Source organism: Miscanthus floridulus, chromosome 1 (assembly GCF_019320115.1).
Source record: "Miscanthus floridulus cultivar M001 chromosome 1, ASM1932011v1, whole genome shotgun sequence".
In the NCBI taxonomy this organism is placed as follows: Eukaryota; Viridiplantae; Streptophyta; class Magnoliopsida; order Poales; family Poaceae; genus Miscanthus; species Miscanthus floridulus.
The window spans coordinates 84,344,236-84,416,324 of NC_089580.1; the positions used below are offsets into that span (position 1 = coordinate 84,344,236).

At 44.1% G+C, this 72,089-nt stretch overlaps 2 protein-coding genes across 3 annotated transcripts; both read right to left on the reverse strand.

The window, feature by feature from the left end:
- Positions 1 to 3,791: 3,791 nt before the first annotated feature.
- LOC136488772 (uncharacterized) lies at positions 3,792 to 6,310 on the reverse strand. Of its 2 annotated transcripts, none has more exons than XM_066485602.1 (6): positions 5,975 to 6,310; positions 5,678 to 5,851; positions 5,420 to 5,491; positions 4,577 to 4,702; positions 4,394 to 4,486; positions 3,792 to 4,130 (listed from the first exon to the last, which is right to left on the reverse strand). In XM_066485602.1, exons 1-6 carry the CDS (start codon positions 6,174 to 6,176, stop codon positions 4,057 to 4,059), a joined length of 741 nt encoding a protein of 246 aa, XP_066341699.1. In that variant the 5' UTR covers positions 6,177 to 6,310; the 3' UTR covers positions 3,792 to 4,056. The 2 variants fall into 2 exon arrangements, with proteins under 2 accessions (XP_066341699.1, XP_066341694.1); XM_066485597.1 differs by having other exon boundaries at positions 4,385 to 4,486.
- Positions 6,311 to 42,836: 36,526 nt separating this feature from the next.
- On the reverse strand, positions 42,837 to 43,492 carry LOC136459735 (NAC domain-containing protein 4-like). The gene is made up of 2 exons (XM_066459578.1): positions 43,074 to 43,492; positions 42,837 to 42,935 (listed from the first exon to the last, which is right to left on the reverse strand). Exons 1-2 carry the CDS (start codon positions 43,476 to 43,478, stop codon positions 42,837 to 42,839), a joined length of 504 nt encoding a protein of 167 aa, XP_066315675.1. The 5' UTR covers positions 43,479 to 43,492.
- Positions 43,493 to 72,089: the final 28,597 nt, after the last annotated feature.

Below are 72,089 nucleotides of genomic sequence, written 5' to 3' on the forward strand. Positions count from 1 at the left end.
GAAAGAGGATGGGCGGTGGTCAGGGCACTCGGGCAACTTCTCCTCGGCGGCTACTTCGTCAGTTGCCTGAACCTCGGGCTCCTCCTCCTGGCTCGCTCCCTCAAACTCCAGAAGCGTAATTCCCTCCGGCACACCTATTGCATATATGCGCAAGATAAATATCATAGATGCACATGAGCGAAGTTAGGGATGCTCGGGGAATGCACATGCTTATTGCAGTACACATATTCTAACTTAGGCTCTATTCAAATCACTTTAACTTACCAAGTTTAAACAACCTAATATACAATTGCTCATCTTTAGTTAAGGACCTAGCACCTGCACCTAACCATTTTCTCAAGTTAGCCTAGCACCTAAACAATCAACAAGAACAATGCTACAAAGCATTCACACCATCATTCATATTTCAGCAAAACTAGGAATATACAGCAGCATAGTAAATTGACCATAACTAGTGATTTACAAATCCAAATGACATGCACCAAGACAATTTGGAAATCTTATGAAATTGCCTAGAATTCATTTTCAGACCTCATGGCAAGATTACAAATTTTACCAGACTGAAATCACATAACAACAGAAATCTGTCCTCACAAGACAGAGAGCAGCCAAAACTGGACTCAAACTAAGAACATCCACATCTCCTAAACTACTTGGCCAAATGTCACCAAATTTTAACACAAGCTAGTTTAGTAAGTTAACTATAACTTTGGTATTCACATGATTCCCAGAAAACCAAATTATCGTAGTAAACTTTGCAAAGTCCTCAGAACTGTCCAGAAAGACATAATGCAAGAAAATAATTATTAACTTATGTTACAAACACATAAATGGATAAAACCAACTTTACTAACTCATCACACATATCAAAAGAACACCAGAAAGTAAGGTGTTTACCACCAATTCATTTCTTTTAATGCCTTTCTTAATTTATTTAATTATTTAAGAGGAATAATAAACATATATGAAAACTACACCATTTAATCTACAACAATTATAGTAGGTACTACATGCTCCAAGTAGGTTACTGTAAAAATTTACCCAAAGTTACTAATAGAAACATCCTACACAAACATAACAAGGCAGCAAGGCTGATTTTGGCCTAAATTAGAAACCCTATTGAAAAGTGTCAAACAATGGATTTAATATTTTTCTTAGCATCTTAAAGGAACCAGGACAACCTCCAATAAATTTCATGGGCATTGGATTCATAGATTAATTATTAAAATTCACACAAGGATCATCTAATGATAAAAGGGAAATTAATAACTCAAAAACTATTTATGCACTGACTCTGAAATTTTTACCAAAGCTTCAACTCGTCAAGAGGAGATCACCATCCAAATTTCATAATTTTTGGATCCAAGGAACTCTAGATATGAGTTAAGCAAGTTTGCATCCATTTAAAAACACATTTTAAGTTACAATTTAATTCTTCCAGAAACCTTACTACAAGTGCTCATGTTATATTTTTACGAAATACTACACTTCACCAAGATCCTAACAAAATTGGAACCACCCAATTTGGATCTACCAAACTCCAGTTATGAATTTTACAAAACAGCATCAAAATCTACATTTAAATCACCAAAAACCTAAATATGGTTCACTGACGCGCGCGGTCCCACCGTCCAGAGGGAGCAAAGCAGAGGAGCGGCAGTTGACCCGCGCTTGCTCGCCAGCAGTGAGGACTCTGACGAAGCCAAGGGCACCGGCGTGCTCGCCTCGACGAGATGCACCTAACTATGCCCCCCCCCCCCCTCAACCGCTACCGAGCTCTAGCTAGGACGGTAGAGGGAATCCGACGGTGCTCTGGCGAGGTCCGGCCATGTAGGGCGCGGCTAAGCTCGGTACAAGCTTCAGGGCTTGTGGGGAAACTGATGGAGGGTAGAAAAGGGAGTGAGAGGGCTCCGGTGGTGGTCGGCCACGGTGAGCTCCAACTCCGGCGAGGTCCGAACGGCGGCGGGAACGACAATGCGGCCACAATCGAGGTCGGGCGGCTGCGCGGAGATGAGGACGTGATAGAGGAGCTCAATGCAAGGCTATGGGCGATATGGAGCGAAGTGAGACGCAGCGGCGAGCGCGCGAGAGCTCAACGGAACTCTCAGCGGCCATGGCGCTCCACCGCAGGGAAGAAGAAATACGGCCTCTACCTTGACTCTCCGGCTCAACGGTGAGGTGGACGAGCTAACGGAGACTACTATGGAGTTGTGGGCTAGCTAGAGCGAGCAACGACACAACGCGTGAGGGTGCATGGCTCGGCGGAGCAATGGCGACGGTGGCGGCTCCGCTTTCTTGGTGCCTCAGACGCGCGTGAGAGGGAGAGAGTGAATGAGAGCGAGAGGGAGGGCAGACGGACGCGGCCTCTTGCCGTCGACAGCGGACAGCGGTGCTAGGCCGGCCACGGCGTGTGGCGGCCACGCGGCGGCAGTAGCCTGTGGCCGGTCGGCCACTGTGCCAGTCTGAATTTTTTTGATTCAGTGTTCATCGGTGCCGACTGACAAAGCAAGTTCCTTGCTCCATAACTCCTAAATCGTGATGATCTAGCTCATGACGTAGTTGACAAAGTTGGGGATCTAAGTGAGGACTACAACTTTGCCAATTAGAGCTAGAGTTGGTTCGGCCTGGTTAGGGAGATACAAGGCTCCAAATATCGATACATGAAACTGAAAATCAGCTCTTAGACTTGGAAAAATTTCTAAGTCTCTAAATAGCCCCCAAAACTGACTTGTGGGCCCTTTTTGAGCATGTTCAGCACATTTTCATGAGATCGTCATAAAATAACTTTTGTTCCTTATAAAATTTCCTACAACTTTGCTTAAGGGTGCATAGCCATGCAAACACTCTAAGTTGTACTTTTTAAACAGTCAAACAAAAGAGCTCTAGGGATCAACACAAGTCAAACTATTACTTGGAAGCATAATTAGGCAATATGGTCAACATGAACATTGTTCCTAATGACATTCTAAGTGTAGCTAAGTTGTTTAAGAGGACATTTGACATGCATTAGCATAGACCACACATGAGCACACACAAATGCTAGCATAAAATCATGCACTTCAAATACAAACACATATGAAATGATAACATTCATCATGGTATGATTCTTATGAATGAGATGATGATGCACATGCTCATGTGCATGCAAGTGTTTTAATGCAACCATAACACTAAGGTGTTACAAAACTAGCTCTTGGAGCCGTTGCAGCCATCCATTCGAGTTGGGAGGGGGGTTCTCCTCCTTTGTTTCTTTGCACCAACGACTAAAGATATGCTGCCAAATACTTGTCAAAGCCGTTAGTCCTTTAATTATGTGGTCAACATCACCAAAACTCACTTAGAGCTTGATTGCACTTACAGCGAGCCATCTTGGCTCCATCAGAGGATACGCGTGAGCATACCTAAGACTGCTCTGGAATCTGAGATGAACTGTGCTTCCACCACGATGCAGAAGAGTTGGACGCTTACGCTGGCCCTCCTCGTTTCCATGGCTTGTATTTGAATGAGTGGTGTCCTCATCACCCTGGGAATCAGGCCTAGGTCGGATGCTGCTGCCTCTCCTGGTCTACCTTTCTTCTCACCACCAAACAGCAACAGCAGCATCACTTTGTGAATGTGTACTTGGCTTCACCCCAACTCGTCAGTCGAGCAACAAAAAGCTAACTAGCTAGTTAATTATATGGTGTATATACCTGTTAATACAAATTAGGAATGACACGAATTAAACCACACGTTTTGCGTTGTGTAAGAAGGGACGACGATCCCATAATACCCGTTGTGTGTTCACAACTTCACATCCGAGATTTTTTTTTGTGAAGTCACCAAATAATTGGTCGTGGTCGTACAGAACAGGTGTTTATGTACACATAATAAGATCAATTGTACACGTACAAGTACAATTCTTACGAGACTCTCGTTGGATCCGTAATAAGGGGCGGCGCCGAAACTTGACAGCGCAGGAATCTTTTTCGTTCCGTTGTAAACAGTGCCACAGTACACTCCTGTATAGGAAGCTCGTCCCCGTGCGCTCGATCGGCCGGCCTCGTGTCGTCGTGGCTACACGACCTGAAGAAGAAGAAGGATGGCAAGCGAGAGCAGCTGCTGCAGTAGGCGCCACGACGAAGCAGAACCTGCACACATTTACACAGATGAGCGCGCGATCAGTAAATCCACAAGAAGCTTTGTCTCGATCGTGTTGGATCATGCACGTATATATATGTGATAAATGATCGATGAATATAATTAATGGCTCAATAAATCTGGCTCACGAATACGATGATCGATCGAATCGTGCATGTGATGTGATGCGCGGAATTATGTATGCATTGCCATTAGGATTATTACAGGAGGCGATGATGAAATTGCCTTTTGGGGGCGGACGAACCGTGATTACCGGGTGGTGGTGCTGTTGTTGATGTAGGCGTCGTTGGCGATGGCGCCCCCGTCGGAGTGATCCCCAGCTTCGAGCAGTCCGCGCCGAAGGAACCTACGTACAAGTATAGATATTAATATCTCATCTCAGATACTATATATTTATTATATATATATATATATATATAATATAATATACACATACAGTTCTTCATGCAGGGGAGCATGTTGAGGTTGAGCAAGTTGGTGCAGCCCTGCTGGCAGACGCAGGTGTAGCTCATGCCGTCGCCCTTCTTGCACTCTCCCGAGCCGCAGTTGACGAACACGCAGGCTGCACGGAGACGTACGTACGCACAGCAGAAAGAGGGAGTGAGAGTCAGAGAGCGAGAGAGTGATCGATCAGCATGCACGTTCCATCATATTGATCGGATAGTACTCCCTCCATTTCAAATTATAATTTATTTAACTTTTTTTACTTTAAATTTGTCAGCTCGTCTTATTTAAAAAATTTATGTAAACATAGTCCAATTTAAGTTATTTTTGAAAAACTTTTGTTAATAAAGCAAGCCACAACAAAAGAAATGATATTTAACAAATATTTGAATAAGACTAGTGGTCAAATTTAGTGTCAAAAAAGTCAAACGAGCTATAATTTAGAACAAATTTAGTATATATATATATATAGTATATTCAGTAGCCAGTTACAAAATAGGTTATTACGTAGCCACCTCCATTTACGATAATTTTATATAGTAATTTACGATAATGTCAATACATATTTACGATAGTTGGGTTACTATAACACATAGGGATATTTACTATAACGTTATAGTAAACCACTTAGTAAAGAGTTAATATAATCTCGTAAATTAACATAGTAATTATCGTAACTCAAAGTGGCTACAGAATAAGTTATTTTGTACCCAGCTAGAGAGTAGTATATATATATATATATATATATATATATATATATATATATATATATATATATATATATATATATATATATGTATGTATGTATGTATGTATGCGCGCGCTATATACTCACGGTCCGTGATGGGTATTCCCTTGGGCGGCGTCAATAGGAAGCTGAAGTTGTAGCACGACGCGTCGAAGGTGCCTGAAAATTAAGCAACAACGACATATGCACGATTATATATATAGTATTATTAACTGCTGGCAGCTGGCTAACTATGTATTTATTTAGGAGCAAGTCTCGTCTCCTGGATCGGATCGGAGGAGAGGTTCAATAGTTCAATCATGTAACGTACACCTAATTGTCGTTAGTAATGAGGATCGTACTTACAGTCGGGGATGATGCAGGGCGCGAAAGGGAGGACTGTGACGTTTAACAACTTTGGCTGCTCCCAGCCGGGGTCGCAGGTGCACTTGTAGCCGGCGGTAAGCAGGGGGATGATCCCCGGCACCTCGCTGCAGGTGCCCTTGCCGCACTCGGCCGTGTCGCAGATCGTGCTACTGTCTGTGGATGCATCATATCATACTTCATACCATGCGTTTGTAAGAACCACCGGCTGGCCGGCCGGCGTCGCGAACGCGAATGGATCGGATCGAATCGGACGCAGAATGAAGAGGAACGACTCACTGCCTGTTGCTGCTGCTACTCCAGTGGCGGTGCAGGCAAGCAGCAGCGCCGCCGCCAGGAGGAGGAGCACCACACCCGGGCTCCTGCTGGCCACCACCACCATCTCGGCGAGCTGCTCCGCGCTGCGATGCTTGTGCTGCGATCTGCAGGTCAGTAGCACTCTGCAGCAGGTAGGTGTGTGCGTGGCTCCGGACGGACGCATGCCAAGGAATGCCGGCGCGAGGGACGTACATATATATGTGCCCCAAGCTAGCTACGTAATAAATAGGTGCGCGCGCGGCCTTGGGCGTAACGACGACGATCCGCATCTCCGCCATACATATAATATAAGCGAGCGAGCGGCGCCGATCCATCGCAGCTGGCAAGGCAGCGCGACGGCGATCGATATATGCATGTTTATTTGCCCAACGACAACGGCGATACATCGCCTTCCATCGTCCTGGCCTCCTCCTAGGACTTGTCACCTGGACTCGTTCGTCGCACCCGTGAAACAGACAAGTGTTTGGACGCATCCATCTTTGCCTTTGCTTCGGAACCTTCTGTTTTGGACATCAACATGGCAACATGCACCAGACATCGATCAATATAATGCTACTATCCAAAGAAGAGGCGCGGCACCAACACTCACTTTGTTTATAAAATTTCTAGCTAGCCTAAGTAAGGACCCCATGAAATTAGCGCCAAATAAAGCCTTACATCGTCAGGCATGATTAGCATTTATCCGGCCCCATGCACAAAAACTTGGCCCAGAGGACAAAAACCTTTGGGCTCGTTAGGACCCATCCTGAATTTGGTCCGTCCAATAAAACCCATCATGGAGTCCCGTGGGCAGACTTCGGCAATAGTACACCATCAGCCCAAAACATTACACGCGCTTCGTTTCGCCTTGCATGACAGTATGACACTGTTTCAGGGGTGCTAGGCTGCTAGCGTACATCCGCCCATGCGACGGAAACATCCGTCCTGCAGGTTTCCTGCCCAGCGCGCCTAAAATCCAGAGGGTAGCGCGCGGGCTGATGCTGCCATGCTGACCAACGCCCACCTTCACCCACGTCAGCTCAGCTGTAAGGTTACGCATGCAAACGACTTTTAACAAACTAGAAAAAGTAAGAACCGCTAAACCAAAGATCCAAATTAAATTCTGATTATACCATCGGATTTCTTGCAATGAATTCTTCAAAATCAGATCTCCCATGGATATATTCAGATAAAATTTTATTAATGAATATTTATCTTACGAAGATAGAATATTTTGTTTTATTGAACATATATGATGTTTTAGGTTCACAGAACAATGTTCCGTCTTCGTAACAAAAATATTCTCATTTTAAAAGAACAATATTCTAGTTTTAAGCTCATGAAATTGGTATTATAATATAGATAAAAATAAATAAATAATAATAAAATCTAGAGCAAAGTCTAAGGGAAAAATGAAAACACGTAATAGAGAAAAAATTAAAAGAACATCATATTGGTATTTTTCAAACATCCGAAAATATACTATAGAATATCACATGTATACTAAATGAACATCACTAAATAGACCATAGAACATCACTAAATACATTATAAAACATTGCATCTATATTATGTGAACATCACTAAATACACCACAGAACATCGCTAAATACATTATAGAACATCGCATATATATTACGTGAACATCCCTAGATACATCATAGAACATCACATATATATTGTGTGAACATAAAGAAAAATATCATAGAACATCACATGTATACTATGAGAACATCACATGTATATTACATGAACATCGCAAAAACAGCATAGAACATTACATGCATACCATGTGAACATTAAAAAATATCACAGAACATTACATGTATAACACGTGAACATAAAAAACATAGCACATCACATGTATACACATGAACATAAAAAACAACATAGAACATCATAAAATTAATAAGAACAGAAAAGAAAAAGAAATAAAAGAAAGATAAAAAAAATAAACACATAAAACATAAAAATAAATTAAAATAATGAATGATTCATGAAAAGAAAAAAGGAAGGAAAGGAAAAAAGAAAAAGAAAAAAATAAAGAAAGATTAAAATATAAAAAACATGAATCAAAGAAAAAAATAATTATAAAAGAAAAAAATAAGAAAATAAGAAAAAGAAAAGATACAAATAGAACATCATATGTACGACACGCGAACATAAAAAATAATAAGAAAAGAAAAAAATAAAAAATAAAAAATAAAAGAAGCAAAAAATAAAAGAATAATAAAAAACATGTAAAACAAAAAAATAAAAATAGAAAATGAGGCACGAAAAGAAAAAAATAGGAAGAAGAAAGAAAAGAAATGAGAAAAAATAAAATAAAATAAAATAAAAGAATAAGAAAATAAAGAAAAAAGAAGAAGAGAAACTAACGTACACGTACCTAGACATGGGATCGGGCTGCTGCGTCGGGCTCGGATCTCCAGCGAGTCTTTCGACGGGAAACGCTCGGATCTCCAGGGAGCCTTTCGGTGGGAAACATGAGGCGGGAGCGTTGTTCGGTGCATTGATCCGGTGCGGCCATTAGGCCCAGAAGGTTTCCGCTGTTTCAGCCCTCACCCAGCAACAAGTTTGTGTGGGGTAGAGTGATTGTAATTGTGGAGGCAATTCGAAAAAATTCTCTCCATTTTCTCATTACCCCTTCATTTACTCCTCTCCTAATAAAGGTACATTTCAGATTTATAACAATCCTAAATCTTAGCTACACATCCTAAAATTGTATAGCAAGAGTAGTTGAGCCTGAGCCCACACAATTATCGCCCTAAAATTTGATGGATTGTCTCCCATTTTATCCAAATATATCCTAGTTTGCTTACCTATGAATCCAGCACACATAGCTCCATTACAAAATTGCGAGACATTTATAGGACAACCACTACCCCAAACAAATTATTTCATTCCCTACGGCATGTGGTACTCCCCTGGTCCCATACCTCGAGTCACGGGCGCTACCACTTCCCTAACGTATGTGGCAAAACTGAAGCAGAAAATATCTACATCGTCGGGGACACTCTACATGCCCATAAAAAACTAGACCCGCGCGCTCTGAGCCCTGGCATGGCTCATGTGTTAGAGAGAGGGGCTGCAAAAAAATGACACATATAGAGGTGCACCCTGCGCAAGTAAAATATTTACCCACCCCTTAGGCCTTCCACAGCGTGAGTGCTGTCTAATACTGTTCATTTCTACCAACTCATAGTGATGCTTTGTGGGGGTATGACCCCCGATACCCACAGGGCTTTACATGGGTTGAGTCACCAGGGGAGGCCCAGCCCACAATACTACACCGCGTGGAGCACGACATAGATCAGCATACTACGCAAGACTGCGTGAAGATTCTTGGTGATCAAGGATGATCTATTCAGATATGCTAGATCCTGTAATATTTGTAACTTTCTATCTTGTAAACCGACCAGGATAAAAAAAACTGATCTGTAATCCTACCCTCGGGCTATATAAGGCAGGTACGAAGCCCCTCATTTTCATCTGATCATACACAATACAACCCACTGAAAGACACAGGACGTAGGGTATTACGCGAACTCGGCAGCCTAAACTTGCCAAATCATTGTCTCTTTCATTCTATGTCACTATCCGGTTTCCTCATGCGCACCTCCACCGATTCATCTACTACCATGGGCATACCCCTCGGTAGACTGCCGACTAGATTTCATCGACAATGGCGCATCAGGTAGAGGTTGTGCGTGCTAAATTCATGGCGAACCAGATGGTCACCTTCCCGAGTTCCATGGCCCTTCCCGAGCCAGGCTAGATCTTCACGGACGGATCCATGACTTGGGTCATCGGCCCCGACGGCAATGGGGAGATCGTGGAGGCAGTGCAGGATCACCATGTGCCGATTGCGCCAACACCTACAATGACATCTCTGATCCTAACGCCCCGCCGCTGGGTTAGGAGATCCATCAGTAATGATGATCTGATCGCATACATCAATCGAGTCACAGACCGCCTAGCGGAATGTCAGCACCTCGTAGATTCGGTCTAAGATCAATCTACAGCGAGCGACAAATTTCCTGCTCGGCCACATCATTCAAGACGGCTAGATTCTGATCTGGTGGTCATGACTACTCCAGAAGGGTGCACGGCGTGGCGCCGACCACTTCCTACTACCGACCTATGACTGGTCGATTACGACGCTCTGATGGAGGACCTACCGAAGCCCTACCCCTTTGGGCTAGAGGGTGCGGGATCGGCGCACCAGAACATCATCCACCACCTCTTTGTCGACCACATCGAGCGCGACCACATCACCGACCTCTACATGATCGACGCAACTGACTCCGGTCAGCACGCGCCTGTGGTCAACATGGTGGCTATTCGCTAGCTCTTGGATGATTCCCCTCTTCTAACTGAATCTCTCCACAATGTTCTGAACGAGAGCCTCGACGACTATTCTGACGGCTCAACCAAGACCGTATCAAGCTGCCCTACTTTCACTCTGGGGTTTGGGGGTATGATTTTCCATGTCAGCCAAGACAGCGTCACCAAGGATGGCGAAACCATTGAAGAGCATGAAGCTTGTCTAGCAAAGAATGCCGATCGCCAACATCATCGAGATGTAGAAGCAGCCCAAGGTGCCAACGGGGATGGTCACGGCCCACCCCACCATTAATGTAATCTGGAAGAGGCGTTTGACATGGTGAGTGACCAGCCAGTGTACTAGACTCCAAGCGCTAATCTAGCATTCGCTTTCAATGAGCTCGACAAACTCCTTCACACTCTAGAGGTCAAGAAGGCTCGAGCACATATCATAGCCATGCAAGTACAAGTCAACGAGTTCTAGAACGATGCCACATCTTATTCCACTGCATTAGCTCATAGCCACCGCTCCCGCCATGATAGAGGAGGCCAGCATCATGATGCCAAGGGCCCCCGACCTTAGTCTATAGGTCCCTACCTCTATAGAGGATCCAGAGGCAACTATGAAGCTCATTCACGCCACGACAGCCAGCCTCCGTACACCAGGGAGGTTGGGGTGGCAACTGAAACCAGGAGATCAATCAATCCCTCTATCATGACCTTTGTGACCACATCAACATCGGCACAGATGTCCGTGGTCACATCAAAAACAGTAGGTCCACATGCTATGAAGCAGAGATAGAGCGCCACCGGCAATTCAACCAAGAACACCAGGGATTTGCTGCCCATCAAGCACCACTCCCTGCCAGTGCATCAAGACTTCGCCCCTTCACAGAAAGGCTTTGAGCCGTCCAATGGCCTGTGGGTTTCAAGGTTATTGGTGTTAACACCTATGATGGAAAGACCAACCCCGCTCTATGGTTAACTCTATATGAGATCACCATGAAAGCCATGGGCAAAGACAAAGACGTCATGACAAACTATCTTCCCATCATGCTTAACCAATCTGCAAACAACTAGCTCCTTAGCCTGTAGGAGAACTCCATTCGATCTTGGGATAACCTCAAAACAATTACATGGCTACGTGTAAGCAACCCAGCACCAAGTATGACCTGGAGAAGCTTCATCAATCCTTCGGGGACTCCCTGCGTGACTTCATCAGGCGCTTCTCGGAGAAGAAATTCTATTCCCAACATCATTGACGCCAAGGCCATCGCCGCTTTCACCAAAGGGCTCTGGCATGAGCAGCTCTGTGGCAAGCTATACTACAAGAGGCCCACAACCATCGGCAAATTGATACAAACAACAAATGGATATGCCAATGCCAAAGATGCCAAACGAGCTACCCACTCCGCTCACCACCAGCGCTGCGATGACGACCACATGGAGATAGGTGCTACGATGACCAAGACCGTCGTCGTGATGATCAAGACCACCATGATGACCACGGCCGCCGCTAAGATGACCATGAGCCCTGGCATGACGATTGCCCGGATAGCTTGAGAGGTAGATAAGGCCATCGTCGCCGACCTAATAACTCCATCAACACCGTTAACGCCTATGCCAAGCACACCTATGACACTGACTTTGGCAAGCTACTAGATGGCCTATGCCTATGCACAAGGATGCCAAGCACACCATGCGAGAGTGTGGAGGCCTGAAGACAGCACTTGGTGGCGAACCATCGAAGATGCCACCATGACGACGATGAGACCGAAGACGGTCAAGGCGGAGAACGAGACAAGAACAAGGGCCGCACATACCAAGACCGTCACCACCATCTTTGGTGGGAAAGCTATGTCCAAAGACAAGCGGGAGCAGAAGCTTGTAGCCCGACACATCATGTCGGTCGCTACATATGATGGCCCCGTCGCTGACCCCAAGTACCTCAACTGGTTGAAGCAAACTGATCACCTTCTCTAGGGCTGATCAATGGTTGGACATCCCATACCCAGGGCATTTCCCACTTGTCCTTGATCCCATAATCAAGGACGTGCGCTTCTAGAAGGTCCTCATCGACGGAGGGAGCGCCCTCAATGTCCTCTTCGTCGGATCTCTAGTGGAACTAGGGCACAAGAAAGAAGACCTCACCCCCATGGACTCTTCTTTATGGGGAATCATTCCTAAAAAGGCGTCCCTACCCTTTGGACAGATTACACTGTCGGTTTAGTTCAGCACCACCAAGCACTTTCGTGTCGATTACGTCAACTTCCTCATTGCTAATTTCAACACAGCATACCATGCCATCCTCGGCCGACCAGCTCTTGCCAAGTTTATGGCCATGCTGCACTATATGTACCTGGTGCTAAAGATGCCAATGGAGAAGGGGGTCCTCTCCCTGCGCACCAACCTCAATGTCGCCTACAACTATGAGAAGGAAAGCTTCGTGCTCGTCGAGGCAATTGACATCTCCATCTGCATGTAGGACTACATCATGACTTCATAGCAGATCTCTCTAGAGGACCTAGAGATCACAACCATGGAGGCAGCCCAAGTATCAACCAAATCCAAGGAGGTGAAGGAAGTGGCCCTCATCCCCAATGACCAGTCTAAGACTACTCAAATTGGGGCCGACATCGAGCCTAAATAGGAAGACGCGCTCGTCAGGTTCCTAAGGGAACATGTTGATGTGTTCACATGGAAACCTATGGACATGCTAGGCATACCTCAGGAGCTGATCGAGCACTCCTTAAACATCTTGGTGATGATTCGCGCAGGACAAAAATGAGGCCATTAGGGTACAAATAACCCGGCTCTTAGCTACCGGCTTTATTAAAAAGGTGTATCATCTAGAGTGGCTAGCCAACCTAGTTCTTGTAACAAAAAAGAATAAAGAATGGAGAATGTGCGTTGATTACACTGATCTCAACAAACACTATCCTAAAGACCCCTTTGATCTACCTCGCATTGATGAGGTCATAGATTCTATAGCCAGTTGTGAGCTCCTATGCTTTTTTAGATTGCTGCTCTGGTTATCGCTAGATCACGTTGAAGGAAGAAGACCAGATCAAGACATTGTTTATTATGCCCTATGGCGCCTACTGCTACATGATCGTATCTTTCTTGCTCAAGAATGCGGGTGTGACTTATCAAAGAGCCATCCAGCGCTGCCTCAAGGACTAGATCATGAAGAATGTCAAGGCTTACAGCGATGACATGGTAGTAAAGTCTAAGACTACCAACACCCTCATCACCGACCTCAACAAAGTTTTCAAAGCCTTGAAAGTATACTGTTGGAAGCTGAATACCACTAAGTGCATTTTTGACATTCCATCTGGTATCCTGCTAGGCAACATCGTTAGTCACCGTGGCATCAAAGCCAACCCAGAGAAGATAGCGGTGGTGACCAACATGAAGCCACTGACCTACGTCAAGGACGTCCATAAGCTAACAAGGTGCATGGTGGCTTTTAGTTATTTCATATCCTATCTGGATGAAAAGGGACTCCCCTTCTTCAAGCTACTCAGGGCTCAAGAGAAATTTGTCTAGTCAGAGGACGCTGATAAGGCATTCGCCAAGCTCAAGCGGTTCCTCACCACACCTTCGATCATTATCACCCATAAAAGGATGAAACCCTACTAATTTACATCGCAGCGAGCAACCGGGTAGTCAGCACCGCCATCATTGTTGAACGAGGAGAGGCCGGACAGGCATACAAAGTCTAGCGCCCAGTCTACTTCATCATTGAGGTCCTAAACGAGTCTAAGACTTGCTACCCCAAACTCCAGAAGCTATTGTATGCCATCCTCATCACATCCTAGAAGCTCCATCACTACTTTGACGTCTACCACATAGCGGTAGTCACTGAGTACCCACTCGGTGACATCCTCTACAACAAGGAAGCTAGCAGCCGCATCATTAATTGGGTGGTCGAGCTCGGCACATATACCATCGACTTCAGGCCTCGCCACACGATCAAGTCATAGGCGCTCGCCGACTTCATCACCGAGTGGACGGATATGCAGACTCCTATCCTGGTCGACCACCCCGAGCACTAGACCATGTAGCTTGATGGGTCTCTCAACCTTGACGGCACTGGGGCAGGCATATTTTTCATCTTGCCATCAGGGGATAAGTTTCGCTATGTCCTCCGCCTACACTTCTGAGCATCTAATAATACTGCTAAATACGAGGTGGCACTTCATGGTCTCTATATAGTTGTCGAGCTCGGTGTCAAACGCCTCCAGGTGTATGGCGACTCCACACTTGTCATCAATTAGCTCAGTAAGGATTGGAATTGCACCAATGAGAAGATGGACGCTTACTACGCCATGATAAGAAAGTTAGAAGACAAGTTCTACGTCATTGAGTACCACCATGTGGTCTAGGCTGACAATCAAGCAGCCAATGAGCTATCTAAGTTAGGGTTGACCCGGGCCAAAGTTCTAGCCGGAGTGTTCATCTAGGACCCGGTGACACCATCCATCAAGCAAGGGCAAGAAGGCATTGAAGAAAAGACACCTGCCGAGCCGTTAGTTGTAGCGGTCCCTAGCCCAAGTAGTGATTAGAGGGAACCTTTCATCAAATACCTCACCACTATAGATGTCCCACCTAACAACATAGAGAGAGAACGTCTTACCCACCGCAGCAAGCATTACGTCATAGTAGAAGGAAAGTTATATCACAAGAACGCTAAAGGAGAAGTACTCCAGAAGTGCGTCTCCATGGAAGAGGGCGAGAAGATACTCAAGGAGATCCATGTCGGCACCTACAACAACCATGCGGCCCCTAGAACACTGGTCAAAAAGGCTTTATGAGCTAGTTTCTATTGGCCCTTAGCTGTAGCCGATCCTGAAGCACTTGTTCACCGATGTGAGAACTGTTAGTTTTTCGCTAAACAAATCCACGTCCTAGCACAGGCCTTCCAAATGATTCCTGCATCGTGGTACTTTGTATGTTGGGGACTAGATATGATCGGGCCCTTCAAGCCCACACTAGGAGGTTTCCACTAGGTCTACGTCTGCATTGACAAATTCTCCAAGTGGATCGAATACAAACCCCTGATCCAAGCTGCAACGAAGAAAGCAGCTGAGCTACTTGACGACATCATTCACCGGTTTGGCCTGCCGAATAGCATCATCATCGACCTAGGATCCACGTTCACTGGTAGCAACTTCTAGGATTTCTACAACAAAAGATGCATCTCAGTCAAGTATGTCTCTATGGCACACCCAAAGGCCAATGGCCAAGTCAAGCGCGCCAATGGTATGATCTTGGACGCGTTGAAGAAGCGGCTCTACGAGAAGGAACAAAAACATCTAGGCAAATGGCTCAAGGAACTATCAGTTGTGGTCTAGGGACTAAGGACCTAGCCTAGTCGTAACACTGGCATCTCCTCGTACTTCATGGTTTTTGGCTCTAAGGCCATGTTGCCTGCTGACGTCGCCTTTCAAGCACCTAGGGTGGAGAATTACAATGAGGAGAACTCTGACCAAGCTTAGCTCATTGAAGTGGATAGCTAAGAAGAGGAACGTCTAGTCACCTATGTTTGGATGGCAAAATAACTCGATGACTTATGAAGATACTACAACCGTAACATCAACGATCGATTCTTTGTGGTTGGAGACTTAGTACTCCATAGGAAACAGAAGACAGACGGGATGCACAAGCTCTCCTCACCATGGGAGGGCCCCTTCATTGTCAAGATGGTCACCCATCCAGGGTCCTACAGACTATGCGACATGGATGAAAGAGTGTCCCAAACTCTTGGCACATCAATCTGCTTAGATGTTTCTACCCTTCAAGCATTCATTTCAAAGATATGTACCTTTCATATTTGAGTATTCAATAAAGTTTTTTACCCTGATGTTTCTCCATATTGTTTTCTCCATGCTTTTCTGCTAAGTGATTCTGATTTTGTGTACAACATCTTAAAGATGACACACCAACTACTCCAAAAGCAAATACCCGAACAGACACATTGATGCTCGGATGTCTCCAGAGATGACCCTGTCTCTGACTTCTCCCTACATGTGCATGAGCGTTTGCCCTCTACGTCATGGGTGGTCGGCAGCAATTCCTTAGCGATGCCCTATTTTTCCCACACTCACACGACCCCTGCGCTCCATGTTATGGTTAGCTGTCTAGCTAGGGCTAGGGACTCAGCTATATACTACTGATCAGATGGTTTATAACAAATATAAACACAAACATACCACAATGACAAGTATTCTTCCTAATCTACTGTGTACTGCTCCCTTCACCGAATAGGTCGATGTTGCTAGCCAACCTCTTCGTCGATTCCTCTGCCTCATCTTCCAGCCTAGTGATTTTTGCCACATCCATCCCTCGAGCATACCTGGTCACCACTCACTGGAGGTCCACCAAAGGGTAGTGCGACTGTAGCTACGCAAGTGCATGCACGATGGCTCCATGGGTGATGCTACGCATGAACTCTTTGAAGTCTGTCCATGCGATCTAGCACCGGTCTACGATCGATCGAGGTGGCAGGTCTCTAGGCAGCCACTCTCCCCCTTTGGGTGGTTTGAAGCCAATGCAGCCAAGCATGGGCTTGATCCCTGCCTCCATCGCTTCAATCTTCTAGTCCCACGCTTTCACCTAGTCACCAAAGACCTTGAACTACGTGTGCGCCTGGTGCCAATACTCTGCAAAAAAGCAACCATGTGCTAAGCATGCGTCCAATGCTGTGCAAGTAGAAATAAATTGGTAAGTACACATGTTGAAGATCTTTAGTGACCCGCTCGGCCTTCTCCTCTGCCTCCTCCTTCCCCGCAGTCAGCTGCATGATGGCCTCCCAGGAGAGGCCGAGTTCCATCTCCAGTGCTATCCATTATAGCCAAACATCTCACAATGCTGAGCATTAACAAAACAAGATCCACAATCATACCTTTCTGCTGGTCAGTACTACGGCTAAGCTACTCAGCCAATGACTAGCTCTCCACCTCCATTTGTCGATGCTCCATCTCTAATGCTAGGACTTTCACTTCCAAATCTTCTCTGTGGTGGTGTTCTTGGAGTAGGCACGCTTGGAGGTCATTTGCCAACGCCTATAGATTCTTATTTTCCTCCAGCTTCAGGGCCTTCTCCTCCAGTTGCCGCCAGCGCTGCTTGGACACTTTCATGACATTCTACATAGAGCAAAGGGTCAAAAGCTTGTGATCTTCATGGGATATAATAGAAGGATTTTTAGCCTTACCTCAATGCGGCCAATCATTGCTGCTAGGTTGGTTCTCAGCTTCTTCATCTCCACACTTGTCTCCCTCTCCTCTAGCATTTCAACCTCCTCACCGCGCTAGATAATTGTGTAGAGGAGCTAGGGAGGCAGAGCGGGCTCCCGAGGAATTTCTTCAACTTCCACAGCAGTGGCCAAGGAGGTGCCTCCTTAGCCGCTGCTATGTTCGGACGGGTTGTCCGAGTCCTACCGCCGCTATCGACGCCATTGAGGCCATCGCTTGCTCAGCAACCATGGGTGGCTCCAGCGCTGTGCTGCTCGGCGCATCCCCTACGGCCCCTGCTCCTGCTCTAGTAGGATCAACTGACGTCGCCGCTGCGCTCCACAAATCCTCATCGCCGGGATCACCCTTGTCGTGCAACCCACCGCCAGGCGAGGTCGGTCTGGTGACTAGTGGCTCCTCCATTGCAGGGGCTGTTGGTTCCACAGCCGCCGGTTGCTCCATAGTGGGCACAACAAGATTTGCTTCCCCTTGTCCCTACTCAGTGTGGGAAGCTTTCGGTACATCCACATGCTCCCCGCCATTAGCAGTAGAAGCCTATAGGTCCTCATTTGATTCCCCACTTTGGCAAGCAAACATGTCATCAAGAAACAAAACAATGTTCTAGAGAAGAATTGTGCAGAAAGAAGGGAACTTACAATTGGGACTCCTACCGTGCTATTCAGAACCGGCGTGCTCGCTCGAAACTGCCTGGTCCAGCATCTGAATTGCCTAGCGTCTCCACTGCCGCCCCCAAAGTAGCCCACGCAGTCCTAGGGACTGCGGTGGCCACCTACACTACCGCTGCTTGTGTCATCCACATAGTCTCAGGGACTGCGATAGTTGCCCGGGCTGTCATGGCTGGTGGCACTTGTGCTATCACCGCCGATGTTATCCGAGTACATTTGGGCATCGCCTCCATGGCCTCCCACGTTCGCTGCCTCTCTTCTCCACCCCTGCTAGCATAGACGGCAGAGGTGTCATGACCCTTGGTGAAGGAGGCGTTGTCGGCCCATCATCGTTCGATGAGCTCGACACCACCAGCTGGCATCTTTGGGGCTGGGCAGTAGCCCCAATACTCACTGACCTCTCTTCACGACAGGATGACCCCACTGTTTTTCTTCTCTTCGAAGATGGCCCCTTGCCTACAGGCCGCTTCCCCTAGAGCTTTTCGTGGATAGGCGACGTCCTCTCATCTCCATCTTCGTCGTCAAGGTTGACCAAGCTATCCCCACTAGCCTCTGAGATTGCTTGACGCTAGGGACTGCTTGGCCAGGCATCAACACCCCTCGGTGAGTCAGCCAATGGCACCGCCGAGAAGCACACCGCTCGGTCCTACACATGAATCTTCAAGAACTTGAATGACTATATTGCAACAAAAAAGGAATTAGGCAAAACTAGAAAGAGAACCCTTGGTGGGAGGGTCCCTACACTGAAGGCCCTTTGCTGATCGTCGATCCTACGATGCCCCACAAGGTTAAACAACAATCCAATTCACCGCATGACTTCATGCCAGTCAATCGGCTTGAGCACCTCGCTGGTTCCTTCATTATCCCCTCAGAATTCGTACCCAGGGTGTGCCCTCTCCTTGCTAGGCTGGCATTGCCAAAAAGTGAAATTCATCATTACTATGATCCCATCCACCCTTCTCCAGTCGATCAGTGCCAAGAGATCTATCACTTGCTCCATCCCATTAACACCAGGTCTCTCCGACCACTTGGCGTTGCTCATGGGAATTTGATCAATGTCGCATGCCACATAGTGTCCCCCAGTGGCATGTAGAACCATCACTGCACCCAATACTTCACATTTTGTGTTCAATGGGGTGGTGATGTATTGGCCAACCATCTTGTCCCGAAGCTGCAAGTATGTGCTGACTATGATCCTAGATCCAGATCCCCCTTGGCTTTCAAACAGAAGAAGTGGTGGAAGAGATCAAAATGTGGAAGAATGCCAAGATAGGCTTCGCAAAAATGGATGAAAACAGAGACATAAAGGATGGAATTTGGGCCTAGAATGCAAAGACTAATCCTGTAATAGTCAATCAACCCACGGAGGAACAGATGGATCAAAACACCAAATCTGTGATAGAAATAATCTTAAAAACTACTAATTCATCGCCATGAGGACTCGAAAAGCTCTCACCGTGAGCCGGATGTCATCCTGCCATAACCCTATTGGGCAGCATGCCGTCCATCACCAACTAGTTGAGTGCTGCCTCATTGCTAATGGGCTCCACCCATTCCTCGACGTGATTGAGCTTGCATGATGCTCTACTCGAACCACCATGGTTTCTTTTGGGCACCATCTAATGGCAGAGAAGTTGACAGGTGCAGCGGTGTGGGTGTGAGGAAGAAGATGAAGTGGTGGAGAGAAAGTGGTGCATCGGGGCCATGGCGCTTTTATTATGGTTCGACCCCTGACCCTCTGGCTTCTAGGGTTTTTGGGAAACCGCACCCGCCGTGCTGCATTCTCTCCCAAAATCTTGGCGCGCCGCTGGGCCGCTGAGTGGGCCTGGTGGGCCACCGTGTCAAACCATGTCAAATGTGGATTGATGAAATGGAATTTAACGCTAAGCGTTGCTACGCCATGATACTTTCTTTCTCTAACCCTAGTACAAGATATCTTTGTAATCTTCCAGCAGGCTCAGGGACTATGTGTGTACACATCATCTAGCAATGACTGTACTATTTTTCTCAGCTAAGCTAGGAACTGGAACAACACTTCAATATCACTACTTTGGATCCTGGCACCATGAGACTACTTCACCTAGTGCCAGGCTTGGGGACTAAGTGGGCACACTTCACCTTGCGGTGAATGTGCTTATTTCTTGGGCTTAGATTTCTTCAAAGTGGCTAAGTTCCTCCACGGTAACTAAGTCAAGGACACCACATGACCGACTTCGATGCCTAGAACCTAAGCGGGCAAACTTCGTCCAAATTGGAGAGTTCAAATTTTTTTTCCACTTGAGCTCCTTACATCCTTCGGACAAACCTCGACTTCGCATAAGTCTGAGACTCGACTCCTAGTTGAATAGCTCAAACATCAATTCTAATAGCTCGGACGCTCGCCCCAACAGCCCGGACGCCTGACTATTTGCTTGGACATCTTCTTCAACAGGTTGGCTCCCAGTCAGACAGGCCAGAAGCCTGTTCCTAACAATTAGCAGCATGTTGGTCAGCTTGGACAAGCTCAGGACGGTGTTGCTCAGAGGATGTAAGGTGCTCGGGGACTAGCTGTGGTGGAATGACCCCCGATACCCACAGGGCTATACATGGGCCAAGCCGCCAGGAGAGGCCTAGCCCACAAGACTACGCTGCGAGGAGCACGGCATAGGTCGTCATGCTTCACAGGACTCCGTGAAGATTCTTGACGATCAAGGATGATCTGTTCGGATATGCTAGATCCCATAATATTTGTAACTTCCTATCTTGTAAACCAAACAGGATAGAAACAACTAATTTGTAACCCTACCCTCCGGGCTATATAAGACGGGTAGAGACCCCCTTGTTTTCATCTGATCATACACAATACAACCCACCGAAAGACACAAGACATGGGGTATTACGCCAAGTCGATGGTCTAAACCTGCCTAATTGCTGTCTCTTGCGTTCTATGTCACTGTCTAGTTCCCTCACGCGCACCTCCACCGATTCATCTACTATCATGGGTATACACCTCGGTAGACTGTTGACTAGATTTTGTGGACATGCTTCATTCAATTTCTTCCTACAGTGTGTAGCTTCACTCTTTTTTAGCTTAGTAGATCTCACAAAGAATAATCAATAGCACAACTAACTATGCTGGCTATGGCACTACCCGAGACAATCAGTCTACAATGAATAAAATACTCCTTTCTATGGTATGGGCACCGACGCACGTACTTGCTCCGCTCCCTAATTTCCTGGCATCGGCATCACTGCCTATAGTGTGAGAAGTGGTGCTTAAAAACTCTCTCTCCACTTGAAGCACCACTCAAGCGATACACTGCGGACCTTTCAGCGGACGGACTCTCTCCATCTCCCTAATTTCTTTGCCCTTTCTCTGCTCTCTCTTGGGTTTTGGTAGATGGGTGGTGGAGCATGGGGCAACACAAGTGAGAAAGCAACCATTGCGTGTCCTTGGGGTTCGGTGAGGTAAGTCCCTTCCTTCCCCTCTCTATGTCCCCCTCTCACGGCTTCTCCCTCTGCTTCCCATGTAGGGCCATGCATCATGGCAGCACGCAAACTACTTGGCATGGTGGAGGATTCTAGCCATGGTGGAGTATCCTGGATGTGGCAGATCCAGTAGCCGTGAGCCATCGATTCCAATGAAGGGTTGCCCAATGCCCCAACACAAGCAAGGTTGATACGGCCTTCGCTTTCCTGTGATCCAGCGAGGTGTGCCCTACTTTTCCTCACATAGGTCCATGGTGTTGAGGTTGCGGCCACGCATAAGGTACTTGCCCATAGGATTCGACAGATCCATGGTTTGGAGGCACCCCCTCCCCCATGAGATCCGCCTTCAACTTCCCCATTCAATAGTTAAGTATATGGCCACGGTAACTATCACAGAAACCCATCCCTGACAATTTTCATGCCTTTTCCTGATGGCCTGCTCCATCATGATAAAAGTTGGATAGGGTAGTGAACACTATTCATTTTGTCATTGATTTGACATCCTATGTTGATTTGCTATGACAACTAATCTAGCTGAGGCCATAGGCATAGCCCTAGATACTTTTGGGCTTCAAGGAAAAAACAAAATACACTACCAAGAACCCATGCTTGAGATCCATTATATGAGGGGGCCAAAAAGGACCCATAATCCCTAATTCAAGGGCTCTCTTGCACAACTCACATCTAGTAGTTGTTGGATCCATAAGAAGAGATGCCCCCTCACATGAAGCGTTAACGCCATAGCTAGCAGCATCCATGATCTTCTTTGCCTCTGGTCTCCTCTAGCACGATGGACCTCGTGGTGAGCCAACAATGCAATAGACACGATGAAGTGGATCTAGGGTTGCCACCTAGATGTTGCTCCACCTGAGCATGCTTCCCTCCTCTAGCAATGCTCACCCTCTCTAGCCTCATCACATAGCTCATCACACGTTTATCCATGTAGACCTAGTCGACATCTTCACACATGCATGAGGCAGCTTCGGCCTCTAAAGCTTGGTCTTTTAGAGCTCCACCTCCTAGGACTAGACAATTGGTTTTAATAGACACTTCAGTTTAGTTTCTTTGGTTTGGAGAAACTTTAGCTTCTAGAATCTAGTAGCCGATCCGTTTGTAACAAAACAAGAAACTGACAAGTTTGGTGTTGTTTTTTTGGTTCAATAACTACTACATAAATCTTATTAGAGGTAGGCAAAAAGGATTAATGGAGGCGAGCATTGCAACTGCCTCCAATCAATGGTCACGGTTAATCAGTGACCTATAAAGGTGATTACTTTTGCCCGTCTCCTTAAATTGAATTAAGATAATAAAAAAGTAGTCGAGCCCAATGCTAGCCCATATGGGCCCGATGTCGAGCCTAGCCACACCGCCACCATCCTAGATCTGCCACCACCGGATCCACACCTGGCCACCGGATCCGCACTTGGAGGCACCTTTGGTGGAGCCCTTGCAGCCGGATCTGGTGGAGACGGGGAGGCCTCGCGCTAGATCCGCCTCCTAGCCACAAATCCATCGCCTCCATTGCCAACGTGACCTCCACGCCATGCTTTTGCTTTAGATCTACCATTGGGGTAGAGAAGGGGTGTGGATCTGCCACTACTACTGCTCCTGCACTCACTGGCCGCTACTACTACCTATGCCACTGTCGATAAGCTTGGGAGGGAGCTGCGCCGCCTGAGGGAGAGGGGTGGCCTTGGGAGGGAGGGGAAGGCCGCCACCCACCAGATCTAGGAGGGAGGGAGGGAGCTGCACTGCCAAGGGAGAGGGGAGGCCACCGGAGGGAGGGGAGGCCCGCCACCCACTAAATCTAGGAGGGAGGGAGAGGGGCGGTCTCCGAAGGGAGGGGGAGGCCCGCCACCCACCAGATCTAGGAGGGAGGGAGGGAGAGGGCCTGCGGAGGGAGGAGAGATAGAGGGAGCACCACTCACTCTAGGGAGTGATGTGCTGGGTGCACAACTCTTGGCTAACGAGGGAGAGAGGGAGGTGTGCTTAGTAAGTGAAGGAAGAAACCCTAACTTCCTATATTTATATCGAATACGGCTATCGGGCCTAGACTGGGCCTATTAGGCCTCGGCCTGTTAGGAGGCGGGCCTTATAGTGTGCCTACCTCCAAAAATAGATTTATAGAGGTAGGTACCTTAGGACGACCGCCTCCGAAAATAGGCTATTTTTGGAGGTGATTGTCTTAAGGGGTCCGCCTCCGTAAATCGATTTTATGGGTGGGCAAATGTGACCACCTCGGTAAATGAAATTGACCACCTCCATTAATAGCCTAGCATTTTACGAGGCGGCTGGAATTTGTGCCCACCTCCATTAATATTTGGGCAATGCCTTCTAAAATCATTTGTGTAGTAGTGAATTTTCAATTCAACTGACCAAATCAATGACGGCAGCATGGTCAAGAGAGAAGGAGAAGCACCTCATTGTGATGAGGATATCACGCCATCAAGTGCATGCTAAGGAGAGGAGGAGAACCAGTGTGGGCATCCAACTCGTCTGCACCATGGCGGAGGCCTAGTCCAACTCGAGTTGGGGTCCATCTCAGTTTCTAGGAGTAGTCCCGGGTAAAATCAATGCCCAATGTGCATACGGACTATGTTTTTTGACGATACAAATATGCTTGGAAAGATAACTTGATAATCTATCCAATGGCCTTTGTTTCATATCAAAATTCTTCATGAGTCAACATGATTCGTCGAAACAAGTCCGCATCCAGAATCTGCCAGGGTGCTGCGACACCATCTTTTGGTCCATTGGACCATGTATCATGTTTGGGCCCATTAGGGGGCGCGTCCAGGAGGGTGATGCCCAAAACTCTATATTATGCCGCCTTCACTCTCATTAGGGTTGGGTTTTGTTGCATTCTTGTTTGCCACGTGAAACAAACATTATTTGTTGCAACTGTATCGCCAAGATCGTTTGCTGTTAAACCAGGACCCTGTTCATGATCTTGTTTGCCTGTGGCAATTAGTTCTTTCTAATAAAGACTTGAACTTCTTCTCAGATTCATAAGCCTCATATTTATTTGTAATTTTAGATTGCGTTTATCCGTTCTTGCATGTCACTACACCATGACACACATTTGCCTACACTTATGTGTTGGCAAAAGGCAGGTTTGGACGACATATTATGTGTTGGCAATTGTATATCGTTTTAATGTCTAATCATCTGCCGGCAATAATCCTGTAAGACTACAAATTATCTGTCGATGTTTCTCTGCTGGCAGAAAAAGTGTCGGCAAATATTAGAAGACTTAGAAAGTGTCGGCGTAGACTATACAGGGCAACTATGCAAGTGTCGGCGAAGGAGTACCCGCGCTGGTTAAAAAAATCTCCTCCCCTCCTCTCACTCTCTCTCTCTCTTCCCGTCTCTTCTTTCCCGTAGCGCTCTCTCTCCCTCCCCAGCTCTCCCGACGCGGCCACGGCGGTGCCACCGCACCTCGGCAGTGCCGGCCCTCAACGCGGCGGTGGCTGCCCTCCTCCTTCTCCACACCCTCCTCACGCCTCATGGTCGCGTGGGCCAACGGCGCCCCCCGCCGGGTGTTGCACCGGTGCGGAGGGTGGCCGCCCCGGCCATGGCCGGCAGCGCCCCCTCCTCGGCGACGCGCCTAGGGCCCGCCGGTGGCTGCCGGCGCGGGTGCCACCCGGCGCTGCCTCCTTCCACCGATCCGCCTGTGCTACTGTGGTTGATGAAACCCTAGCTGCCTCATCTCAATGACGCCGGATGCATCACGAGCAACGACTGGCGCAGGCCGATCGACCAAGCCTGTGCGTGGCCTCGTCATCGCCGACGGTGGTAGCGCCTTACCTCGCCCGCTGAATCTGGCGTTACGTCACCCTCTTCCTCTCCTCCTCGGTCTCCTAACTCCTCCCCCAGATCCTCTCTCCCTCCACCTTTTCCCCTTTGTGCAGGTGATTCATTGGAAGGAATGAAGCAATGGGGTTGGAGCACGGGAAGTTCGCTATGTCATTGTTAGTGGTTTTGTTGAGCAGGGATGGGAAGAGAGAGGGATCTATATCATATTTAGCTTCGAGTATGGTCACTGTGTCTGTAAGGAGTCATGTGCTCCGCTGGGTTTCTAGGTGCTTGCAATTACTCTTAGTGTTGAAGGTGGTGCCTTTTTAGTCTCTCAAGTCTCAATGTAATGTCATTACTCTGGAATAATAACTATAGGATTTTATTAGATTAAGAAAGTTTTCTGCCTGTGGGTTGGACATCACTACTGTAACTACTAGGAACTGCACTTATAGCTATTATACTGTGTCACGGTGTGTTTGAAGCTAGTGTCATGAGTTTCTGGTAGTCACTTAGGTGGTTGTTTGGACACATTGATTATGTGTATGTTTGATTGTTTTCACAAAATAGGTTTTTAGGATTTTTATGAAAATTGGTTTTAGGTTGTTAGTTAGGTAGGTCCAGGTTTATGGATTACTTTGTTTGGGTTTCGTAAACTAAAACAATTATTCTCTGACGCCATTACATAGCACCAGATCACTTTTCTTCTAATTTAACAATTGATTAGACATTAAGGAAGTAGTATGGATTATGGTGCTTACTTTGTTAAGCACATGACATAAGATGAAAGAAAAACGAAGCACATGGCGCAGAACATGAGCTACATGAGTTGGTTTCTAAAAAAAACAGGTAGGAATCATTTTTATTTTTTTAACTGGATTTTTGGTTATCCCAGTTGTTTTTTTAACATCTATCCAAATGGAGTTTTAGGTGGTTAGGCTCACATCAGGTAGGAATCTACTTAGCTTGCTGCATCTGACCTTGCTGTTGAGGGATCAGACTTCATACAGATGTTAAGTTTTGGATAAAATTTCTTATTATCAAAAGTTTTTTGTGTTCATACAGATCAGACTTCATACAGACTAAGAACAGGATGCCAGGTCAGATCCTAACACCTGGCATCCTGTTGTTAGGATCTGTTTTGTGTTGAATGAGGCTAGAGTTTCCTAATATAATGCTTCAATAATTTTTTATCAGCTTTATGTATTATTATACATATCAAGTTCGAAAAGCAGATGAGTCTTGAAATATCTCTTTTTGCTCAACCACTACTGGTGTTTAAATTATCATGGTCTCACTGCTTACAACATGCTTATGCCCAGGATTGTGTTGGTTTGATAGCCTTCTAAAAATAAAATGTTTTATTGGATGCATTGCACTATTGAAGGGATGGACATTTTATTTAGTGACTACTGCAGGATTACTCAGCATAATCATATATGCTTAATGAAACTGCAATAAAAAACCATTTACCCTACCAAAGGTTGTCCAACGGGTCATCTACTATAAAGGACCCTCTCCGCAAAGGAGCTTGGCAAATGCTAGCTGTCTTTTCTATTCTTCATGAGACTGCAATTTCATGCTTGTTGAATAGCATGCAGGTGACAGATATCAAACGATTCAACAACATGATGAGTGACCATGGCAAGCATTGTTGCTGCAGAGAGGCGAAGCAAAAGGATTCTCGAGTCGGTGAGGCGGAGCCTGCAGGTCGACGATGGGACTGCTGCGTACTACTTATCTGTTACTGAAGGTGATCCAAGGGCTGCCATGATGGAGTACTCTGAGGACCTAAGGTGGGAGCAGCAAATCCTACTGCCAAACAATTGGTAGTTCAAGGTTTGCACACCAGAGCCACTTGTTCTCAGTTTCCTCTGGTTCTAAATATTCTGATTATTTTGGAATTTTGCATACTATGCATTTCATATTAGGAGAAAATGGTGTTGGGTTATTCCTCAAGAATGCTGAAAATAGCAAGTGACGGAGTAACAAAAGCTTCGACATGCTATTAGAGTTACTTAAGGATGTCTTACCCGAAGAGTCATCACTTTCTAAAAACTTTAATGCTGCTAAAAAAATCAAGTTGGTGTATGTACTATGATCATCACTTGACCTGCTATATATATATTGCAAGTTACTAGTTGCTGTGAAAGAAGTTCACACGTGTTGTTACCGTTATCAGTTGTTTTAAACCTCTTTCTGAATCTGGCTTCCTTGTCTTAATAGAATTTCTCCTATTACTATGTCTTTGACAGTTTGTCCGGGGTGCATTATGGAGAAAATAAATGTGTGGTAGCATTGGAAGCTTACTTTTCTCCCATTTTAACAGTTTGTCTTAATAGAATTTATCCTATCACTATGTCTTTGACAGTCCCTGTTCTTTTTTCCTCCCATTTTAAGTTCAGAGATAAGAAGTACCATGTTCGGTATAATCTCATTTAAGTAGTGGTATGCTGGTAGCATTGGAAGCTTACTTTCTTTCCCTTCACTTCAACTTTATACCTCCTTATTCGGTTTCTATGTGTGGATAGCTGGTCTGACACATTATGTGGATGGAGTGATTGATAGTTTCAATAGAATTCTTGCTGAGTTTATGCAACGCGCTGATATCTTTTTATCCTTTCTAGATTCCAAATTTGGAGGTTTGGTTCCAAAGGCCTAAGGACATTGTTCGTAAACTTCAGTCAGGTGATCTTGACCTTGGTATTGTGGGTTTTGACATAGTTAGTGAATACGGGGAGGTAAGCTTTTGAGCAATCTTGTTAATTTTTTTTTCTCGAACACGCTAGAGGGCTCTTTGCCTGGATACGTGGTCTACAATGCATCAAACAATGAGCTTGTGAGGACTCAAACCCTTGTGAAGAGTGCCATTGTGCAAGTTCCTCTGGTGGATCACTTATTGTTTGAGATTCATTCATCCAGGGACAAGAGGGTGAGGCAGCAGCTGAGGAAACAAAGAAGAGCAACCATGTCAAGTGGAAGCTTGAGGAGCGTCAGAAGGGACGTGAGCTTGACACTCACATTGAAGAGCAATTTGGCAGTGGAAGCTTGCTGGCGTGCATTTCTTCCCGCCCTGGATAGTGTGGCCGAGCTGATGGGTAAGAAATAATGGACTTCCACCAGACTTTCTTTGTTTTTGTTAGAGCAGCTTATCTGTTTGTGTACCATTTAACTTTTGTAGCTTAAAGCTTAATGTTTGTTTATACTCTTTATGTTACAATCACTGTGAGTCTAGACATTTTAGATATGTTGGCAGCTGTCACAAATTTATCTTTCTAGGCTTCAGGTAGAATGGAAGTTGTCCCCTTATTTTCACTTATATCTTATATTGCAGGCAGCTCCTTACAATACACTTTTCTTTTTTGTATAATAGGTACATCTTTGAGGGTAAAGAGCTTGAGTTCTACATGAAGAAGCTTCAACGCAAGAAGAGCAAGGGCGCTGCAGCTTAGAGCATTCTCATGGATGTCCCTCCACGGAAATGTGTGGCCTATTAAATATTACTCTGGCTTTTTTGTTAGTCCTCTCAAGTTTAGAACGTCTATGTCATGTTTTGCAGACCTGATGAGAACACTGTTTTCCGAAAATGAATCAACTCTGTCTAGTTCCTAAGAATTGAGATTTTCCTTCTATATGAATAACAGTGGATTTGTCAAATTATTCAAATTGTATTTATATCTATATCTGCAGTACAGTTTTGCCGATAGGTTAGTTGTTGAATAGGGCATGATTCACAAAATACCTTGAAAATGGTTTCGCCAACACACAAACTGTCGGGAAAGGTTTAAATTGTCGGTGTAGGTCTTAACTGTCGGCAAAGGGTTAACTGTCGGCAAAGGTTTCAACTGTCGGCGTAGGTCCACCATTTGGCAACACAAAAAGTGGCGGCGATTCCTTTAACTATCGGCGAAAGTTTCGCCCACAGCTTATAGCGCGACTGTTTCTAAACTGTCGGCAAAACCTTTCATGAGAGGTTATCTGTCGGGAAAGGTACCCTTTGTCCACTATAAAAAGTGTCGGGAAAGGTATGTTGTGTTATAGTGTATGTTCTCGACTCACTTGTAGGAAAGCCTTCTCAGCGAGCGATGTCAATCGCGTTGCGCGTGGTTGATAACCAATAGAGCAGTGGTGTGTTCTCGACTCGCTTGTAGGAAAGCCTTCTCGGCGAGCAAGGTCAATCACGTTGCGTGTGGTTGATAACCAATAGAGCAGTGGTGTAATGGTTGTAGGGGTCCGAATCAAAATTGGTTCGAAGCCTAGATCATGAACATCGAGTCTCCACCAATCGACACTATCAAACCTATCGGAAGATCAGTCCTTATCTACATCACATTGCCTCACTAGTAGATGCATCACTGGCCATGATCTCACAGCAACCTCGTCGTTGCCACTATAGAGTCGCAGAGGAGCGCATCACTGCCCCCGTTGCGCCACTCTAGAGGAGCCTGGCGCCCCACCAGTGCCACTGCCAAGGAGCTCGCTGCCCCATGCCCTCGATCCTAAGGAGCCATGCAGGTGCACCGTCCCGCAATAGTAGCCGTAGAGAAAGAGGAGTGTACTACTGCCCCACCGAAGTCACCGAGGAGGCATGCCACATTGTTGAGGAACTGCACCACCCCATGCGGACACGCCCCTCCTGTTGCTATCTGACCGTCTTGGTTTGAGGGGGAGGCCAACGAGATAGGTTAGGGTCAGTCATGCACTCGTGTTTGGTTTTTTTATTGAGTCTTTTACTTGTATGCCATTAAAAAAGATGGTCTAATCGTCTATGTCCCTAAAAAGTTTGATCTATCGTCAGTGTCCAAGCTTGAAAAACTTTTCTCTCTCACGCCATTCTGTCCGCCTTCTGTTTGATTTGCACCGTTTGACTGTCCTGACGTGTGGGGTCCGCTGTGGCAAATGACCTCAGTTGCCCCTTGCCGTTGGAATTAGAGCACCATGCCGCTCCCTCTCTCCCAGCTTGCTATACCACCCGCCGGCCTCCTGCAGGAACTCGTGCACCATGCCGCCCACGCCCGCGTCGCCGTCGTACTGCACCATGCTCACTAGGAACGGCGAGGCGGAGGCCGCCAGGGCAACATGATCCGTGGCGGCGGCAGAGGGGAGGAGGCAGGGTGGTGGGGTCAGGAAGTGGCCCTCCAGCGTGTTGGAGAAGCAGGTCACGTGTGGTGCCGGTGCCGGTGCCATTGGCGTCAGCTCGATGGACGCCGCCGCCGCCGCCACTGGAAGTGACATGTTGGCGCCGCTGCCACCGGACACGTCCATCAGCGAGGGCAGCGCGCAAGCGGCGAAGTCGTCCGCCATGGACATGGACTGCCCCACGACGTCCTCCATCCCCACTAGTAGAGAACCGAGCTTTACTCCCGGTGGGGAACCCCCTCTAGTCCCGGTTCCCCACCCGAGAGCAAGCATCCGGGACTAAAGGGGGGTCCTTTAGTCCCGGGTCAGGAACCAGGACTAAAGGAGGACCTTTAGTCCCGGTGGGTAACACCAACCGGGACTAAAGGTGCCTCCTGACATGCCACGATGGCCGGCACCTTTAGTCCCGGTTGGTAATACGAACCGGGACTAAAGGTTTTTTTCTTTTTTCTTTTCTTTTTATTTTTTTGTTTTCTTTTCAAAATAGGTTTTCGAAGTCGTATTGTACGCTGCTAATTATACATTTATACGCGCGTATAGTATGTTTCGGTTCAAGCACAATGAACGTATTAAATCACACAATTCAAGCATAGAAATATATATATATATATATATTGCATGCATGCATCATATATATATTTACATGCATGCATGCATATGTGTATTTTACATTATATTATTTCATGTGCATATATTACAAAAGATTGCATTATAGTTGTTGTGACATAACAAGTTTCCTCTCATCCTCTAGCTTGGCTTCAATGGCAGTGTTGGGTCGAAGTAGAACTCGCCCTTGGAATCGATGACCTGCTCATTAAAAAATCCGGCTATAGACTCTTGAATTGCTTTGATTTGGTCTTGCCGTATGACCTTTTCCTCCAACCATCGAGTCTACAGGTTTGAATTAAAGGAAAATAAATTAATATATGTACATATATATATATAAAGACATAGTAACACAATCAATAATAATAATTAAATGAATATATAGTGTATTTTTAACGTACTTTGAGTCTCTCTGTAGGAGTTCTTTGGGAGAGCACCTTGATAAACTTGCAAACATAGTAACCACAGTAGTTGTTCCCCTGTTCCTGCCTCAGAGACCACTTTACGAGAAAAAGATTTGTCATCCAATCTGGTGATCCGGTGAAAGCTATATGTTTAATTAATAAAGATGATGCGATTCAGGGGACTTACTTTCAAAGGGATTACATTCAGTGGCGCTTTGCATTTTTCCATGTGTTGCTTCTCAATAAAGATTTTCCAAACACTGCCCAATAAAAAATTTGCCACGTCATCAGATATAGTTAATCATCATGTTTGTGTGTATATATAGTTGCTAGAGATCCCAAAATTACCTCTGGATAATATCTATCATATCTTGGTAGTCTTGTTATGGTTTTCTCATCGAGTCATAGATTATCAAGTGACTTTTCACCAGATTGATGTCCATCAATATCCAGTGATTGCTGCATGTGTTTATAGGATATAACGCATAACACTCATTAATTAACTAGAATCAACATATGAGCCATTAAGGATGATCGACATGATTAACACTCACTTGAAGTTATAGGGAAAGAGTATATCCTTCTTGTGGTGTTGGTTCACTAAGAAGTTCATGAGGTTACTCTCTGACTCATTCTTCCAATTAGTCTTTGGAGTAATTGGGTCTTTGAATACTATATGGGGATCAACAAAACCAATTTCATTGCAGCCTTTCTTTCTGAGCTCTGTCATTGTAAATCTGCATATATATAGTACTTGTTAGGATAATTTATATGCATATACACACATATGATGAGTTTAATAATAGATCGAAAGAATTATTACTTATAGGCAATAGCAGCTAATGATAACTTTGTCCAGAGAGGTCAGGTGGCATAGTTGATGAAATTCTGCAAAGTCAACATACATAACATCATCGCCATGGAACCAATGTTCGTCTCTAATTCTGACACCAACGCAGAAGTCTCCACTGGTAGACGCCTGCATGTACCACTTGTTTAGCAGGTACATTTGCGTCCCCAGATCAGATAAGGCTTGAGGGTTGTATAGACTCTGGCCTAGTACAAATTTTTTATTCCAAATATCAACCTCCGCCGCACTCTCAATGTTTCCATCACCAAACATCTGGTAAAGGTTGAGACCAGTCTCATCAAGAAATTCACCAAGGTGATCCAAATCGACATCCGGAGGTATGTTTGCCTGATGCATTAATCCTAAATTCGAACCATATTCATTACCAACAACTAGCGGGGGGATTGATTGGTCCGCTTGTTGTCCGAGTTGGGCAACTCCTTTCCCTGCCCGCTTCTTTTTTTGTGTCGCCTCAATTGACTTGGTGAGAGTGCGGTCATAGTCCGATAACGTTGATTTGGACGGCTTACGAGATTCCCGCTATTGTTGCTGGTAAGAAGTCACCTTTTTTCTTAGAATATCTGGAGCTACGAAGAAGTATGGTTTCTCCGGGTTTCTCCTTGCTTCTTGATTCATTTTAAGTTTGTCATAGAATCTAGACATGCCTTTTTTATATGCATCAGTTCCTTCTTCCTTCTCTTCAGATATTATTTTGGGAATAGCCCTTGGTTTCACGGTGGCTTTCTTTGCAGGCGGGGACTGGTTCTTCGTTTGAGGGGCTAGCCTCTTGCTAGGCTTCTTGGTAGGCGGGGGCGGGGGAGGCGTTGGAGACCTCCTTGGAGGTGTTGGCAGTGGCGTTGGAGACCTCCTTGGAGGTGGCGGCTGTGGCGTTGGAGACCTCCTTGGAGATGGTGTGGATGCAGCCTCGTCTTCCAACACAATATCATCGTACAGAGCACTATGATGATCTGGCGATTGAACAATTGGATTTAGGTTGGGGGAGGATCTGCTACAAAAAAAGGAATGACATATTATTATGAGCAGATTATTAATTATTTAAGCCAATACAAATTAATGATGTAGTGTTTTCATCCGCACGTACCTATGGTGAGGTAGTTCAGGAGGAGGTGGAGCCGACATCCCTGGAATGATGAGGTAGTGCTTGCGCCATAGAATGAATGTCTTCTCCACTTCTCCTAGAGTCTTCTCGCCATCACCTCCAGGAATGTCAAGAGGCAAATCACTAAAACCTTTTTCAGCTTTATCTACCAAGATGGTAGCATATCCTTCTTGGATTATATTCCCATGAATCCTTGGTGTCTTGGTTCGGTCGATAGGATTAACAAGACCGATAGCCACCTTGATTGTGGAATTCTCCTTCGGAATGTGTAGCTCACACGTTGTACAAGGTTCAGTGACGTCATCCATAGGGAAGCGCAGTCCTATGTCCCCTTGATTTGGTATCTCCGTGGAAGCGCAACTACTTTTCAACTAAACAGATTGGCTAATGTTGATTCCTGGCTCTGATGCCTGCTTGCTTGCACTCACTGCTATTTGCACTTGCCTTTTGATTTCCTCCTGCATTCTCGCTTCAAGGTTTTTTCCCGCTCCTGTGCTTCACGCACTGCTTCCTCCAACCTCTGGAGCTGCTGTGCCTCTTCTTCCTTCTTTCTCTGGCGACTTCTGTAGGAAGGTCTGTCCTGAGGGAATCCATGCTCCCATGAGATACTTCCTTTGCCTCTAGTTCGGCCACCATGTTCAATAGTCCTGATGGTGTATGTCAGCTCATCCTTCTCTCTGTTGGGCCTGAACGCACCACTAGCAGTAGCTCTCTGAGCATAAAACAATCTTTCTACTGCTTCTTGCAGTCTTGCGCCATAAACGCACTTCCCTATCTCCTGGTCTAGTGTTCCCCCATGAGCGAAAAACCAATTCTTTGCATGTTCTCCCCACTCGAGTGATTCTAGTCTGATACCCTTGGCAAGAAGGTCTGCTTCCATTTTGTTCCACTTCTTAATGGCAGTCGGGTAGCCACCTGATCCCAAGGTATGGTGGTATGTCTTCTGTTGGGCATTACGTTGGTTCTTTATCACCCGACTCACACCCTCTTCTGAAGTCTTGTACTGTACAAACTCATCCCAATAGGGCCTCTGCTTTGAGATCGGGCCTGGGACAGTAAAATCTGGTGCTATGTTCTTCTTCACATACGTCATGTATAGGTGTTTCTTCCAAGTCTGAAACTGGGTGGCCATCTTCTTCATTGCCCAATCCCTAACTCGCTCCTTCAATTCATCACCATCTATTATATCATCATAACTATCTGTTTGGAGCATGAAATGTACCAAGACATCTTTCCAAATTAACGCCTTGTCACGATCAGAGACAAAACTGATATGAGGAGCATTGGTCTTCTTCTTCCATTCATGGGTACTAATCGGGAGCCGGTCCCGTACAAGGTAACCACAGTGGTGCACAAATTTCATTTTATTCGCCCCCCCCCCCCCCCCCCCCCCGTTCTCCTGTATCCACATTGAACTCCGAGATGATGAAGCGGCCCTCTAATGGCTTTTTGGGACCTCGAACATTTTTACTCTTCGTTGTAGTTGTTGATGTCGATCCAGAGGGCTGCAAAACATAAATATTATTTTTAATGTCATGAGCACACATAAGACATATGATAATATATATAGCTAATAATAAAAAAATATATACTTGGCCAATATGTTGTTGCTCATTTTGTTCAAGAGCTAAGTACTGACTCCCGTCATCTGCATCCTCTTGCACGTTATTTTTAGCACCATCATCGCCGGCAACTTGAGTGCCAGTGTTGATCAAATTCATCATCAACTCCTCCTCATCCATGTTTCTCGGGTCGGCCATCTAGCTTCAAAAAACAAAACCAATATATAGTACGTCAAATCTTTGCTTACATGCGTAAAATCTACAAACAATATGCATTATTAAATCTTGCCCCTCGGTCACGGACGCAATTCGCCACACTAGGGCGAACTACGTCGGTACTAGGGCGAATTAGGGCTATACATAAACGGCCGGGGGCAAATTGCGTCGGTGACTAGGGCGAACCATGTCGGTGACATCAACAGCGCGGTTCGCCCTGGTGTGATTGTTTAGCATTAACGATAACGATAATACGAATGTTGATCAACTAGGCCACGAGAAAGGGCGGTGTGACAAGAGTGGCGGTGCTCCACTCCGCCGTATATATGTCTGTACACATGGGTGAACAAGGGCGGCAGTGCTCCACCGTATACATAGAAACGCATGGGCGAACGAGGGCGGCGGTGCTCCGCGACGTATATATACATGCATATGAATACAAATGATGTATATATATGTGTCGGCGCGGTGGCCGGTGTGCTGACGATGACGATGTGAGGCGGGCCGGCGTGCTGACGACGACGACGACGTGAGGCGGGCCGGGGCGGTGTCGGTGCGTGATGTTGTGATCCTATGTACCATGTGAACCATGTAGTCATTCATCATATGAGAAAATTCTATGTTGATAATGTAAGTATAAGTCATTATGAAATGTAAGTATATGTGTCTTATTGCTAATATAACCATTACTATTTCCGAAATGATAAGAATTTATTTTCTTCTTCTACAGGCGATCTCTGATGCTATGATATAAAGTTTGAAGATAGTCTTCCCGGAAAAAATATGTAATGCTCATATTACTTTAGCAACATTAATATATTATATCTGTATATTCAAAGTTCACAAATGAAGAAACGTTGAAGTTTTCCTTCATTTGTCTGTAGCCATGCATGCAAGTCCAACCAAAACTGCTTACATCATCACATGTGATATTTTTTATAAACTAAAAAACGCTTAGTTTACAAACTGGGTATCCAAATTGAGTTCCTATTTGACCATTATATATCCTACAACAAATCCTTCAAAAACAAAAGACCCTACATGAATATATTTGGATAAAATTTCATTAACAAACATTGATCTATGAAGATAGAAAAATTCTTCATTTGTCTGTAGATTCATGAATGTACAAAGAGATCGACGAACATATCACCTCGAGCTCGGCAGTGGAGGCCTCGGGCGCGGTGGAGGGCCACGGGCGCGGTGGAGGGCCTTGGGCGCGGAGGAGGGTGCGGTGGAGGGCCATGGGCGCGCGCGGAGGAGGGGCACGGGCGCGCGTGGTGGAGGCCGCACGAGGAAGAAGAGGGCGGCGCCGGTGTCACGGAAGGCGAACGGACGCGGCGCGAGGAAGAAGAGGGCGGCGGTGTTCGACGAGGAAGAAGACGAGCGGATCGATCTGCGCCAGGCGCTGTAGGTTATATATCAGAGAGAATTACTCCCGGTGCCAGCCACAACCGGGAGTAAAAACCCTTTACTCCCGGTGCGTATTACCAACCGGGAGTAAAGGGTTTTTTTGGCGGGCCACGAAACTGCAGCCCACCTTTACTCCCGGGTGGGCTTCCCACCCGGGAGTAAAGGTGGCCTGCAGTTTCGTTTCCCGCCTGTTTTAAGCAATAGACTTGTTAAATAAAATAGAAATGCAATAGTTTTTGTTAAATACATAGTAAATTAAATAAAAGGCATAAAATTATTTTGTTAAAAATATGAATTTTCTTTTTGTTTATTGCACATAGGAAAAATCTATAACCTAACTTTTTTTATTTTTTGTTAGAATTATAAAACATAATGTAACTAATATTTATTATTTCGTTAATGCAAAAATGTAGTGTTTAATTAAAATTATTAAAACTATTGGTTTTGGACAGGAAATTTGTTTTCACATCATTTTAATGTTAATATTTTAATTTTTCATCACTCAGTATCCTAATTTACCTTTTTGAGAGAGAAATCCCACCAAATCAAACATTGATTTAATTTGAAACATGACATAATAAACATCTGAATTCACAATTATTACATAATATCTCAAACACACACTATATTAAATCACTATATCATCAAGTGGGCACAGCAGTGAACTTTTTCTTTACGTATGTCCCTTGGTTATGATCGCTTCGTAACCATGGAGTGTCCTCATCATTTACCAAGATGCTAGGGTCTTTGTTCACTTTGAAGGGCGAAATTCGGTCATCCTTTTCATATTCTTCTGACATGTCCGACTTGTCCTCAATTCCCACGATGACTCTTTTTCCTGAAAGAACTATATGGCGCTGTGGCTCTTTGGTTGAGTCATTATCGTTTTTCCCTCTTTTTGGTTTGGTAGACATATCATTGACATAGAACACCTGATTCACATCCTTGGCAAGGACGAATGGTTCGTCTTTGTACCCAATATTACTAAGGTCTACTGTTGTCATTCCATACTCATTGTCTACTGTTACCCCGCCTCCGGTCACCTTGACCCATTGGCACTTGAACAATGGGATCTTCAAAGTAGGTGCATATTCTAGTTCCCATATTTCATCTATGCGTCCATAATATGTCCGCTTATTCCCATTCGGGTCTGTGGCATCTATGCGCACCACTGTTTTGGTTAGTACTCCTTTTATCTTGGGCTACTATGTAGAATATGTTCCCATTTATCTCGTACCCTTTGTATGTGACGATATGCCATGATGGTTGCATAGCCAATAAATACAGTTGCTCATAGATGCTCTCATCACCTTGACATTTTTTTCGCAACCAACCGCCAAAAGTTTCCATGTGCTTATGTGTAATCCAAGCTTCAGTCTTCCCTGGAAACTCGGATCGTAAGAGATCCTTGTGTGTCTCAATATACGGATCTATCAAAGAGGAGTTCTGTAGAACTGTGTAGTGTGCTTTATTGAAATAATCATCATCCGTACCAATATATGTTTTCCAGCCTAGTGTCCCCTTTCTGCTTAGTCTCCCCTCATGTCTCGATTCAGGAACACCAATCGAGTCAAGGTCGGGAATAAAGTCAACACAGAACTCAATGACCTCTTCTGTTCCATAGCCCTTGGCGATGCTTCCTTCTGGGCGAGCACGGTTGTGAATATATTTCTTTAGGACTCCCATGAATCTCTCTAAGGGGAACATGTTGTGTAGGAACACAGGACCGAGAGTGAAAATCTCCTTGACTAGGTGAACTAGGAGGTGTGTCATAATATCAAAGAAGGAAGGAGGGAACACCAACTCAAAGCTGACAAGACATTGAACCACATCATTCTGTAGTTTAGCTAGATCAGTTGGATCAATTGCCTTCTGAGAAATTGCATTGAGGAATGCACATAGCTTCACGGTGGCTAGACGTACATTTGAAGGTAGAATTCCTCTTAATGCAACTAGAAGTAATTGCGTCATGAGAACGTGACAGTCATGGGACTTTAAGTTACAGAATTTCTTCTCTGGCACATTTATAATACCCTTTATATTCGAGGAGAATCCAGATAGTACCTTGATGTTGTTTAAGCATTCAAACATGATTTCCTTCTCCTCTTTGCTTAGAGTGTAGCTAGCAGGACGTAAGTAATGGCGTCCATCATCTGTCTTCTCTGGATGCAGGTTGTCTCTTTCTCTCAAACAACGCAGGTCCTGTCGTGCTTCAAATGTGTCCTTAGGCTTTCCATACACACCCATAAAGCCTAGCAGGTTCACACAAAGATTCTTCGTCAGGTGCATCACGTTGATCGAGCTACGGACCTCTAGGACTTGCCAATAGGGTAGGTCCCAAAATATGGACTTCTTCTTCCATATGGGTGCGTGACCGTTAGCGTCTTTCGGAATAGGTTGGCTTCTATGTCCTTTTCCAAAGACGACTTTCACATCATTGACCATATCGAGTACATCCTCACCGGTTCGGTTGCGAGGCTTGGTCAGGTGGTCTGCCTTCCCTTTAAAATGCTTGTCTTTCTTTCTTACGGGGTGATTTGCAGGAAGAAATCGACGATGGCCAAGGTACACGACCTTTTGACATTTTTTCAAGAATACACCTCTAATATCACCAAAGTAGTGTGTGCATGCATTATATCCCTTGTTTGACTATCCTGAAAGATTACTTAGAGCAGGCCAATCATTGATTGTTACGAACAACAATGCTCGCAGATCAAAGTGTTCCTGTTTGTACTCATCCCACACACATACACCTTCTTTATTCCACAAAATGAGAAGTTCGTCAATAAGTGGTCTCAGGTACACATCGATGTCATTGCCAGGTTGCTTCGGGCCTTGGATGAGCACAGGCATCATAATGAACTTCCGCTTCATGCATAACCAAGGAGGAATATTGTAGATACTTAGAGTAACAGGCCAAGTGCTATGACTACTGTTCTGCTCTCCAAAAGGATTGATACCATCTGTACTTAAAGCAAACCTTAAGTTTCTTGTGTCATTTGCAAACTCTAGGAATTCTCTGTCGATTGCTCTCCACTGGGACCCATCAGCAGGGTGTCTCAACATATTGTCTACCTTACGGTCTTCTTTGTGCCATCGTAACAATTTTGCATGTTCTTTGTTTCTGAATAGACGTTTCAAGCGTGGTATTATAGGAGCATACCACATAACCTTGGCAGGGATTTTCTTACGCGGACGTTCGCCCTCAACATCACCAGGGTCATCTCGCCTGATCTTATACCGCGACGCATGGCATACCGGGCATGCATCCAATTTCTCGTACTCTTTGCCACGGTACAGGATGCAGTCATTAGGACATGCATGTATCTTCTCTATTTCTAGCCCCATAGGACAGACAACTTGTTTTACTTCGTAGGTAGTGGTGGGCAATTCATTGTACTTCGGAAGCATCTTCTTTTGGATTTTTAGTAACTCTCCAAATCCCTTGTTAGATACACCATTCTTTGCCTTCCATTCCAGCAATTCTAGTGTGGTTCCTAACTTTTTCTGCCCTGCATCACAAGTTGGGTACAACAATTTCTTGTGATCTTCTAGCATCCGCTCGAACTTGATCTTCTCCTTTTCACTTTCACATTCTCTTTGTGCGTCACGAATGACCTGAGAAAGATCATCAGCCGGCTCATCTTCTGCGGCTACCTCTTCTTTAGCTTCTCCCATTACAGTATCATTGAAGCACGCACCATCAGGAATAATATCATTATCATCCCATTGTTCTTCTTCACCTTCTTCCATTACAACACCGGTTTCTCCGTGCTTTGTCCAACAAATATAGTTTGGCATGAAACCCGACTTGAACAAGTGTGAATGAAGAGTCCTTGAGCAAGGATATTCCACCGTATTCTTACATATGGCACATGGACAGCACATGAAACCGTCGCGTTTGTTTGCCTCGGCCGTACGTAACAAAGAATGCACGCCGTCAATGAACTCTTAGGAGCGGCGATCAGCATTATACATCCAATGATGGCTCATCTGCATTATATGACATAAATATCATATTAAAACCTAGATCATAATTAATTATTTATACAACATGCGTGCCACCACAAAAGATACAAATTTATGAAAGCATCGCTACAATGTAGACAATCCCAACTACCACTAAAAGAACTAAAGCTAAAATACATTTCAGGAGCACAAGGATTTCGCGACCAATCTCAACTAAAACAGACAGATCCCCTAATTGTGCAATATCTTTGGGCTTCTTCGGCTGGATCACTGCCTCATTAGCCGCCGTATCTGCTTGTTGTGCAAGATATTTTTGCACAAGTTCAACATACTCTTCCTCCCAGTAGAAGCCTGAACATCGTCCACTGCCATCCCACTGAAATTAAAACAAAAAATTAGAACTTTAATCACAACCATCATGAAAATAGGTATAAACTAACCATAATCATTAAATACGATAAAATAACTCACATTGCGATCCGGACACTTGTAGAAGATACGATCCTTGTTGGGACCCTCCTTCTTCACTCGGTACTCCATCACAATCTTCGTCTCATCATGACACTTGCCGCATGGAATGAGAGGAAGGCCCGGCCTAAGTCGCTTTGGAAACCCATGAGAGGCCGAGGACCCGGAAGCAGTTGCCATCTACTCTCTATACTCATTTTTTAATACACTATAAATTTCTCCTTTTATAAACAAATAAAATTAAGAAACTATAAAATTATCTAGATCTCTAAACAATGATATTTTAATGGTCATTGTGTTCTCGTCTTTTACTGCGGCAGGTAAGTAATTCACATGATATTTCCGCAAATTAACAGAAGAATGGGAGTGTACACACATAACAGACTACTGCGACGATATCGAGATGTGTGAATAAATAACCATCCGTACTAGTTGAACTTGCTTACGTGATCATCTCGGCGAGCATTTCTCCACCGGACGGCACCGTACTTGGTCAAGGAAGAGCTCCGATTCTACGAGGAAGGGAACACGGTCTTCCACGACCGTTGTCGCTCTCCCTCGTAGAATCAAAGCTCCTCCTTGACGTTCGTTACCGTTCAGCAGAGAACATGCTCGCCGACATGAATACGGTCCGCTAGTTCAACTAGTACGGATTTTCTATAATTTTCTAACTATTTTCTAAGTTTTTTATTTCATAAAAAGTTAAAATAAAAAGTACGGTGATTGACAGACTACTGCGACGATATCGGGACATGTGAATAAATAACCATCCGTACTAGTTGAACTTGCTTACGTGATCATCTCGGCGAGCATTTCTCCACCGGACGGCACCGTACTTGCCGCTCTCCCTCGTAGAATCAAAGCTCCTCCTTGACGTCCGTTACCGCTCGGCAGAGAACATGGTCGCCGAGATGAACACGGTCCGTAAGTTCAACTAGCTACTTTAACCTTCTTTCATGTAAATATGCAAGCTTGAAGTGATTTTGAGCTCAAATTGCTTACAAATGAAAAAAACCACAATAAAGAACCATATATATATATATAGTGAACAAAATGAGATAAGACAATGGTGAAAATGAGAGTATGAGATTGATAACCTTTACAACTGAAGAATCGACGGAGAAATCGAAGAAATCGACGGAGGAATCAAAGAATGGATGGAGTAACAATGGAGGGAGGGAGGAAGCAAGAACACTACTGCAGTGAGCTTCAAAATATGCTGAGCTCAGGCTCAGGGAGGAAGGAGACGGCCGGGATATAAAAGGGAGACCTTTAGTCCCGGTTGGTGGCTCCAACCGGGACTAAAGGTAACTTTCCAACCCCGGGCGCAGCCACGGCCCGGGAGTAGACCTTTACTCCAGGTTGGAGCCACCAACCGGGAGTAAAAGTATACCTTTAGTCCCGGTTGGTGGCTCCAACCGGGACTAAAGGTCCCTGCCACCTCTGTCTGACGCAGTAGCCGTTGGGCAGAGACCTTTAGTCCCGGTTGGAGCCATCAACCGGGACTAAAGACATCTCTAGTCCCGGGCGCAAAAAAAATCCGGGACTAAAGTCCATTTTAATCGAGGATCAAAGGTCTGTTCTCTACTAGTGCCCTATGCAAGCGACCGATGATGACCTCTTGCTGCTGGCCACTGACGGCGGCTCGATGCTCTTCTTGAACACCCTGCACAGCACCCAGTCGTCCTGCGAAGCATGCAGCGAAGACACATAGAGATGAACGAGGTTAGACGGATCCACACGCCACTCGCTCGCTCAACCAACCGATGGATGGATGGATGGATCGATCGGTGACATGCATGCACAAGCAACAAAAGCTAGCACCTTTGACGCGCCAGCTCTGACCGACGCCGACGGCATGAGGCTGCTGCTGCTGGCGGCGGCGGCGGCGTGCTTGCCGTGGAGGCGGTACTCGTGCATGACCCAGCCGGTCTTGCCACCCCTGGGGGCCCTCCCCGTGTAGAAGACGAGCGTCTTCTTCAAGCCGACGAGGGCCTTGCCCCTGAAGATCTCCCTGTCCTTGCCCGTCGCCTTCCAGTAGCCGGACTCGGTGGCCCGGTTCGTCCGCAGCCCCGTCGGGTACTTGCGGTCCTTGACGCAGAAGAAGTACCACTCCTTCTCCCCCATCGTCGCCCGATCTGCACACCACCATACATGGCGCGCGCGTGTGACGACGTCGTCCTTCATTAATGAAGGACGAATAACCTTAAATTTGATAGGACTCATCATTTGCTAGTAGATCTTACATGGCAGGTCCCATGCATGGCTCGCACTTGTTGAGGTCGGCCACGCCGACGGCGCGCGGGGCGAAGCGGGGGTCGGCGGCCACTTGAGCTCATATATGTGTACTCATGTTCGCGCGCGTACGGAGTAGTGCGTACACATATATGTGTACTCATGTTCGCGCGCGTACGGAGGATCACTGAACAGTCTTGATTCAAGACGTCCATATACTCCCTCAGGTTACATAAGCGCTGCGTGTACGGCCGGCCAACGTACGGTGCACGATATCTGTTCGAGATGAATCATGTACGTGCACTGCCCCATAGGCAATCTTCTCATCTCTAAACACGCATAGGCATGCACTGACAACGTAAGCGATGAGCCACGCAAGAACAAGGAAGAAGCTAACAAGTTGTACAGTGTGATCAGCCCCCATGCTGCCATGCAGGCGACGTGCAAAGCTTGGTTAACCTAGCTGCCTCCTGCCTGGCCTGCACCTCTGTGCGGCGTCCATGCATGCACGTAAGTGTGTTCAGGACGTGCAAATAGAAGAAGCTAACAGGCGCAGCCATATATACATGCACGTGTAAATGATTCGAGCCGGCCGTAGAAGGTCGTACGTATGCCGGTCCGTGTCATGTATTTCCGTAGGATTATGCGCCAGTTGAGTCTGCGAGACACCGGCGTGACGGGGTCCAGAACCTTCTGGAACCTTGGCCAGATGTACGTGCGGCCGGCAGGCTAGCTAGTGACTTGATTGAGGGGAAGGTTAATCCCTTCATCATCCCAGGCCCATGCGTCAGGGAACAACATACGGCCGCGAGCTTATCCAAGTAATCGAAGGCTTACCACATGAAGAGATAACCTCTCGAGATGGATAAATCACGTGCCTTCATCTTGCATACTGTACGAAGTAAAGAATTGGCTCCGGATATTTCTCGGGTCTCAACAAGTTCCTGGCGGCGCGTGCGTGCGGCCCAGGAGGCCCGCCGCTGACCTACCTAGCTCCTGCCTATATAAAGAACCCCCAGGACCCAGGGAGAGGCTAATCACCGTTTGCATCTGGAGAGCAGCCAGCCTTTTCTTCCAGCAGGCAGTGGCACATGAGAAACAAAAGTTCTAGGGGCATTGAAGTCATTTGCCACCCACATTTCACACCGTCAGGTCTGTAAATAGACGGAATGGCGTGGGAGAGAAAAGTTTTTCGAGCTTGGACACTGACGATAGATCGAACTTTTTAGGGACATAGACGATTAGACCATCTTTTTTAATGGCATACAAGTAAAAGACTCTTTTTTATTTCGAAGTGGAACAAGGCCAATGGGCAAGGGAACATTCGCTCGGTACGATTGGTTCCCCTGGTCCTTGGTTCGGTTGGGTCCTAGAACGAAGCTAAATTTGATAACCAAAAATCTCATGTACTAAAACCAAAGCCAAAACAAAAAATAACCTCAACGTTGGGTTCATTTCGGTTTTTGGTTCTTGGTTTAAATGTTTCCAGCCCTACCGCCCCCTCCACCCACCACCTTCATCTTGTCGGACTTCCCTTCTCTAGTGATTCTTCCTTTTGCCCACCTCTATATTCATTTCCCCTTCATGTTCTCAACTTGCTTTGTCTCAGATGGTTAGGAGCACTTAGGAGTCCTCAAATGTTCCTTTTGAAAAAATTATATCTCACTGATATGATTAATAAATAAACCTGTTTTTAGAAGTAACTATCTGGAACACATGCATGATTAGCATATAAAGGTTTAATTCTAACGATGACAACATTATACCGATAGAACGAGTCTCCTTTTTTTATTACATTTCCAACAAATTGTATGAAGTAAATCTATATATTTTTTCTTTGAACTCTTTTTTTTTTTTTTTTGCAAAGGCCGGAATAAAGACTAGTCCATTATTGTAGAAGGCAAGAAGATCGATATCTAGATATATCGTAGTAACTGGTAGTAATCGAGAGGCTGGATTCCATTTTCCACGGCAATAGATAATCCTGTGCAAATTAAGAGGGAATATATACAACAGTTAATTTAGAAGCAACTGCTTAGCCAATAATCACGTTTTCATGAGTCTGATCGATCTGAACAAGAAGTACCTGCATTCTGCTAGTACTAATAAAGATCATTTCCGGCAGGTGCCGGAGCTGGTGCAGCCGGAGTGTTAACCAGTCCTAGCTTGGCGCAGTCTGCCCCAAACGTGCCTGAATGTACAATGAGCGAAACGAAGCAAGATTCAGGCAAACGCCCACGAATACATAGAGAAAACCCAAACAAACATCATTGTTTGAGAAGCGATACTATCTTACAGCTGCCACCGATGCAAGGCATGGAGGTGTCGTTGAGCAAGTTTTTGAAGCCCGGCTGGCAGCGGCACTGGTAACCGAAGCCGGCGCCCTTCTCGCAGTGACCACCTTGGCCGCAGTTGACGACGACGCAGGCTGCATGCATGGACATGGAGACGAAACAAGACTGGCTCATAAACGGATGATTGCTCGAGGACAAACAAGAGAATAGCGGATAGATCAAACTGTCGTCAGTTTCTCCTGCGCGCGTGCAGTAGGTAAATGGTGTGTGACTTACGGTCTATCAGAGGAATGCCCCTGGGTGGTGTCGGCATGGTAAGGTTACAGGCACTACTGATGGAGCCTACGATGAACAAAGAGAAACATACAGCTTCATCAGCCTCTTCTTTCAGAATCAGTGCCAGACATTATAAAGCGAAGGCATATCTGCCAAAAATGGGGGCCTTGTTTTTGGAAGGGCTAGCTTTCACCGGCTCCACTTCCCGTATTGTAGTAGAGTAGCAGGAGCCAGAGCCGGGGTGAAGATTTAAAAAATATTTTCACGAAGTCCAAGGTCATTGGTGCTATTAGTACTGTAAATTGAGAGAGAGAGAGAGAGAGAGAGAGAGAGAGAGAAAAGCTGTAGCTGCAGCAACAACAGCTTATTGCTGCAGCCGAACAGGCCCTAGTTGGATTTGTAATTCTATATTATGAAATCAGATAATAGACACTCTCCGATTATTGAAATTAGGCAAAATTTAGTCCTTTGGCTGATTTTAAATGTGGATAAAAAATCTAGTTTCATCTCTAAAAATTCATAACTAATTTATTCTAAATAAAAAAATGTGTTCTATCTAGAGTTATTTGGATATTATTAATTCTAAATAAATAATTGTATATAGATCATAAATAGATATATAATAACATTTTCAGAAAACAACCGATACTATAGTTTCATACTTTTTCTAATTTATTAAAAGAAATTATTTATGAATTTTTAGATGGTAAACTAGATATTTCATATTTTTACAAAATAGGAACCACTTTTGAACAAGAAAGAAGGTCAAAATTTTTCACATATGTTTTGGGTGGTTGGGATGGAGAACTAAGAAAATTAGTCAAATTTTCACCTCAATCGACCCCAATGCAATATATATGGAATGAGATGAATATGAATGTGTAGCCAAATTAAACAAGACCTTAGTTGTGTCTCGTTCCATGCGGCGAAGGAGGTTGAATTAGTAATTACTTACAGTTGGGGATGATGCAGGGCTAGGAGTCGAGAACTGTGAGGTTATTAAGCAACTTTGGCTGGGACCAGCCGGGGTCGCAGGTGCACACTTGTAGGAGCTGGTAGGCAACGGGATGATCCCCGGCACAACGCTGCAGATGCCCTTGCCGCAGTTGGCCTTGTCGCAGATCGTCGTGCTGTTGTCTGGGTTCGTGTAGTAGGCGCATGCCGCAGGATGGGAACAGAGGCAAAGTGTTAGTATATACAATATTAGTATTTATATATATATGTTACCATCACCGTACCGAGCCTGATCCGATCGATAGTCCGATTAACGAAGCAGAAATCAATCGCAGTCTGCAGGATCTATCTATCTATCTATCTATCTATCTATCTATCTATCTATCTATCTATCTATCTGATGCATGCATGGAACTGAATTGAAGCTAAGGTCATACCAGCACCAGCACCAGCGGCAGTGGCGGCCATTGCTACGGCGAGGAGCGCCACGAGCGTAGCCGGCGCTGGCACTCTAGCTCTAGCCATGGCCGCCTTTTGCTTCAAGCTAGCTCCCTGAATGTGTTGCAGATATAACTGCAGCGCGTGCTTACGCGTGTATATATAATATACACGTCCAAGAGAATTTTTTTTTTATTGATACTCTACACGTCCAAAGTGAGAGAGAGAGAGGTATATAGGCCAATTCGCCGACCGGTGGCCCACCCTTTCGGAGTATGCAAGGCAGCTGTTCCATATGCACTATCTATCTATCCTCCAGAAAAAGAAAAAAACTGAATCATTTCGTACGGCCGTACTACCTCCTTATTGTTCCTGTCAATATCTTTTTAACGATTTCGCCTCTTTTTTATCGGAAAAAGGATATTCAGAGCACCTGCTCTTTGGAAAATGGCCGCTCAACTTGTTTGTTTTTTACGGAACCAACAAATATTCAGTTAAAACAAAGAAAAAGTTTAGAGCATCTTCAAAAGTCTGGCCAAATTGTTTTCTAAAGGTAAATTTGGTTATTATTAAAAGAAAAACGTCTCCAACAAACTTTAATTTGTAAATTACTCTATAAATTTATTAGCTCTCCATTCCACCTTATTCACTATCTACTTTTGGATAGTCTACCTCACTATCCGTCCAGCTTCTTGGTTTTACAGAGTGTGTCAAAGTACTCTAGTAGTTTTTTGTCAAATATATTTTAGAGAGTAGCATATTGATTCAGCCCGCTTACATGGATCTGATAGGTGAGACTCATATGTCAGCAGCAAAGCCCCACCTTAGAAAAAGTGTATCTTTGTAACACCCTAAAATTTGAATAAATTTAAATTGGCTAAATTGGTTTATTTTAATTTATGTGAGCATTTAAACCATATTAAGTTTATAAAAATGAAATCAATATCAAAGTTAAATACATGCTTGAGCATTCATGCTGGTGCATATTTTGTGTTGAATTGGTTTGGATCTTGTTCTGGGTTAGAAAGGGAATTCAAATTCATCTGAAAAAGAATTCAAAAACTTGGAAAATAAAAAGAAAAGGAAATTTTCTCTCTGCCTGGCTCCTGGCCCAGTCGGCCTGCTCCCTCCTCCTCAGCCCAGCGCTATGCAGGCCAGCCCAGCAGCCGAAGCCCGCAGCGCAGGCCGCCTGGATTCCTTCCCCTTCTCCTCTTTCTGGGCCGAGCCGAGGCCCAACATGCAGCCAGCTGCTCGCGCGTCGCAGCAGCCCGCCTCCTTGTGCCACGGACAGCTGCGGCCCGCACCCGTCTTCCTCTCTGAGTCGGCAACGAGGTGGACACCGACCCGGTGTTGATCCACGCGACTTCCTCGCGTCACGGTGCAACCCGTGTGCCCGTGTCATCTATAAAGCCCCAGCGTCCGCGTCCGCGACGCCTCTGCAACCCTAGCAAACCGCCGCCTTCACTCCTGCGCTCAGGATCGCAGCAGCACCGGAACCCTAGCCGCAAGGCATCCAAGCTGCTGAGCTTGTTCCTGGCATTCCGCAGCTCTTTCGTCACCGTAAGTCTGATGCCGAGTTTCATACCAATCTCACGAAGCCACCGGACATTCCTTTCTCTATTTTTCGCTCGGTTTTGGTCTCTGACCATCGCCGAACCTTGCAGAGCGCCGTTGTCCAACCGTGAGCGGCACGTCATCCTTGGATCGCCTCAACTCACGCCGTTGCCCTAGGTGAGTTGCCTTCGATCTCCTCTGTTGAATCGTACCGGCCCTGCGCAATTTGGTGCATGAAATCGCCCAAGCCGATGACGCCGGCGAGCTTCCCCCAGCCGGTAATGGCAGCCACCGCGCCGGCTTACTGTGCCGACCGGCCAGCTCTTTTTCCCTTGGATCTGATCTCAGTCGTCCGATCTGGATCGGACGATCCATAATGGAAGATACCCTTCGGCGGCAAACTTCATAAAGAGCCCCTGCAGTTTTTATATATAGAACCCGCAGTCCCATGGCGTATTCCAGTGAATACGTTTTCTCATTTTTGAAAACGTATTTTCTAATTTGCAGATTCAAATGGAAGTTCTAATTAATTACAGTTTTGCCATTGCCTTTATTTGCTCATAACTTCTTCGTTTTAACTCCAAATTGATCCGTTCAACTTGCGTTAGATTCGTCTTTCCGAGATCTATTTGTTCATATAATTTATCACCATGTTTTTGAACTTTAAATTTCGAGTTTAGATTTGATCTATTTCTTTAATAGGGAAACTTGTTTTAATCCTAACTTTCTCGTTGTAACTCCGTTTTTCATGATTTTCGCGTCTGTGTGATCGTAGCAACGTGTAGAATAGTTTTATGAACTTTTCAAAACTGTTTGCCTCTGTTGGTGTACTGTTCTAATTGAATTTATTTGTTTGCCTCGTGTATGATTGCTCGGATGATTGTATGTTGCTGCTTGGTGTTGTTGATCGAGTTCAGACGGTGAGGTTTACGTTGGCGATCAAGAGAACTACTACGACCAGCAAGACCAGCAAGACTTCCAGGAGAACTCTGATCAAGGCAAGTATAGCTAAGGACCTTCCTTGTTGTCCTATTCATGAGATGCACTAAAATTCATTTGCATGTGTCCACTTTGTTTCCCTATGTAGGATATCCTAGAATTTGATCTTGAATACCTTGAAACCGGGATTTATGCATTTGGGTAGTGCATGTTAGCGCTAAACACTAACCATGATCTTAATACTTGACTGATAATTGAGCTTTAAACCATTTAAGATGACTTGTTAGCAATGACAGGAGGGTATAATTCCCTCTCCTCAAGGACTTGTTTGTAAGTGATCATCCGGGACTTATAGTACAGCTGTGAGGGCTACATGGCTCTGGCTCTAGTTGCTTGGGAGACCTCTTCTAGCTGGCTTAGAGGATACTGCGAGTCGGGTATAGGACAGCCTCTGTCCTGTGGTGCCTTGCTATGAAGCGGCCTTTTATTTTCTTTGGAAGGGGGGGTTCCTATATCTGATGACCCTGCGGCCCTTCCCGGTTAGACGAACTTCTGAGTAGCTTTATGTGGTTTTCGGTGTCTGGACGTAATTAACCCATGCACTTGTAAAACCATGACTCACAGTGAAAGTGTACACCTCTGCGCAGAGTTAATAAACTGGTATACTAGCCGTGCTCACGGTCACGAGCGGCCAAGGGATTCTTACACCATAAATGAGCTCTTGTTTAATTGTGCTTTACTAAGTCTTCTTTAAGCTAATTATTGTCTGAGTATAATGATCATGTGTTATGGGAATTATGGTACTACCTTGTTTCTAATAAATGCTAAACTTGATCATACACATAAAAGCTACTTGCAGTTCAACCAGTGTCAGCTATTTGTGCCTCATGAACCCTTAGATATCTTGTTAAGTACGACATGTACTTATGCCTTGCTTTATCTTTTATATTGGAAAATCCCGGATGGGTAACAGATCAAGATTGGATTGAAGATTATCGTGAAGAGTATTAGGCTTGATGTTCACCAGTTGACGTCCCTGTTGGAGCTTCCGCAAGAGAGTTATCTTAGTAGTTATTATATTTATGCTTGAGACTATGTATTGAATACTTATTCGCTATGTAATAAACATTGTGATGGTACAATTCAAAATTTGTCCACTTATGTGTGCGACCGTTCCTGGGGTGCACATAAGACTTTTGTACATCCTCTTTTGTTCTTAAAATGGGGTGTGACAGATTGGTACCAGAGCCCTGTTGACTGTAGGACACAAGCCTAGTTAGAATGGTCGTTTTTAGTTCCTTTGCTTCACTTGTTTCATGCTTTCCACCTCCATCTTGTTATTTGCTAAGTTTTGTGCTTCTTTTGTCTTATTCTATTATAAAATCAATTGATTCTATTCTAATTAATTTGAAACTTCTATAGATGACACGTGACCGCAAGTTTGCCTGCTTGTACGTTGGATGCTTTCAACCACAGCGTGTTGTGTATGAGCCAATGGAGCCTAGAGAGGACGTCCAGAGGAAGAACTGGAAGAATGAGGTTGGTGAAGAGGTCCATTCTTCGCCAACTCCGAGAGCTCAATCCCCAGCACGTGTGGAGGCCATAGACTTGACCAATGATGATGAAGATGAAGTAATCCAGCCACTGCCACGTATAGGTTGGACTGACAAGCTAAGCATCAAGAAGCCTGATGACAAAGCCTTCTACCATGACTTGCTGACAATGATGTTGGAGTACTATTATCCAGACCTGCAGGCCACTCTGGAGTATCATACTACGGAGCACAGCCATCCTTTGATTGGTTCATCTTGGGATACTCGGTTGCTGATCAAGACCCCGAATATTCGCAAGATAGATGCAGTTGTCACCCACCATGTCAGTCGAGCTACTGCAGAAAGAAGCATGGAGGATGCTGCTTCCATTGCACTTGCCTACTACTGTGGCCGACTCTCTGATGATAAGAAGGACGATGGACTCTTGTATTACCCATGCTATCTTCCGAAGGAAAATAGTTGGACCATAGAGGTCGTGGTAAAAGGATCGAAGACTCTTGAGGCCACCGTTGAGTTAAACCGTGAACTCACAAATAAGGTGGGAGCGTTAAAAGAAGAGCTGAAGGAGGCACAAGACATGATCAAAGAATACCAGAAAGAGATTGATGGCCTTAACGCCGAGTTAGGGCATCCTAAGCTGTTTGAGAAGTTAGATGAGCCCTCCACCAAGAAGAATGCTGCCCCTTAAGTTTATGAAACCATTGTAATAGGCATGTATTTAGTATCGTGAGTCGAGTCGAGTCTTTTAAGTGTTTGTGAACTAATGGTGTGCTAGATGGATTATTATTGTGATTTATATGTGATTTGGATCTTTGTGATGAGTGCGGGAACTTTGTGGGCATGTCCATGAGTTCCTTAGCTAAAATATTAAGGGTAAAAGTGCTTTAATAAATAATTCGGGTTGGTCTATCCTGTCTCCTTGCTTGCTGTTTTCTGGAACAGTCAGTGATGTTTTGGTTATAACTTTTCACCTGCTCGAGCATTGGTCATGAAATTTTACGGGGAGTACATAGACTTCTGTGTTTTTCCAATGGCACAAGAATCACCTTTTTATCTATTCGTATCTGAGAGTTACGACTGTCACAATATGAACTTTGGTGCTGTCTGGAATCTAAGGACAGTTTCTGTTGTGGTCTGTTTTTGATTAATGTAACGTCAGAATCAGAAAATGTGGTCTAAATGAAAGTTGTAGATAATTTCTTAAGCTTTCTAACCATATAAAGATCATCTTATTTGGATGTCGGGAACTCGAGTTATGACAGCTTTTCTGACCTGCTGATTCTGCATCACGTCCAGAAATTTTCAGAATTGCCTATCTCTTACATATTGGTGATGTTTCGTGTTGGATTGCAGATGTCTGGCCGTGGAGGAAATAGAGGACGTGGGAGAGGTGCTCCACCACCCCCACCACCACCCATGACCGCAGCAGAGGTGTTGGCGATGCAAGGACAGTTTATGCAGTCTATGATGCAGTTCTTTCAGAACCAACCTATGGGAGCACCAGCACCTCCACCACCAAGAGACAAGCGGAGGGAATTCATGCAAGGACATCCTCCAGTTTTCTCTCATGCCGCTGACCCCTTGGAGGCAGATGATTGGCTACGCGCAGTGGAGAAACAACTCAACATCGCTCAGTGTGATGATCAACAAAAGGTGTTGTATGCTTCGGGGCAGCTTCAGGGAGCAGCTCAGACTTGGTGGGAGTCATATCAGTCTGCTTGTCCCAACAATGCTCCTGCTATCACTTGGCTAGAATTTGTGAGGGATTTCAAGGCACACCATATCCCAGATGGTTTGATAGAGCTCAAGCAGGAGGAATTCAGATCTCTCAGGATGGGTTCTATGTCTGTCAGTGAGTATCACAACAAGTTTGCTCAGTTGGCTCGCTATGCTCCTAATGACGTGAGGGAGGATGCAGACAAGCAACGTCTCTTCCTCAAGGGAATTTACTATGATCTCAGGTTGCAGTTGGCTGGTAACACATATGCCAATTTCCAGCAGTTGGTGAATCGCGCTATTGTGCTTGACAATATGCGATTGGAGAGGGACATGAAGAGAAAGATGAAGGGACAGGTCTCAGGAGGCAACACACGCCCGCGCTATAATAACCAGCAGAGGTATCAAGGTCCAGTTAGTCAATGGAACCGTGGTCAGTTTCCACAACGCTCTCAGAACCAACAGCAGAATTGGAACCAGCGTACACCGCAGCAAATGAGCAATCAGGCTCCACGCCAGGGAACGCCCAACACCACCCCGATGAAGGGCAGTGCACCTAGTACTCCCAATAAGTGTTTTCGATGTGGGGATGTGGGACATTATGCTAACCAATGCCCTCAGAAGCCGAATCAACAGACACCTCAGAAGCAAAATAGAAACCAGAAGCCCGCGTACAACACTGGAAGAGTGAACCATGTGGCGCCTGAGACTGTGGTTGGAGCACCAGAAGTTATGATGGGTACGTTCAACATTAACTCTATCCCCGCTAATGTTCTTTTTGACTCTGGAGCTTCGCATTCCTTTATTTCACAAGCATTTGTTAGAACACATAGCCTACCTTTAATTGCAATGAAGACCCAAATGCTAGTAAACTCACCGGGGGGATCAATACCTGCTGCACATTGTTGCCCTTCTGCAAGTCTTACCTTAAGGGGGGTAGACTTCTCAGTCAGTCCTATTGTGTTGAGAACTTGCGGGATCGATGTGATTCTGGGTATGGATTGGATGAAAGAACACCGAGCTGTGATTCAGTGTCAGGAGAGAGTTGTAACAGTGACAACACCAAAGGGAGATCGAATCAGTGTTGGTGTGACAGTGCAACCACCGCCAACAGCTATAGTGAATCAACTAGATGATGATGCTAATCCCCAGGACCGTGTTGTGGAGGAGTTTCCAAATGTCTTCCCCGATGATTTGCCAGGTATGCCACCTGACCATGACATTGAGTTTATAATTGAATTATTACCTGGTACTGCACCTATAGCGAAGAGACCATATAGAATGGGGGTTAACGAATTAGAAGAACTTAAGAAACAATTGAAAGAGCTGTCAGATAAAGGGTTCATACGACCTAGTGCATCACCTTGGGGAGCGCCGGTGATCTTTGTTGACAAGAAGGATGGAACACAGCGTATGTGTGTGGATTATCGATCTCTTAATGAGGTAACTATCAAGAACAAGTACCCGTTGCCTAGAATTGATGACTTGTTTGATCAGTTGAGAGGTGCTTGTGTGTTTTCTAAGATTGATCTGCGTTCTGGTTATCATCAGTTGAAGATTCAGAATACTGATATACCAAAAACAGCTTTTACTACAAGGTATGGGTTATATGAGTATACAGTTATGTCTTTTGGTTTGACCAATGCACCTGCCTACTTTATGTATATGATGAATAAGGTGTTTATGGAGTATCTTGATAAGTTTGTGGTAGTATTCATTGATGACATACTGGTATTCTCTAAGATGGAAGATGATCATGCTGAACATCTGAGATTGGTGCTATAGAAGCTTAGAGAGCATAAGCTATTTGCTAAGCGTAGTAAGTGTGAATTCTGGTTAAGAGAAGTCTCTTTTCTTGGACATGTTGTTTCTAATGGTGGTATAGCAGTGGATCCAGCCAAGGTGAAGGATGTACTGAATTGGAAGCCACCTACTGATGTAAGTGAGATCCGTAGCTTTCTTGGTTTAGCTGGATATTATCGAAGGTTCATTGAAGGTTTCTCCAAGCTTGCTAAACCCATGACAGCCCTGTTAGAGAAGAATGCTAAGTTTGAGTGGTCTAGTAAGTGCCAAGCTAGTTTTGAGGAATTAAAGAAGCGGTTGACAATAGCTCCAGTGCTGATTTTGCCTGATCTAAGTAAGAAGTTCTCTATCTATTGTGATGCATCCCGTCTAGGTTTGGGATGTGTTCTTATGCAAGAAGGTAGAGTTGTTGCATATGCATCAAGGCAGTTGAGGAAGCATGAAGTGAACTATCCTACTCATGATTTGGAGTTAGCAGCTGTGGTTCATGCATTAAAGATCTGGAGACATTATCTGATTGGACATAAGAGTGATATCTTTACCGATCATAAGAGTTTGAAGTACATATTCACTCAGACGGATCTGAATTTGAGACAACGTCATTGGTTGGAGTTAATCAAGGATTATGACCTAGAAGTGCACTATCATCCTGGTAAGGCAAACGTTGTGACCGATGCTCTTAGCAGAAAGAGATATGACGCTAATTTTAAAAAGGGACCTGAGTCAGAGAAGTTATGTGAAGAGTTGAAACACTTGAATCTTGGTATAGTTGCAAATATTATGGAGGTAGAAGTGACTCCTACGTTAGAGCAAGAGATACATAGAGGTCAGTTAGAGGATGAGAAGTTAAAAGAGATCGCAGAGAATGTAGTGATTGGGAAAGCACCCGGATTCACTATAGATGAGAATGGAACGTTGTGGTTTGGGAAAAGGATCTGTGTGCCTGAAGTGAAATCTATTCATGATGCAATTCTGTGGGAGGCACATGAGTCAGCTTACTCTATTCATCCTGGAAGTATTAAGATGTATCTAGATCTTAAAGAAAAGTACTGGTGGTATGGATTAAAGAGAGATGTGGCTGAGTACGTAGCTTTGTGTGACACTTGTTAGAGAGTGAAAGCTGAACACCAGAGACCTGCAGGATTGTTGCAACCAATGAAGATCCCAGAGTGGAAGTGGGAAGAAGTTGGTATGGACTTCATAGTAGGATTACCCCGTACCCAGAAAGGTTATGATTCGATATGGGTAATTGTGGATCGGTTGACTAAAGTTGCTCATTTCTTACCTGTTAAGACTACTTATAATGGGCCAAAATTAGCAGAGCTATACATGGAAAGAATAGTGTGTCTGCATGGGGTTCCAAAGAAAATTGTGTCTGATAGAGGATCACAGTTTACCTCTCACTTTTGGAAACAAATTCATAGTTCTTTGGGTACAGCGTTGAACTTCAGTACTGCTTATCATCCTCAGACAGATGGGCAAACAGAACGACTTAATCAGATACTAGAAGACATGTTGAGAGCTTGTGCTTTGCAGTATGGTACTAGTTGGGATAAAAGTTTACCATATGCAGAATTCTCCTACAATAATAGCTACCAGAATAGTCTGAAGATGGCACCGTTTGAAGCTTTGTATGGTCGTAAGTGTAGAACACCATTGTTTTGGAATCAAACAGGGGAAAGTCAAGTCTTTGGACCAGATGTGCTTAGAAACGCGGAAGACCAAGTCAGAATGATTAGAGAGAACCTTAGAGTGGCACAAACTCGTCAGAAGAGTTATGCAGATAATCGAAGGAGAGAATTAGTTTTCGAAGAAGGAGATTATGTGTATCTGAAGGTGTCACCAATGAGGAGTGTAAAAAGGTTCAACATGAAAGGAAAGTTAGCCCCAAGGTATGTTGGTCCTTTCAAAATTCTAAAGAGACGTGGAGAAGTGGCTTATCAGTTGGAATTGCCTGATAGTTTATCAGGAGTACATGATGTGTTCCATGTGTCTCAGCTTAAGAAGTGTTTGCGTGTACCGGAAGAACAAATACCACTAGAGGAACTCGCTATGAAAGATGACCTTACTTACGAAGAGTTTCCGGTAAAGATTTTAGAGACAGCGGAAAGTGTTACAAGGAGCAGAATTATTAAGATGTGCAAGGTTCAGTGGAATCGGTATTCGGAAGCAGAGGCAACTTGGGAAAGAGAAGATGAGTTGAGGAAGACATACCCGCAGTTGTTTGAGTAAGCACAGCCTAATCTCGAGGACGAGATTCTCTTAAGGGGGGTAGAATTGTAACACCCTAAAATTTGAATAAATTTAAATTGGCTAAATTGGTTTATTTTAATTTATGTGAGCATTTAAACCATATTAAGTTTATAAAAATGAAATCAATATCAAAGTTAAATACATGCTTGAGCATTCATGCTGGTGCATATTTTGTGTTGAATTGGTTTGGATCTTGTTCTGGGTTAGAAAGGGAATTCAAATTCATCTGAAAAAGAATTCAAAAACTTGGAAAATAAAAAGAAAAGGAAATTTTCTCTCTGCCTGGCTCCTGGCCCAGTCGGCCTGCTCCCTCCTCCTCAGCCCAGCGCTATGTAGGCCAGCCCAGTAGCCAAAGCCCGCAGCGCAGGCCGCCTGGATTCCTTCCCCTTCTCCTCTTTCTGGGCCGAGCCGAGGCCCAACATGCAGCCAGCTGCTCGCGCGTCGCAGCAGCCCGCCTCCTTGTGCCACCGACAGCTGGGGCTCGCACCCGTCTTCCTCTCTGAGTCGGCAACGAGGTGGACACCGACCCGGTGTTGATCCACGCGACTTCCTCGCGTCACGGTGCAACCCATGTGCCCGTGTCATCTATAAAGCCCCAGCGTCCGCGTCCGCGATGCCTCTGCAACCCTAGCAAACCGCCGCCTTCACTCCTGCGCTCAGGATCACAGCAGCATCGGAACCCTAGCCCCAAGGCATCCAAGCTACTGAGCTTGTTCCTGGCATTCCGCAGCTCTTTCATCACCGTAAGTCTGATGCCGAGTTTCATACCAATCTCGCGAAGCCACCGGACATTCCTTTCTCTATTTTTCGCTCGGTTTTGGTCTCTGACCATCGCCGAACCTTGCAGAGCGCCATCGTCCAACCGTGAGTGGCACGTCATCCTTGGATCGCCTCAACTCACGCCGTTGCCCTAGGTGAGTTGCCTTCGATCTCCTCTGTTGAATCGTACCGGCCCTACGCAATTTGGTGCATGAAATCGCCCAAGCCGATGACGCCGGCGAGCTTCCCCCAGCCAGTAATGGCAGCCACCGCGCCGGCTTACTGTGCCGACCGACCAGCTCTTTTTCCCTTGGATCTGATCTCAGTCGTCCAATCTGGATCGGACGATCCATAATGGAAGATACCCCTTCGGTGGCAAACTTCATAAAGAGCCCCTGCAGTTTTTATATATAGAACCCGCAGTCCCATGGCGTATTCCAGTGAATACGTTTTCTCATTTTTGAAAACGTATTTTCTAATTTGCAGATTCAAATGGAAGTTCTAATTAATTACAGTTTTGCCATTGCCTTTATTTGCTCATAACTTCTTCGTTTTAACTCCAAATTGATCCGTTCAACTTGCGTTAGATTCGTCTTTCCGAGATCTATTTGTTCATATAATTTGTCACCATGTTTTTGAACTTTAAATTTCGAGTTTAGATTTGATCTATTTCTTTAATAGGGAAACTTGTTTTAATCCTAACTTTCTCGTTGTAACTCCGTTTTTCGTGATTTTCGCGTCTGTGTGATCGTAGCAACGTGTAGAATAGTTTTATGAACTTTTCAAAACTGTTTGCCTCTATTGGTGTACTGTTCTGATTGAATTTATTTGTTTGCCTCGTGTATGATTGCTCGGATGATTGTATGTTGCTGCTTGGTGTTGTTGATCGAGTTCAGACGGTGAGGTTTACGTTGGCGATCAAGAGAACTACTACGACCAGCAAGACCAGCAAGACTTCCAGGAGAACTCTGATCAAGGCAAGTATAGCTAAGGACCTTCCTTGTTGTCCTATTCATGAGATGCACTAAAATTCATTTGCATGTGTCCACTTTGTTTCCCTATGTAGGATATCCTAGAATTTGATCTTGAATACCTTGAAACCGGGATTTATGCATTTGGGTAGTGCATGTTAGCGCTAAACACTAACCATGATCTTAATACTTGACTGATAATTGAGCTTTAAACCATTTAAGATGACTTGTTAGCAATGACAGGAGGGTATAATTCCCTCTCCTCAAGGACTTGTTTGTAAGTGATCATCCGGGACTTATAGTACAGCTGTGAGGGCTACATGGCTCTGGCTCTAGTTGCTTGGGAGACCTCTTCTAGCTGGCTTAGAGGATACTGCGAGTCGGGTATAGGACAGCCTCTGTCCTGTGGTGCCTTGCTATGAAGCGGCCTTTTATTTTCTTTGGAAGGGGGGTTCCTATATCTGATGACCCTGCGGCCCTTCCCGGTTAGACGAACTTCTGAGTAGCTTTATGTGGTTTTCGGTGTCTGGACGTAATTAACCCATGCACTTGTAAAACCATGACTCACAGTGAAAGTGTACACCTCTGCGCAGAGTTAATAAACTGGTATACTAGCCGTGCTCACGGTCACGAGCGGCCAAGGGATTCTTACACCATAAATGAGCTCTTGTTTAATTGTGCTTTACTAAGTCTTCTTTAAGCTAATTATTGTCTGAGTATAATGATCATGTGTTATGGGAATTATGGTACTACCTTGTTGCTAATAAATGCTAAACTTGATCATACACATAAAAGCTACTTGCAGTTCAACCAGTGTCAGCTATTTGTGCCTCATGAACCCTTAGATATCTTGTTAAGTACGACATGTACTTATGCCTTGCTTTATCTTTTATATTGGAAAATCCCGAATGGGTAACAGATCAAGATTGGATTGAAGATTATCGTGAAGAGTATTAGGCTTGATGTTCACCAGTTGACGTCCCTGTTGGAGCTTCCGCAAGAGAGTTATCTTAGTAGTTATTATATTTATGCTTGAGACTATGTATTGAATACTTATTCGCTATGTAATAAACATTGTGATGGTACAATTCAAAATTTGTCCACTTATGTGTGCGACCGTTCCTGGGGTGCACATAAGACTTTTGTACATCCTCTTTTGTTCTTAAAATGGGGTGTGACAATCTTTTTCATATTACCTCGGATCAAGATGATTTTACTCCTATTCTCAACTATTTGTTCCTCCTCATCATCCCAACTGATATTTTGCCTTTTCTAGGTATATAATATTTATTATGTACCTAGATATAAGTCATTTATACATATTTAGCTTAGAAAATCCAGAATAACTCATAATTTGGAATGAAGGGAGTAAAAAACTTGAAAACATACACAGCCGTACCTCCTTGTTCATGTCAATGCTGCTGTATCGATTTCTCCTCTTTTGATTGAAAAAATAATACGTACGTAGACCACTTGCTATTTGGGAAATATACACTTGGCATCCAAAGCCGGCCAAAAATATGTATCTACTCCGGTCCCTACTATGTTCTTCCTTGTTGTCCTCCTATCCTAGTCACGGTTTATTTATGATACAACCACGTCACTGAGCAACTTGTTACAACCTCATATTCAAGCTACACCCACTCAAGTATAACCTACATCGACACCAACCCAAGTTTTTGATGGTCCAATTACATATAGTCGAGAAAAGAAGCTACAACGGGAGGTGCACGCGCTACTTTGTGAAATCCATTATAACATTAGTGAGAATTATATACTACCTAATTCGTGTGCATTGCTATTACTTAGATTCACTAAGGAGGATGACAAGGACACAGAAAGACTGAACTACATAGAAGGACCACGGCCAGACTAGCCCGGCATCACAGAGCCGTCAGAAAGAATCAGTCATAACTTTTGATTCCCAAAAGCTATTAAGGCCCATGAGGACTTGTTGAAAAGCTTGTCAAGTCTTGTTTCAAGCTCGAGTGAGATCAACTGATTTGGACTTTCCAATGTTCTGATTCGACTACATTAGTGAGACTGGTCAGCAGGCCAACAGTCTTCCTGATGTTCAACTTCCTGTACAAAATTGTATCAGTATTTCGTGGCACATGCTGCACATGGTGTGAAAGCTTATCAAGTTAACTTTCCAATGCATCCAATGACACATCAATTGGAATTTCCAAGGTAGAGTTATTTCTAAAACACTGAAAACTGCGCAGAATACCAACAACCACGCGGGAACTACTTTGAAAGTCATTTCATGGAAGCATGTTCACATAGTCTACCTTTTCTTTTCCATTTCGTATTCATACCATCTAGGAGACATGTTCCTAGTATAAATATCCCTATGCTTGATAGCAAACAAAGACTTTGATAATTGAAATACAGAAACCCTTTGTTTATCATGTGCTAACAAACCTTGACAGTGATCTCTACCTCTTTGCTCTTGTGATTTTCTTTGCGGGATTACAGAAGCGGTGGCTTCATCCGCTCCCAATTGGTGCTCCTACTCCCTTCGAGGTTTCCTCGATTGATTGTAGGCTGTGTTGGTTGGTTCCTTGAGAGTATGGTTGGACGAATCCTCGATTCAGGTTGCTGGTTAAATACGGTGGTTTGGCTTTGAATTTTATTTGCCAGGTTGCACTAGTTATTGCTGCTTGCAGCAAGTTATCTTGGCTTCTTTGAAGCTAGTTATATAGTGATTGATCACACATCGTGAAGATCGGACCCTATGATGTATCATCTAGTATCAAAGCTTTCATTACCATGGTAGGATTCTTTACCCTTAGCAACATATAATTTTTTATCGTTCTATCCACCAAAAAACCTAAAAAATATTTTGCTTTAGCCCTTTGATTCAATCTGTTATTTTAGTGAGTTTTGTTAAGTTTTTCATTAGGGTCTTTGTTTTAGTTGTTGATTATTATCCTTTGCATGTCCGTTGAGCCTCTTTTATATATATGAATATGCCTAAAAAAAGATCTAAAACCTATATCATCCTTCGCGTAAACTTTGATCCTATCAAGTTCTAGCTTCTAGTTGTCTTTTTGTTTCTGTCATTAAGTGTGCAAGTTTTATATCTAATCCTTGTCTTTAGTCCTAAAAAAGTGTGTCAAAAAAAGTAGAAGAAAGAAAAGTGCAAAAAAAAGAGTTGAGAAAAAACTTGTGAAAGAAATGTTGAAGATCAGTTTGTTAAAGTGCACAATTGCTTAAAGTTTTCCATATCAAGTTGTGCAACCAGTTTGCTATTCTTGTTGGTACAAAATTTTGGCTGGGTTTGAACGCAACACTTGCATCCCAATCATACTCCTTGTTTGCATCAACTTTGAAATTTCTTTGCGCGTGTGTGTGATCGATTTACATCTTTCATATCTTGTGGTCAGCACTAGGCAGAGAACTTTTAGTTTGAATTGTTATTTAACTTTACCACAACTAGAATTCAGATTGTACTCCTTGTATATCATTTCCCACCAAGCTCCACATACAAGCCATTGTAATCGGTACTCTGGTCTTGTATTCACTTAATCATCACTTTCTTTGTACCACCACACATTTGTTTCTCTGTAATCTGTAGGGAATTCATAAGAGCTTCGGTTGGTAAGAGAGGTGAGGTTGTGAGAGTTCCACATGTTTTCCTATACCACATATAAGCTTGCTATTTTGTATATGCATTAACCATGATAGGTCGAAGGTACACCAATCTTCCATTCTATGGAAGTATGGATCCGGAGGAATTTCTTGATTGGCAAGAGCAAATGGAGATAGAACTTGAAGTCCAAGAATTTTCAGAATCCAAGAAGATATCGCGAGTCATACTTGAATTTGGAGAATGTGAAGCAAGGTAGTAAATCTGTCCAAGCATATTATGATAAGCTATACTCTTTCTTGCGTCGAGCAAATGTTGTTGATGACATGAATGCAATGAGATACTTCAAGAGAGGTCTTAATGCTAGCATTGTTGCTGCAATTGATGGAAAATATTTTAGAAGTATGCAAGATCTTCTAAGTTGTGCAATTAGAGAGGAGAAGAAAATCATGAAGGTGCAGCAAGGCAAGATCACACGGTGCATTAATTTTGGCCAAGAAAAATGTGCTAAGCTGCAGCCCAATGTATCCTCTGTTATTGGACACAAGCAAGCATCAACTCCATGCAAGAAGAGAGGACATGTTGTTCCACTATTTTCTTCAGTTGGTTCTAGTCCTAAAGGTGGTGAACATCAACAATGCAACTCCAATAAAAACTCTATTGAGCAGCAAGAAGATAGTTTTGTGCGCCAAGTTGATAAGGGAAATGTTGAGGAAGCACTTGCAAATATTGTCATCACTGGTTGTTTCACTTTTGATCAAGATAAAGAAGACAAATCTATTGCACTTGCCACACAAGGTGAGCTAGAAGAAACCACTATGCCAGTTGTGGAAGGTCATCAACTGAGTTGTGAAAATAGGGAATACCTTTCTTTGTTGAGGTCTCATCTTTTGGGTACGGTGTTGAAGGAATTTGCTGAAGTTTTGCACCATGTAAATCTTGAAATTGTTATGCAAGAAGCACCATTGCAATGCACAGACACAAGTGCTGCAGATCTCAAATATTTTGAGTCTTGTTCTAGTGCTAAATGTGGTCAAGTTATATGCTCCAAATCTGTCCAAAAATTTTCTATGCAACATGGTGAAAAATCAGTACCAATCTATGATCAAGACATTGACAACACTTCAAATTTTGAAGGTGCGTCTAATCTGAATTTGAGGATCCACCATAGTTTCAGTTTGAGAGATGAATGTGAGAAGAAAGACATTCCTAATGTGCCACCTAGTGTGAGTGATAAATCTGTCCAAGATGAAGTTCATCAAGCTCCAACAAATCTGCAGTTACAAACTAATGTTGTTCCAAGCATGAACAAAATGCCAAGATGTGTTGTACCATCAACTGCAACATGTGATGAATTATTGGACAGTGGTGCTAAAATTATGTGCCCGAACATTTCATTGAATGTTCAGATTGAAGGCAAGATTAGTGCACATGATTCCACTTCTACTGATGCTAGTTCAGTGTCTTTTGAGGAGGTCAAAGATGATTATTCAGCTGCATCTATTGCGGTGCCAATGCCATTGCAAAATACCATGAATGATGACACCTATTCATATGACACTCCACAAGATGTTGAAGAGATTATGCATGAAAACCCATGTGAGAATGAGAGCCACATATCCAAATTGAGTGCGAGTGAAAATAAAAGTGAGATGTGTGATTCCACCAAAAGTGAGGTTGAGAGCATCAACAAAAAGAGTGTGAGCGTACACTACACAAAAAGAGAGAGCTTCATTGTAAAACAAGTGAGAATGTTTTCTATAACCCACTAATCTCTACTTCTAATGTTGTTTCTCACAATGTGTAGGTATGCGATGGAAATTATAAAGAGATGGTTGCTCTTAACACCATTACACATCATGAAAGACATCACAAAGAAGCCACTGTAGAAAATCAACCCTTTGCTACCCTAAGTCTAAATCATGACCATGATGGAGGTAAACAATTAGAGTTACAATCTGTCATTCATGCACCATCATCAAACCTAAAAAGGTAATGAAAATAATCTAGATATGAATTTGGATTGCAAATTGGTAAGAAATTGTGATGACCCACTGTTGACGGCGGAAAAAGTAATGGGGCGAGCCTCGCCGCCAAGACACAAGCAAGCTAGGAGAAACCGTATGGAGCAGATCCCGAGCTCTCCCTAGGCTTAGGGAAACATAGGACCGGATGGTCGTGACGTGAGGCATGCCAGTTAATTTGACCCTGTAATTGACAAGGAGCGAAGATTGATCAGTAATTTAAGGTGGAACATGTCTGTGTAGCTCCAGACAGTTCCAAATGTGCGACTAAGTAGCCGCTGAGATAAGGCTATCGACTAAAGAGTCGATATCCAGCATGATCATGATGCAAAGTAAGTGAAATAAGCATTATCAACAATTATCAAACATTAATTGTATAGATCTTAATAGCCGATGATCATGAAAACATGTAAAGATATAATAAATAAGCGTGAAGACACTGATGTTGATTGAGAATCATACTAGCTTTTTGACCAAGACAAAAACAAGTACAAACGTATGTAAAGCCAATATATTCTGAACAAGCAGGCTATCGGCTAAAATAGCCGATTCCAATGATTTTGTCGTATAACATGCAAACACTCATCCATTGGATATAAATAAATCTACAAACCATCTGGACTCAATCTATTGTACTGTCAACAGGTCGAGTCAGCTGATGTAGCATTGATAGTAGGACCCTAGATCAGAGACCAAGAATTGGTAGATCTACTCATATTTCAATAGAATCATGAAGGCATATTATACACGTAAAAGCTCAAGCCATCGGCTAAATAGCCGATAGAGACATAGTGAATGATCGACGTCATGCTCTTCTTAATAGATAAATCTATTAATCAACAATATCCGATCTAACAAACTATCAACAGATTGAGTCGACTGATGCAGCATTGATAGTGAAATCAAAACAAAGATTGGTAATCAATGAATTTATCTTTTAATAGAACATAACTTCAAACACTTACTATGTACGATCAAGTCCAAGATAAATTAGTCGATAAGCAGGATCTAACGTCAAGAATTAAATTCAATTGTGGAAGTAACCAGCAAATGATAGATCAAAATAGAAAAACTAATGAATCTTGATCTTAGATCGGATAATTGGTGATATTATGTTAAATAGTTAGCTATTTAACACAATATCGATAACTTTGATTACTATCAACGTTTACAAGAGATCCATCATCTATTGCAGCCTTGTAAAGATTAATACGAATCAACCGTGATTTATAAGAGATCGAGTCAGCTGATGCAGTCTTATAAATAACAACATAGATCGATAACTAACTTATACCATGACTTGCAAGAGATCAAGTCAGCTGATGCAGCCTTACAAGCAATAATATAAGTCATGACGGTACTCACAAACAAGCCAGAGGTCGGCCGAACTAATGCAGCCCTGCTTGCCCAAAGAACTCGCCAAAATCTACTCTACTCCTACTCCTAGGGGTGTTGTAAGCCAAAAAGTTAAAGGTACTAGTTTGATTGATCGATAAGAGATATCAATTACAATAGTCGGGGTCCAATATTTAAACCCAAGGCTTGACTATGAGTCCTGGTCGAACAAGACTGGTTACAAAACTTGGAAATGAAAACAAAATATCCTACGTTAAGATAACTTGGACTCCAAACTTTCCCTTCCATGAAGTCCACCGTGTCTTCTTGCTTCAGGTCACCGCCATCCTTTGTCGACAAGGCTCACCCTTGAGATGATGATGTCACATCTTTGCAAATATTTTAGCTTCTTCCAGTAAGTTTTGAAATTTAGGACTTTTTGTACTTTGGTCAAAATTTGGTGTCAACACATGCCCCTTGCTGACGGTAGTTAACACCAATCATAAACCATCAATATAACTTGCATAAATGTCTAAAATGGATCACCACTATAAACTTAGGGGTTTAAACTGACAAATTCCATGAGTTTTAGTGAATCTGTGTTTTCACCAAGATTTAATCAGAAAACAGCCAAGGAGGGCCTATTCGTCAAAGGGAATCATGGAATTCCGCCGCGTAAAACACGTGGGAAGACTCTAGAAGACTCTAGGATGCTCTCCACTAGAGCGGAGCTCGTGCCCCTAACATGTGGGGCCAGCCAACCCCACCTGCAGGCCGGTCGGCCTATGGGGTCCACCTGGCAGTCCCTCGTTGTCATGTCGGTTCTCCACCGCTTTAAGGATTGCATCTCCATCGTTTATTCAAGTCGGTTTGATCCGAGGGCTCAGGGTTGATGCCCTGGCCTATATATACCTGCTTGCACCCCCCTCTAGGGCATGCCAAGTTAGATCCTAAGAGCTGAAAAGCCAAAAACCCTAATCCATATCTCCACCAGGATCAGAGCTAGCAATAAAGCGAAGATTAGTTCTCCATATGATCTAGTCTTGCATTAGAGATTGAGAGATAAAGTGTGAGGGAAGAGTTTGGGGGAGTCCCGGCTTATCGGTGCTCTCTCTACGGCTTGTACCCTAGTGGAATCAAGTTCTTCTTGAGCTTGCTTATGAGATTTCTCTGGTAATCAACTTCTAATTCAAGTAAGCATCTTGTTCATATTGTTCTTTAGGTTTTCGACTCAATTTTGAGTACTTTAATCCTTATAGCTCCTGGGTTAAATAGGTATTTGTAGTGTAAGCGTGGTGCTTAGACTCAGTTACTTATGGATGTACCCTATTTTTTGGATCGATGGTAGCTCGCGAGGGTGACTCTTATAGCCTCGTTGAATCCTCTATAGTCCACCTCCCGTTAGTAGGTCTAGCAGGACCTTGTTACTATAGAAAACATACTTTGCTTGTGTTTTCTCTAGTAATATCCCCAGAATTGAACAATAGAAGACAAAGCTTACTAAAGTTAGAACTAGAAGACCTTAGCAGTCTCCTCTACGCTCCTATTATCTAGCCTTGGTTGTGAATTTGGGATAAGTTAGATTTGGTTATTCTCACACGTATTTCCTCGAGTTTGATATAAAACTAGGTTTTCTCGGTGGTGTGCTACATCGGTATAATATCCGTGTGCTTGCGGATTATTCTATGTGCATTAATTTATACCAACAAGCATTTCTGGAGCCACTGCCGGGGAAATGGTTGCTGAGTTAACTTCGAATCTAGCTTATCCTTGTATCATTATTCTATAATCTTTTATGTTTTCCTTTTTTTACCATGGATCTAGAATCCACCCCTATCTACCAATATGGTGCACCCACAAGTGCACGCCAACAGCCACAAGAGTCTTCAAAGCCTATCCTAACACCTGGCTATGAGCTGCGCCCATGTTTAATCAACATGGATCAGGATCAATCCTTTTTGGGCAAAGATGATGAAAACCCCTATTCCCACTTAAATGAGTTTGAATAGACCTATGCATGCTTACGCATTGCAGTCATGTCAGATGAAACCTTACGATGGAAGCTTTTTCCTTTCTCTTTGATGGGAAAAGCGAAATGCTGGTACAATCTCACCATAGGGAGTAGACAAGGAGATTGGAAAGCCTTGTGCTCTAGCTTTTACTTACAATTCTTTCCCATCTCTAGGGTAGTCAGCCTTCGTTCAGAGGTACTATCTTTTAAACAAAAAGAAAAATAATCTCTAGGCATGGCATGGGAACGCTTTAACGCTCTTATTAGTACTGGCCCTGACCTTTCCATTCAAGACCCCATTCTTCTTCAACACTTTTATATGGGTCTTGATAGGAAAACCTCAAGGCGTCTTAATACAGCCTCAGGAGGTTTGTTCTTGCATGTCTCCGCCAATTTGGGGAGAAGCGTTCTTACTAAATTCTTAGAGAACAACCCTGAGGAAGTAGAAAAGAAGCCATTAGAGGAGGAATCTTAGATAGCTGAACCCGAATCCTTACCAGACCCATCACCAACTTTAGCTATCCCAGATCCCGAACCACCAGAAAAGGAGAAAACTCCAATTTTGGACTTTGTGCTTGAATTCGAGGATGAACTTTTTGATGAATATGGAAACACCTCAAATTACTATACCATGAGGAGACCCCAGAAGTCTAGGAAATCATCATTACATAAAGAACCTTTAGACCCTTCTAAGAAAGTTTTCCTTAAAAAGACTACGAAAGAGCTAGTGTCTATTATAAGCAATGAATGGGTTGAAGAATCAGAGCTTTCCTCTGATGTGATTCGCTTAGATTCACCTTCTATATCTATTCATTGCCAAATTAATAAAGCTCCTTTCGATGCTCTTTACAATCTAGTTGTGTGTGTTAATATCATGTCTGCATTTTTTGCTCATGATTTATTGAAACACATGCCATTAACCCCAACAACGAAGTTTTTGAAAGGTCTTTCAGGACACATTCTCATGAGTTTGGGGATACTTTATGTCCTCCCTATCCAAGTAAAAGGAACCAAAGTTCATTTGAGCTTTTATATCTTTGATATTATGGAGTTCGACCTATTGATAGGATAACCAATCGAAAGACTTATCTAAGAAGGACAAACAGGGAAGTTGAACATAAGAATTGGGAAAAACTTTAAGCTCTCTATACCCAATACTCATTCTCTAAATGATGAGAGTGAGCTAATTCCCGAGGAAGACCCAATGGAAGAGGTTAAGGTTGCATCTCTTGATAACTTGATCGAACCCAACCTTAAAGATGATGCCTAGTTCTTCATCGAGGAAGAAGAAGAAAATCCTACAGAGGCTGAACCTTTAGATGAATTGCTGGAATCACATAAGCCCACCATTGAGCTTAAACCCCTACCCTCTAGTCTTAGATATGTTTTTCTCAATAATGATCAGGATTCTCCTATGATCATAAGTGATAAACTCTCTCAGGAAGAATCCCTCCACTTGCTAACTGTTTTAGAAAAGCATCGTTCTACTTTTGGCTACTCGCTCCAAGACCTTAAGGGAATTAGCCCTGCTCTTTGCACCCATCGCATCCCTACAGGTCCAAACTCTATACCTTCTAGGGAGCCACAGTGGAGGCTTAATAATGCATTGAGAGAGGTAGTTAAGAAAGAGGTTTTGAAACTCCTACATACCAGGATCATCTATCCCATACCGCATAGTGAGTGGGTAAGCCCTATTCAAGTTGTGCCTAAAAAGGGAGGCATGACTGTTGTTAAAAATGAAAAGAATGAATTAATCCCCCAAAGAACCATCACTGGATGGTGGATGTGTATTGACTACCAAAAATTTAACAAGGCAACCAAGAAAGATCACTTTCCGTTGCCCTTCATTGATGAAATGTTGGAGCGACTGGCGAATCACTCTTTCTTTTGTTTCCTTGATGGGTATTCAGGTTATCACCAAATATTGATCCATCCAGATGACCAAAGCAAAACCACCTTTATATGTCCATATGGAACTTATGCTTATCGTAGAATGTCTTTTGGATTATGTAATGCTCCAGCTTCTTTCCAAAGATGCATGATGTCTATATTTCCTGATATGATTGAAGAAATCATGGAAGTTTTCATGGATGACTTTTCTATTTATGGAAAAGCTATTGATGATTGCCTTGAAAATTTAGACAAGGTTTTGCAAAGATGTGAAGAAAAGTACTTAGTCCTTAATTGGGAAAAATGTCATTTCATGGTTAGAGAAGGCATAGTGCTTGGACACTTGGTGTCCGAACGAGGGATTGTGGTAGATAGAGCTAAAATAGAAGTAATTGAATAGTTACCTCCTCCTGTAAATATCAGAGGGATTCACAGTTTTCTTGGCCATACAGGGTTTTACCACCGCTTTATAAAAGATTTTTCTCATATTGCTAGACCACTTACAAATCTTTTGGCCAAGGATGTTCCCTTTGAATTTGATGATGCATGCTTGAAATCTTTTAACATTCTTAAGAAAACACTCATCTCTGTACCAATCATTCAACCCCTTGATTGGTCGCTACCTTTTAAAATTATGTGTGATGCTAGTGATTATGTTTTAGGGGTAGTTTTGAGACAAACAAAAGATAAAAAGCATCATGCAATTGCTTATGCTAGCAAAACTCTGACAGGACCTCAACTTAATTATGCAACAACTAAAAAAGAACTCCTGGCTATTGTTTTTGCTATTAATAAGTTTAGATCTTACTTAGTAGGAGCTAAGGTGATTGTTTATACTTATCATGCTGCTTTAAAATACCTGCTCACTAAGAAAGATGCTAAACCCAGATTAATAAGATGGATTTTGTTACTCCAAGAATTTGATTTAGAAATAAAAGATAAAAAGGGAGTAGAAAGTTCTGTTGCCGATCACTTGTCTAGAATGTAGTTCGAGAATTCACAGGAACTGCCCATCAATGATTCACTGTGGGACGACATGCTCTTCAAAGTCATGAAATCCGACCCCTGGTACGCAAATATTGTTAACTTTATGGTTACAGGTTATGTACCACCAGGGGAGAACAAAAGGAAGCTCATCTATGAAAGTCGTCTCTACATATGGGATGAACCATACCTCTTTAGAGTCTGCTCTGACGGCCTACTCAGAAGATATGTACTGGTGGAAGAAGGCATCAAGATCATCAAACGATGCCACTCATCACAATATGGAGGACATAATGGTGCATTCCACACTCATTCAAAGATCGAGTAAAGTGGATTCTTTTGGTTTACCATGTATGAAGACACGAAGGACTTCATCTAGAGATGTGGAGCATGTTAGAGGCACAGGAATATCAATTCAAGAGATGCCATGACACTCACTAACAACCTCTAGATCAAGCTCTTCGATGTCTGGGGAATCGACTACATGGGACCATTTCTGAAGTCAAAGAACTGTGAATACATCTTGTTGGCAGTTGACTATGTATCCAAGTGGGTTGAAGCAATGCCATGCAGAGCTACTAATGCTAAGAACTCTAAGAAGATGTTTCAAGAGACAATATTTCCAAGATTCACAGTTCCAACGATGGTGATTAGTGATGGAGGCACTCATTTCACTGACAAAAACTTTCACAACTACTTGTCAAAACATGGGATCCATCACAATGTCACTACTCCATACCACCCTCAGACAAGTGGCCAAGTAGAAACATTAAATAAACAAATCAAGAACATTCTGTAGAAGACGATCAACGAGATGGGGACTGCATGGTAGGATAGACTACCTGATGTACTATGGGCTTATAGAACGGCCTATAAAACACCACTTGGGATGTCACCATACCAACTTGTCTATGGAAAGACCTGTCATCTACCTATTGAGCTAGAATTCAAGGCTCACTAGGCCATCAAGCGATGGAACATGGACTTTGAAGCTGCAGGAACCAAGAGGAAGATGCAACTCTGTAAGCTTGATTAATGGCGTGAAAAAGCATATCATAACGCCAAGACATACAAGGAGAGAACAAAGACATGGCATGACAAGAGGATCAAGAAGGAGTTCACCCTAGGAGATGAGGTATTACTTTTTAATTCTAGGGTAAAATTATTTGGGCACAAAAAACTTCAAAGCAAATGGGAAGGACCATTCAAGGTGATAAGCACCTCGTCGCATGGAGCAGTAACACTTCAAAACGATGAAG

Coding starts and splice junctions, on each gene's coding strand:
- LOC136459735 (XM_066459578.1), bottom strand. CDS start 43,478: ATGATGAGTCCTATCAAATTTAAGGTTATTCGTCCTTCATTAATGAAG. Junction 42,936..43,073: donor TCAGAGCTGGCGCGTCAAAG/GTGCTAGCTTTT, acceptor CATGCTTCGCAG/GACGACTGGGTGCTGTGCAG.
- LOC136488772 (XM_066485597.1), bottom strand. CDS start 6,176: ATGCGTCCGTCCGGAGCCACGCACACACCTACCTGCTGCAGAGTGCTA. Junction 5,852..5,974: donor AGTAGCAGCAGCAACAGGCA/GTGAGTCGTTCC, acceptor ATGCATCCACAG/ACAGTAGCACGATCTGCGAC. Junction 4,487..4,576: donor GCTCCCCTGCATGAAGAACT/GTATGTGTATAT, acceptor ACTTGTACGTAG/GTTCCTTCGGCGCGGACTGC.